The sequence below is a fragment of the Chelonia mydas genome, chromosome 13 (genome assembly GCF_015237465.2).
Source record: "Chelonia mydas isolate rCheMyd1 chromosome 13, rCheMyd1.pri.v2, whole genome shotgun sequence".
In the NCBI taxonomy this organism is placed as follows: Eukaryota; Metazoa; Chordata; order Testudines; family Cheloniidae; genus Chelonia; species Chelonia mydas.
Window position 1 is genome coordinate 35,998,518 of NC_051253.2, and position 71,447 is coordinate 36,069,964.

General features: G+C 48.3%; 2 protein-coding genes and 1 pseudogene across 2 annotated transcripts; 2 read left to right on the forward strand and 1 right to left on the reverse strand.

Moving 5' to 3' along the window:
* Window positions 1–15,076: 15,076 nt before the first annotated feature.
* Window positions 15,077–22,077, forward strand: LOC119567823 (granzyme H). The gene is made up of 5 exons (XM_037915249.2): window positions 15,077–15,509; window positions 19,283–19,430; window positions 20,291–20,426; window positions 21,008–21,280; window positions 21,596–22,077. Exons 1-5 carry the CDS (start codon window positions 15,443–15,445, stop codon window positions 21,806–21,808), a joined length of 837 nt encoding a protein of 278 aa, XP_037771177.1. The 5' UTR covers window positions 15,077–15,442; the 3' UTR covers window positions 21,809–22,077.
* An 11,702-nt stretch (window positions 22,078–33,779) lies between these two features.
* Window positions 33,780–34,664, forward strand: LOC119563638 (annotated as a pseudogene).
* Window positions 34,665–41,070: 6,406 nt separating this feature from the next.
* On the reverse strand, window positions 41,071–42,006 carry LOC119567820 (olfactory receptor 958-like). The gene has a single exon (XM_037915244.2). The coding sequence runs from the start codon at window positions 42,001–42,003 to the stop codon at window positions 41,071–41,073; it is 933 nt and encodes a 310-aa protein (XP_037771172.1). The 5' UTR covers window positions 42,004–42,006.
* Window positions 42,007–71,447: the final 29,441 nt, after the last annotated feature.

Here is a 71,447-nt window from a genome sequence, read left to right on the forward strand (position 1 = left end):
TCCCATCTGTCATCTGTCAGACATGTCAAGTCCATTAGCAGAATCCCAAGCAAAGTAGTGGAATTGCTGAGATGGGACTTCATCAGTAGAGATACTAAGGGAGAGCGATATAAATGATACCAATGAATATGATTCCATGGACAGCAGGCCTTGTTAAATGAAGATGATGTCGTTCTTGGACAACATTACAAGGCTGGTTGATAGAGGCGACCATGCTGAGGGAAGAGAGAGATTTGGTCTCCTGGAAGGCATTTGCCAAAGTGCCACACGAGTTTCTGACTGAGAAACTGTAACATCAATATGGCCCATGTGAAATGGGTTAAAAGCTGGCTTGCCAACTGAGCACAAAATGCAATCCTGAATGGGGAACCAAGGGGCTTTCTAGGATTGGTATCAGTGCTGGGGGTGGAGGGGAGGGGGTGTGAGACAACAGCCCTGATCCCCTGTGACAGTCTGTTCACCGCTTTACAGGACGGTGATACATTTTGTACAAATTAGGTCTTGTGAGGTCTTTCTTACCACAGGTTTCTGCAATCTTACTGGCTGAATTGCTGTCAAGGTTCCTTCCCCACTCTGAACTCTAGGGTACAGATGTGGGGAGCTGCATGAAAACCTCCTAAGCTTATTCTTACCAGCTTAGGTTAAAACTTCCCCAAGGTACAAACTATTTTACCTTTTGCCCTTGGACTTTTGCTGCCACCACCAAACTTCTAATCGGTATTATTATTAGGAAAGAGTCCATTTGGAAACGCTTCCCTCCCAAAAAAATCCTCCCAAATGTTACCCCCCGCTTTCTGGGGAAGGTTTGATAAAACTCCTCACCAATTTGCATAGGTGACCACAGACCCAAACCCTTGGATCTTAGAACAATGAAAAAAGCATTCAGTTTTCTTACAAGAAGACTTTTAATAGAAGAAAAAATAAAAGAATCACCTCTGTAAAATCAGGATGGTAGATACCTTACAGGGCAATTAGATTCAAAACATAGAGAATCCCTCTAGGCAAAACCTTAAGTTACAAAAAAGACACACAGACGGGAATAGTCATTCTATTCAGCACAGTTCCTTTCTCAGCCATTTAAAGAAATCAGAATCTAACACATACCTAGCTAGATTACTTACTAAAAGTTCTAAGACTCCATTCCTGTTCTGTCCCCGGCAAAAGCAGCATACAGACAGACACAGACCCTTTGTTTCTCTCCCTCCTCCCAGCTTTTGAAAGTATCTTGTCTCCTCATTGGTCATTTTGGTCAGGTGCCAGTGAGGTTACCTTTAGCTTCTTAACCCTTTACAGGGGAGAGGATTTTTCCTCTGGCCAGGAGGGATTTTAAAGGGGTTTACCCTTCCCTTTATATTTATGACAACCATGCAACTCCCGAGTGTTGCTAAACATTGTAGTGTTACCCACATGAGCTCTTACAAACTTCTATGTACCTTTTAACCCTTTGTGAATCAGCCTAGAGAGTTCAGAAGTTAGCCAGTGTGCCTTCTCTGGGTTACTAGAAAGCATCTCTTTGTAAATATGCAGCATTGTTAACCTTTCTTCTATTCTACGTGGTGTAAACTCAGTGCATATATTAATGTTTTCTAAAGTGCAGGTATCTTGGCATTTAGTCATCTATATCATGAGGTGACATGCCTCAGTTTCCCCTTCCACACAGCAGACCAGGTTTATTATGGTTTCTCTGCTGTGACAAGCTTCAAGCATGTTTACAGGTATTAGCTGAGAAGTAGCATTCCCAAAAGTCTTCTTAACACATGGTGTGTTCTTATTTACCACTCCTAGCATGCCCAAAAACTTATCCAAAAATCATGCATGTTACACTGTTTCATAGGATTTATCATCAGTACTAAATTCTCTGTCATAAGGTTTACCATTAGCATCAAACTTTTTATCATGAGATTTAATAGTAACACCCAACACTTCACCACACGTGGGCGTTTCAAAGTATTTTTATCATATCACTCCTACTGTTTACACAGTCTGGTTTGTTCAATCCCCACTGAACAAACCAGAATGTGTAAACAGTAGGAGTGGTATGATAAAAATCACTCAGAGGGAGGGATAGCTCAGTGGTTTGAGCATTGGCCTGCTAAACCCAGGGTTGTGAGTTGAATCCTCGAGGGGGCCGTTTGGGATCTGGGGCAAAAACTGGGGACTGGTCCTGCTTTGAGCAGGGGGTTGGACTAGATGACCTCCTGAGGTCCCTCCCAACCCTGATATTCTATGATTCATCCCACAAAAGCAATATGATAAGTCTCAGTCACCTGAGAGGTTTCTGCATTGAGAATTTGCATGGACTATTTGCTGCCTGCTTCCTCCCAGCACAGGGCATTTATCCCTCAGGTGATCGGTGGAATTACAGTGAAAGCACATTTTCGGCTCTCCTGTTTTCATGGGAGCTTTGGGATGGGGATCAGAGGAATGGTTTGGGGGAGGTGAGTGCCCAGCCACCCTCCTTTTTCCCAGGGATAAAAGGAGGACCCTGCTTTCCATGAGCTTTAAACCCCTTTTCTGTGGTTTATTCTCAATAGATGCCTGTGTCTGCTCAAAGACGTCAGCTAGAGACACAATCTCCTTTACATTTTTTCACATTTTAGTCCCATAGACACTGTTTCACATCATCTTTGCATACAGTTGGGAAATGTTCCTGAGCAACAAGGGTCAAAGATTTCTTTGAAGCTTGCAACCACCTTTCTCCTCACCCTTTTACCCATCATATCTTTCATCTTGTTTACATATTTCCCATTACCCATACCAGCGTGACACGTTCATCCCCTCTCCCCGGGTGAAACCTGGAACTGGGGTTCCACCGAGCCCTCTGACTCTCTAGCCTTGGCTTCCTCTCACACTGTGCTGCTGAGAGAAGCTGTAAACTGCTCCTGGTCCTACATTCCCACCAGCATTCACACAGGCAGGGACACACCCAGCTGCAGTTACATGCAGTCTCTGACCAGCCCCTGCATGAACCAACCTTAGAAAGATACCCCCAGCTCCCCAGCCTAGGACCCCAGAGCTGTATTGTCCTGCCCTGCTCACAAACTCGATCGTGGGTGGGTGTGGTGGAGGGGGAGACCCGGAAGAGGGCAAAGATTCTGCAAAGGGGAATCTACTTCTGGCTTTAAGGGTTCTTTATAAATCATTATTATTAATGAGGCTGTTGGTGTTCCAATTGGACATACAAGCAGCAATTGGGGATCAAGACCCACTGCACAAGGTGCTGCACAATTGAATGGGAAAATAACTGTTCTTCACCCAGGGGAAGGCAGAGACCTGCTCTGGGGTAGGCACTGGGGGGCTGAGAATATCTGGGCAATGGGGGACCAAGCAGATTTGGGTGGACATCGGGGGGCAACACTGAGACCAGCTGAACTGGAGGGTGTCACTGAGCTGTGCATGATCAGGAATGACTCACTGAGCTGTTTGCCATCTGTGGCTTGTATTATTTCACAGGGCAACTCTGGGGGCCCCCTAGTATGTTGAAAAACAGCCTCAAGTATCATCTCTTCGGGATTCCAGAAGGGGACCCCCCCCCCAGGGTGTACACAAGACTTTCCTCCTTCATGCCCTGGATACAGGCAACAATGAAGAAGCTGATTCCCTGAGCCAAGCCAGGAATTGCTGCACCGGCTGGAGCTGTGTCACTTCTGTCCTTTGGAGAGGCCCAGATGTAGGGCCTGCCTTGCAGAGGGGCTGAGCCCCCCGCCCCACCTCCCAAGACAGAGCCCCTGTCAAGCCATGGCTCCATTTATGCAGCACCCAACCCATGAGCCTCAGGGCAGGGAGCCTAGAGAAGTTAGGAGCCAGGTTCAAAGCCAGTTCCTATTGACTCCTTTGGAAATCCCAACCCTTAGACTGCCTCTTTGCGAAGGAAACAGCTTGCTTATTTCCCTTGGGATAACAGACATGAATGAAACCTTGAGGAAGACCCAGAAGTTTGTAGCTCTTCCCTCATCTCAGCCAGTTGAGTCATTACCTTGACCTGCTAAGTCATATTAAAACTGCAGGGATTTCAGAGAAGGGCTACACAGAACTGATCACAGATCAATCCCCCTCGCTGATCGCCTTCCTACCTCCCCTGCTACGCTTTGCTGCATGGCTGGGTGCATTTTGCTCACTGCTTTGTAGCCAGCAATGAATGAAAATGAAGTTACCAAAAAAGTGATTCTGGCACTGAGCAAGCAACACAGCCCACAAAATCCAGAGCAGCCACTAAACCTGCCAGAGCTCAGGAGGGAATTAACCCTACAGGGGAAGGCTGGCCTCATGGTTAATGCACTAGCCTGGGACCCAGGATAGGTCACATGTTTTTCCCCCTACACATTAGAGCCAGGTGCACAAGGAGCCAGGTATCCTCTTCCCAAGTGCGATGTGAGGGTCTATAGCAGACACCAACTCATGTCCCCTCTTGTGCTTTATCTGGTAGCACATTGCTCCACAAGCATCCACGGTTATTTTCCTCTGAGTTACCAGTGACTTGGAAGAAGCTGGTGGCATTTTTGACATTGAGTGGATGTCCCCGCCCCTTTTGTCCACATGACCCTTCCTGACTAGGTGGTAATCATGGATTCTAATCATCCACTCAGGGGAGTCATCCCGCCAGGATCCAGTCATACCAGTTAGAGCAAAGTGATGCTTCCAGAGGAGCAATTCCAGTTCCTCCTTTTGTTCCCCAGACTCCTAGCACTGATGCAGAGGCGAGTTAAGAATTTCTTGTCTTCATTTAATTGGGGTTCCTGGATTACTTTTGTTCTTGATTTTGTACTGACCATAGGCACTGACTAGAACTCACTGGCAGCCAACCCCTCCCCCCAGCACCTTCCACCCACCGGCGGCCCTCCCGATTAGTGCCTCCCCCTCCCTCCCAATGCCGACTGCACACCACAATCAGCTGTTTCACGGCATGCATGAGGGCCTGGGAGGGAGCGGGAGGAGCGGGGATGGGGAATGCACAGGGGAGCAGACAGAAAGAGGCAGAGCAGGAAGAGGTGGGATGGAGTGGGGGGTGGAGCACTTCCAGGGCCCGGAGGAAGCCAGCACCTATGGTGCTGAGAGCTCATTTCTTCCCCCTTTTTAACCTCCCCTTTGGCTATTAGTTTAGCCCCCTCTTGGCTCCTCTAGCCGGCCTGTTCCCATGGAGATTGGTCCCCCTTCTCCTGAGGAGGAGGCCATCCAAACTCTGCAGTCCCCTCTCCCCTTAGAAGATAGACTGATATTCCACAAACCCTCCACTCTCCACGCCACCAACATAGAGAATAATCAGACCCCATCTCAGCCTGCATTTCAGGCTAATCCAACCCAGCTCTTTCACTCTTCTCTCTTTGGACCAGCTCTTTGGTCCCCTGAGCACCCTCACAGCCCTTCTCTATTTCGGCTCCAGTCTTAGTTCCTCTGTCCTGCACACAGATTGACTCCAGATGGGAAGTCAGGGGGACAGCAGTGTGATTTTGCACTCCATATTCTTTATAGAAATATGCATATGAATATGAATATGACATAACTGGAATATGCTTTCAGCAATATACTTGATGTAAGGTATAATTGGAAAGGTTATGATTTGCTGAATAGAATGTATCATTTCTGTATCTGGAGTCAGGAATATTGACTATTAATTTATTATCAATGAGTTCATGTAGGAAAGAGCCAATTACCGGCCCATCAGGTACAACAATGAAGAAGCCAGACACAGAGCTAATGGCCCGTTAGCAAGAGAGACAGCGGATTATGCAAAAACTTGGTTTTCCTGTAAGCGTGAGGATTAGCCTGTCAGAAATGGCTACTGGCTCTGCAACAACCTGTGACCATGTCACCTGATGCTGGAATCCATCCTGAATTCTGTACTTTTCCACTAGAAGGGAGTTGGGAGACAAAGGAGTCTCACGTTATGCAAATCCTATTTAAGGGAGGGAAGTGAGATACTCTTGGTTGTCAGTTTTCCCCTCTACTCCACCCAAGATGACTGCTAGAAACGACTAAAGACTGAACTGGGGACAAGCACTTGGGCCCAGACTGGAAGGGCATGCAGCCTCTGCAAAGATTCTTAGAACAACTGTGAGGGTGACATATTACACGTAACAACAACAAGGAGTCTTATGGCACCTTAAAGACTAACAAATTTACAAGACTCCTCATTGTTTTTGCTGAAAGAGACTAACACATCTACCACTCTGAAACTCGTCTACATGGAACAAGTTTCCTTAGTGTATTATGTTTAGTTTGCGTGTTCTGTTTTATTTTGCTTACTAACCTACTTTGTTCTGTGTGCTGTCACTTATGACCACTTAAATCCTACCTTTTATACTTAATAAGATCACTTTTGTTTATTAATAAACCCAGTGTAAGTAATTGTTACCTGGGGTGGAGCAAGGAGTCTGTGCATATTCTCTTCCACACGGAGGGGAGAGGCAAATTTAATATAATTTTGGGCTTGAACTCCTAGGAGGGGTGGACATTTGGGTGCTGTGGGCAAGTCCCTTAAGCTGAGTCTTCTCAGAGTACATCTCTGTCTCTATGTGCAGCTGGGTGTGGCTCTGCCTGTGTGTGGTTCGCTGGAAAAAGCTGGAGGGAACCTAGCCCAGCAAGTCCAGGTGAAAAGGAGGCCCATGCTAGCAGGAGAGTCTGGCTCAGTGGGTGTCCCAGCACCCCAAGTGACACCCCAGTGGTCCAACTTGTCACAGGAAGCTCCCAGTGCACTCTGAAGAGTGATGGGAGGTGTTTGCTATGGTCACAGCACTGGCCAGTGCAGCAGGAATGAGGTATCCCATGCCACTAGGAAAGGTGTCTGGTGGTAGGCCTGACCCCGTGAGTCTGCCTTGGGAGCCCCACAGCTAGGACAGTGGCTCGGCTTGGCCCAGATACATCTGACGTGCAAGCATGTGAGGGTCGGACGTGGGTCTGCTTATGACGGAGTAGAGCCTGCATGGCAGGGCTGGGCCAGATGTAACTGGGACAATGCCTCCCACTCAAGAGTCCCAGCCAGGGGAAGAAGGAAATGGAGAGGTTCAGCCCCTCAGAAAACCCAGGTGACACATGCACAGTCCTCTCGGGGATGGATGTGGCTTCTGGATGAAACCCTCAGAAACCTCTGAGTCATCATGCAAGTGCTGTGGTTCCTTCTTTCTCACATTCAAGATGCAGGGGATGAGGCCACTTGGTAAGGAACAGCCCACAGCCTAGAGCGCTGCACAGCTGGGGCCATGCAAAGATGAAGCTATGGCATGCACAGCTGGATGTATGCAATGCTCAGCCGGAGGTGTACAACACACAGTAGGGGCCATGCACAGCTGGAGCTTTGGAATGCACAGCAGGGGCCTTGCACAGCTGGAGTCAGGCTACCTAGAGCTGAGCTCGGGCAGTTCTGCAGCCCATGGGAGGTCCTTCCACACACACGTACACCCCCACCCCCACTGGTCTGAGGATGAATGTAGCTAATGCTCTTTATTAACGTGAGACATCCGCCCGCTTACTCACATGAAGGGGACGGGATGCAGCTCCAACTGGAGATGCAGATGGGGATTTAGAAAGAGCAACTTAGTGCAGGCCTTGGCCTGTGGATTCCAGGCCTCAGCTGAGATTCTGTAGCATTCCCTGCTCCCCGCAAGCCAGTCAGTCCCCCAGACATGGGTCCTGATTAGAGCCAGTGCCACTCAGAGGGGAAAGACCCCATCTCGTATTCCCTATTACCTCTGACAGCACAGGTGGATGCATATCGAGTGTCTGGATCCTAGTGATTTGTTTTTCTTACAGCCCTGGTCTGACAGACAGCTCAGACTGCTGGGTTTAACCACTGAGAGGCTGAGGCTCCCCTTGCCCGGCTGACAGAGCTCCAGGAGAGAAGGAAACACTCACAGGGATGGGATTTCATAAAACTCTGTGTTGATTCCAGAGGACACAAACCAGGCTGTGAAATTAACAAGTAAAGAGGTCAGATGGTGGGGAGAAAAGGGGACTTTAACTACTCGGACATCTGCTAGAAAAGTAATGAAGGAAGACACATTTCCAATAAGTGCCTGGAATGGCTTGGGAACAACTTTTTATGTCAGAAGGTGGAGAAAGATGCTGGGAGGGAGAGGCATTTTAGACTTCATTCTGACCAACAAGGAGGAATTGGTTGTAAATCTGAAGGTGGAAGGCAATTTAGGTGGAAGTGATCCTGAAATATAGAATTCCTTATCTTAATGAAATGAAGGAGTCAGAGCAGCAGAATAAGGACAATGGGCTTTAAACAAGCAGACTAACCAGTTCAGAAAAGTATAGGTGAGCTCCCACATGAAGAAAATATAAGTTTTAAAGGAGTTCAGGAGAGCTGTCAGTTTCTGAAGAGGACAATATTAAAGGCCCACTGCAAACTATTCCTATGCAAAGGAAAGTTGCGAAGAACAGTAAAAAGAAAAGGAGGACTTGTGGCACCTTAGAGACTAACAAATGTATCTGAGCATAAGGTTTCGTGAGCTACAGCTCCCTTCATCAGATGCATTCAGTGGAAAATACAGTGGGGAGATTTATATCCATAGAGAACATGAAACAATGGGTGTTACCATACACTGTAACCAGAGTGATCACTTAAGGTGAGCTATTACCAGCAGGAGAGTGGGAGGGGGAGGGGGAATCTTTTGTAGTGATAATCAAATGGCTCCAACAGAAGCTCTTTAATGACCTGAAAACCAAAGAAGAATCCCACAAAAAGGGGAAACTTGGAAAAATTACTAAGGAGGAGTACAAAAGAATAGGACTGCCATGTACGAACAAAATCAGAAAGGCTAAGGTACAAAATGAGTTTCCCCTAGCAAGGGAAATAACAGACAATAAGAAGAGGTTCTTGAAATGCATTAGGAGCAAGAGAAAGATTCAGAGAAGTGTAGGCCTGCTACTTAGCCAGGAAGGAGAACTAGCAAACAAGAACATGAAAAATGTGTTTAATGTCAGTTTTGCTTCAGTCTTCTCTAAAAAGGTTAATGGTGAACAGATACTCTTAACAATTAATATTAGCAAGGGGAAAGGAACACAAGACAAAATGGAGAAAGAAGAATTTATAGAATATTTAGATAGGTTAGATGTATTCAAGTTAGCAGAGCCTGATGAAATTCATCCTTGGGTACTTACTGAATTGGTTGAAGCAATCTTGGAATCATTAGGAAGTATGTTCAAGAACCTCTATAGGTGATATAAGGTCCCAGAGGACTGGAGAAGGGCAAACATAGAACTTATATTTCAAAAGAGTAATAAAGAAAATGCAGAGAATTATAGACCAGTCAGCCTAACGATGATACCTGGAAAGGTACAGGAGCAAATTGTTAAACAATCAATTTGGAAGCCTCTAGAGGATAATAGGGCTATAAGAAATAGCCAGGATGGGTCTGTCAAGCAGAAATGATGCCAAAACAATCTAATTTCCTTCTTGCACAGGGTTACTGGCCTAGTGGATAGGGGAAAGCAGTAGACATGTCGATGTCTAGTTGGCAGCCGGTATCAAGCCGATTTCCCCAGGGGTTGGTCCCTGGGCTGCTTTTGTTCAACATCTTTATTAATGATCTGGATGATGGGATTAATTGCACCCTCAGCAAGTTTGCAGATGACACTAACTGGGGGAGAGATAGATATGCTGGAGGGTAGGGATAGGGTCCAGAGTGACCTAGACAAATTGGAGGATTGGGCCAAAAGAAATCTGATGTGGTTCAACAAGGACAAATGCGGAGTCCTGCACTTAGGAAGGAAGAATCCCATGCACCGCTACAGGCTGGGGACCGACTGGCTAAGCAGCAGTTCTGCAGAAAAGGACCTGGGGGTTACAGTGGACAAGAAACTGGATATGAGTCAACAGTGTGCCCTTGTTGCCAAGAAGGCCAACAGCTTTATTAGTAGGAGCACTGCCAGCAGATCAAGGGAAGTGATTATTCCTCTCTATTCGGCACTGGTGAGGCCACACCTGGAGTATTGCATCCAGTTTTGGTCCCCCCATGACAGAAGGGATGTGGACAAATCGGAGAGAGTCCAGCAGAGGGCAACAGAAATTATTCAGGGGCTGGGACACAGGACTTACAAGGAGAGGCTGAGGGCACTGGGCTTACTTAGTCTGCAGAAGAGAAAAGTGAGGGGGAATTTGATAGTCGCCTTCAACTACCTGAAAGGCGGTTCCAAAGAGGATGGAGCTCTGCTGTTCTCAGTGGAGGCAGATGACAGAACAAGGAGCAATGGTCTCAAGTTGCAGTGAGGGAGCTCGAGGTTGGATATTAGGAAACACTATTTCACTCGGAGGGTGGTGAAGCACTGAAATGGGTTCCCTAGGGAGGTGGTGGAATCTCCATCCTTAGAGGTTTTTAAGACCTGTCTTGGCAAAGCCCTGGCTGGGATGATTTAGTTGGGGTTTGTCGTGCTTTGAGCAGGGGATTGGACTAGAGGACCTCCTGAGGTCTCTTCCAACCCTAACGTTCTATGATTCAATGTTGCTATGACATAACAGATCTTGATTTTAGTAAGGCCTTTGATACAGTGCCACAAGAGATTCTCATAACTAAACTAGGGAAATTACCATAAGGTGATGGCAAAATGGGTTGAAAAAGCATACTGAAAAGCTATCAATGGTAGTGTGTCAAACTGGGAGAACAATTCTAGTGGGGTCCTGCAGTGGTCAGTCCTGGGTCTGCTACTGTGTAATTTTTTGATTAATGGCTTGGATGATGGAGTGGACAATGTACTTATCTGTAGATGACACCAAGCTGGGAGGGGCTGATAACACTTTGGAGGGCAGCATTAGATTTTGAAACAAATGTCACTGAGCTGTGCATGATCAGGAATGACTCACTGAGCTCTGTGCCATCTGTGGCTTGTTTTATTTCACAGGGCGACTCTGGGGGCCCCCTAGCGTGTGGAAAAACATCTTCGAGCATCATCTCTTCGGGATTCCAGAAGGGGACACCCCCTGGGGGATCCCAGAGAAATCTTGACAGACCGTGGAGCAAATTTCATGTCTGCAGTTTCTAAAAAGTTGTGGGAATTATAGTAAAACAAATAAAGGCTGCTCCCAATCATACAGAAATGGATGGGCTTGTGGAAAGATTTCATGGGACTTTAAAAGCTATGCTAAGAATATATATCTCCAGGCATGAGAATGACTGGGACGTGTGTCTCCCTTATCTTCTATAAGCTGTGAGACAGGAGGGCCAGGGAGCAGTGGTAGAGTGTTATTTTTTTTTTTTTAAGCAGAAAAGAATTTTATATGTGTAACACTTACAAAAAATCACCAGAAAGGATAAAGCAAAACTATGCAACAAAACAAAAGCAAACACAAGGTATAACACAGCAGCCTTCAGGAGGGAGAAGTGTTTAGGCTAGCCTGGGCCCAGAGCGGGGAGGCTTCCTCGACACTCGTGGTCTTCCACCCTCCTGAGTTACCTGGTGGCCTAGAGCGGGGGGGTTTCCTTGACACTCATGGTCTTCCACCCCCTCGAGTTACCTAGTGCCACGCCCAGTGTCACCGATTATTCCTCTCCTGAGAGTGCCCGACAAGATGGTCACGGCTGCGGGGTGGGCGGTTTGGGGTGGGGGGGACGTACACCCACGTGTGATAGGACCCCTCCTAGGTGACAGTAATGATGGTATCCACAGCGGCAACAGCAGGGGCTGGGGTCTCTTGCTCTTCCCCTCAATCAAAGGGTCAGACGGAGGGAACGGGACAGGGTCACCGAGCAGAGAACCTCAGACAGCGCCCACCGCTCCTCGAAGGCGTCAAGGGAGTCGGTGGACGCCGCCCGGAGGAACTCCGCCCGGATACGTGAAGGTACTGAGGATCGGAAAACGGCCCTACAATCGCAGGACGCTTCATTAGCCAACCTCCCCTCTCTGGTTTTATAAATGGCTGTTTTAGCTAGGGCTAGGAGGAGGTTAGTGGTAGAGTGTTAGAGGGGAAATATATAAGCCCTAGGCTAATTAAGGTGTGGTTTCCCCTGTAGACTAGGGAGGGTTGCTACAGGTTAATTGGAGCACCTGTTCTCAATTAAGGCCCTGTCAGGAACCTAATAAAACCCCCTGCTTCAGGCAGTCGGAGTGGGGGGGGACGGGAGGAGGGGCAAAAAAAGAGAGACTGGAGCCTGGAGGTGTGTTTTGGAAAACCAGAGAACTGAAGTAGGGGAGACCTTTCCCCAGCATCTAAGGACTGCAGGTACCCCAACCAAGGGGGAAGAGGGTAAGAGCCCGCCGGGGGTGAGAGGGGCTGGGGCTCAGAGTGAGGAGAAAACCCAGACCCCTCCCCTGCTTCCCTCCTCTACCAATTTTCCAGGCCACTAGGGGGACCCTCGGTGCCCCAAGAGCAGGGGCAAGGGGTGGCATCTTAGCCCCCCACCAAGGAAAGTGCAGGACCCACCATACTAACATTGGCCATCTTGTCACAATGCCTATAGAAGCGTTCCTCAGGAAACTATTGGCTTTGCCCTGCTTTGATCTCCTGTATGGGAGGCAAGTGAGGGGACCCACGATTTGATTCAAGGATCTAGGGAAGGCAGTGCTGAGGAGAGAAGACATCCAGTAGGGGAGTATGTCCTGTCTGAAGGAGAATTTACCGTGTATGATGGATGTAGTGCAACAGAACCTTCAAAGAAGTCAGGAAACCCAGAAGGGTTGGTGCTTACATAAGTGTCATATGTAAGACCGAGGAGGAAATTGTTCCATTCTCCTTGGCACTGGTGAGGTCTCAGTTGGAGTACTGTGTCCAGTTCTGGGCGCCACACATTAGGGGAGATGTAGAGAAATTGGAGAGAGTCCAGAGGAGAGCAACAAAAGATGATCAAAGGTTTAGAAAACCTGACCGAAGAGGAAAGGTGAAAAAAAATGGATATGTTTCTTCTAGAGAAGAGGAGGCTAAGAGGGGACCTGAGAACAATCTCTCAATATGGGGGGGGGGAGGCAGGGGTAGTTCAGTGGTTTGAGCGTTGGCCTGCTAAACTCAGGGTTGTGAGTTCAATCCTTGAGGGGGCCATTTAGGGATCTGGGGCAAATATTGGGGATTGGTCCTGCTTTGAGCAGGGGGTTGGCCTAGATGATCTCCTGAGGTCCCTTCCAACCCTGATATTCTATGATTCTATGTGAAGGGCTGTTATAAAGTGGACATGGGTCAGTGGTTCTCCATGTCTACTGAAGGCAGGACAAGAAGTGATGGGTTAAACTGCAGCAAGGGTGATTGAGGTTAGTTGTTAGGAAAAACTTTCTAACCCTAAATGGAGTTAATGTCTAGAATCAGATCACAAGAGAGGTTGTGCAATCCCCATCAAGGGAGGGTTTTAAGACCAGGTTGGACAAACACCTGTCAGGGATGGTCTAAGTTGATGTGGTCCTGCTTCACAACAGGGGGCTGAATCAGGTGACCTCTCGAGTTCCCTTCCACCCTGATATCTCTGTGGTTCTAGCCTGTGAAATGTCTTCTGAGGTTAAATCCTCTGAGCTTCCTTTTCCTCCATTGCCCGTTATCTGGAGACTGGCCAGATAGATATGAAACATCAAACCAAAAAAACAAAGTTGGTCTTGAAAAGTTCCTGAGAATCAGAAGTAAAAGGAAATGACTCAGCAAATGGGGAGTAAAGAAATGACAAATTTGCAGACAAAGATGTAGACTTCTAATAGGCTTGCCAGTATGGGCCAGAGGCTGGGGGAAGGGGAGGAATGCAGGGTCAGATTCCCCCCACCCCCAGATTTGCTGCATGGCTTGTACTGAGTGTGCTCGCATGGACTGAGGATGCTCAGTAACACCGCTGAAGCCGGCTGCCCTCACTCTGCCCCCTTTCCATGGGCATGGGTCATCTCTGCCGGTGACTCTCAATCCTGACCTGCAGCACCCCCGCCCCATCCCAGTCCTGGATTCTCACCCTCAGCCAGGTCTGCTTATGCTCCCTAATGTCTGACTCTGATAACTGTTTCTGTTCGTGACACAGCTGTGTGTGGAGACACACCTTTCACTGCCTGGGGGATGGGGAGAAGTCCCTGCTCAGACACTTGGCTTGACAGTCAGGCCTCAGGGCTGATAGTCTGCTACAGATGGGAGAGTTTTATCTTCCAGGCAATGGCCACTGCTGGTACATCACCATAGCAGCAAGGTTCAGAGACCGAGTCAATTGATCCCTGTGTGTGGACCAGACTGGATACAGCCCCAGCTGTGCAGGGCCCAATATGCCATGCATCCACAGATGTTGGGGGCCCGTCCTTTCTCCCTGCCATATGTCTGGGTGTACAGGCCCTGGGACAGCCTAGCACCCACCTGGAGATTGGGAACCTGACCCATACCCTCTCCCCACCCAGTTGGGGCTGCAAACCTCCTGGGTCCAGATAGAAGCACTTCCCCCGTCCTTAAACTGGCCATGAAGATGCCACTCGTGGGGGATTGGAGGAGGCCCCCTGGGAGAGAAAGGGAGGTTCCCACACTTTGTAGGTGCTGTTTATGGGGGTATAGGGGCACCATAAGGGAGTGGGACAGGTGAGGAGAAGGCCAGGGGGCTTTTTACATTTAGGGGTCTTGTCTTCAAGCTCTTCTCCACAGGTTCATAGACTTGAAACATCCAATTTGAACACACAAGAAGGTGAGATTTGCAGGTGTTCCTGTGACTCCTGATGCTGGAGCTTAACAAAAAAATACAGAGCCATTGCAGGGGGGCTCGGAGATTGATGGAGAAATGGGGCTGGGGTCTCAGGGTGATTTTTAAGATGTTTTCTGGGGCACAGACTTGTAGGCACGTGAGAGATTCAAACGTCTGGACAGCCAAGGTCACATTTCCTAGTGGTCAGCCTTGTTGTGTGGGGTGTTTGCTCTTTATTCAACCATGCCTGCCATGGGGCAGGCTCACAGGGACATGGCTCCTGTGCTGGCTGTTCAGGGCCTTCCCCATTGCCCATCCCCATGGTAGCTGTGCTGCCCCAGGTCCACCACCTTGCAGGACATGTGCTCCCCAGCCTCTGGGAGAATGTCGGCTGTGGGCTCTGTGGCTGGGCTCCAGAAACCCACAGCCGGGCCCTGTCTTCAGCTTGCTGCTCTGAAAGACACGCTGGGGAGGAAGCGGGGAGCTGAGTCAAGCCAGCGGGTGACTCAGCATCGGCTGCACTCCCCACCAGATGAGCTGTTGGAGGGAGGAGTTGGAGAGATCCAGATGAGCTTGGCGCCAGGTGTGCTGGGCTCCAGGCAGGCCCCAGGGGGTCCTGATCCCAGATGCTCTGGGAGAGGGGGCAGAGACGCCCTGACCCCGAGTGACTTTCCTCTGGGCTCCTTCCCCCAGAGGGAGGTTGTTTTCCAGCCACCAGCTCCCTCCCTCCTGTCCCCCACGTGTCAGCGGCGTGATGCTGAGGTTTCTGAGGGTGCCTGTGTGGTCCCAGCTCCCCGCGAGGGGGGTGCGTACGTGACCTGGGGTTTGCTGCTGGCTCTATAAATGCCCCAGGACTGAGGCTCGAGCACTGTCACTTTCCCAGGATGGTGACGATGCTGATCCTGATCCTGCTGCCGGCGGCCTTTCTCCTGCCCCCCGGGGCTGGGGCTGGTGAGTACGGGGAGATGAGGGATCATGGGGAGTGGAGCCGGCAGCTCTCTGGACTGTTTGCAAATCCTGGCTCCTCCCTAGAGTCAGATGCTTCTGCCAGGGCGACCGTTGGCTCCCAGGACCTGGCTAGGGAAGGGTTTGGAGGCGGGGGCGATGGAACCCGGGTGGCAGAGCTGGTACCGAGATAACCCCCCTGAGACACAGAGAGAGACTGAGAGCAGGAGAGAGACACGGGGGGGTCTTAAGTAGGGGCTGGGAGCCCAGACTCCTGGGTTCTATCCCTAGCTTGGGAGTGTGGTCCAGAGGTTAGAGCAGCGTGCGGGGTTGGGAGTCAGGACTCCTGGGTTCTAGCTCCTTTGTCTGTGTTGTCACATTGAATTGAAATTGTTTAGGGAAGGGGCTGTGCTGTATCTGGCACAATGGGGCCCTGATCTCGGCCAGACTCAGTGCAGCGCCTGGCACAACAGAGGCACTGATCTCGGTTGGGGTCTGTGCAGCGCCTGGCACAATGGGGCACTGATCTCGGTTGGGGTCTGTGCAGCGCCTGGCACAATGGGGCACTGATCTCGGTTGGGGTCTGTGCAGCGCCTGGCACAACAGAGACACTGATCTCGGTCGGGCTCTGTGCAGCGCCTGGCACGATAGAGACACTGATCTCGGTTGGGGTCTGTGCAGCGCCTGGCACAATGGGGCCCTGATTTCGGTTGGTTGCACCATATGCAAATAATAGCAACAGACTCTCAAACAGCCTGGTTGATATGGATGCCAAATTAACGTTCCTAAGTCATCTCTGAAAGCGGTCAGGTGTGAGCTACACACAGACTTGCATTGGTTTAACTAAACTGATTTTAAACCACATCTGTAGTTCAACTGGTTCAGCTTTCCCTGTGATTTAAACTTGGCTGATAGCATTGGAAGTTTCCCAGGGGCCAGCTAGCCCCACAGAACCAACGGTGGGTCAACCCATACGAGTGCCTGCATATGGGGGGTTGCCCGGGGTTAAAGCAAACGGTGCAGTCTCACAGTTCCTAAATCCTGCATCCCTCTGATGGTCAGAGACTTTCTCATTTCCACCTCAGTCTATTCCTGCCCAGTTTATCCCATTTGTCCTTGTTACAACATTGTCTTTCAGCTTCACTAGCTCTTCCCTTGCCCTTCTGGCCCCTCCACCCTGATGTCTTTACATCGATTGTCTAGATTTTATTTCATGCCCAGAGACCCATGTGTGTTGAGACTTGTTCTGAACTGGTCCAAAGAGGCTTTTATTTTTCCATGGGAAATTTTGACTTTTCTTTGAAACCTCCCAAAGTTAGGTCTCTTTCTATTAACTTTTTATTAATTTTTTTAAAAGACAGAGAGAGAAAGTGCGAAAACAAACAGCAAAACATACATAAACTCCTCATAAACCAAAAACCTCTCATAAGATATTAAATATTTGCTACTCACCTTAGCTAGGCTTGAGATGTTATCTGTAATATGAATGGTTAGAATATTAATCCCTCACTGTACTCCACAATTTACAAACACAATTTGCTTATAAAAATCCCACTAAAGGAAAATTATTAAAGGAAGAAAATGACTAGAAGCAAAAGTCAGAGGAGGGGGATAGAGATGGGTAGGGGAAGGAAGTGGGTAGAGAAGAGGAGGAGGTGGGGGGGGGCATGCATTTGATCGGATCATTCGGATACTTCCAGGAAAGCATCTCATATCTCTAACAGCTTTTCTTGGTATCTCTGTAACAGTGTAGAGGGTTAGCGATTATCCCTCCCCTTCCGGCTCACTATATCACTGGGGCATCGCCCAGTATTGGGGAGTTAGCGAATCAAATGTACGGACCCGAAGACCCTTTAGTGGGGTAGGGCTGAGTTGCCACGTAAGCTAGGTGGCACTGAACCTCAGGCATGGCATAGCAACAAACAGGCCATTCCTCCTAAGGTGGGGAGGTTGCCACTGCAGGCAACAGGAGTAGAAAGGACCCGGGCCCACCCTACTCCACTGGGTCACAGCCCAGGGCTCTAGCAAGGGCAGATGAGTCAGCGGGGATCCTACCACAACATGGTGACTCGGGTTCTGACAGACAAACTGGACCAGCATCTGTTTTCCCTCAGCTACTTCTTACCACAGTCTGAGCAAGGGGTTCCGTAGTCCACGGGTCCTCTGTCTCATCGAGGTACTAACTTGCCAGCAATCCTGCTCAGTCCCCTCCACTCTCAGCTTCCTCTGGAGTCAGGGTGATCCTTGACTCGGCAGCAGGCCCTGGACGTCTGTCTCCTTCCCTGGCTCAGGTTCAAAGGGCTAGAGGCCCCTCTTATACTTCCTGTCACACCCCTCAGCCACTCCACCACACTACACACAGTCTGCCACTCTTTACATGGTGGCCAAGCTTAGGATGTCTATGGTCCAATCTTTGATTGTTGGTCCCTTTTTGGATTTCTGTTTTTGTGGAACTAGTCTTTCCACCACTGTTAGTGCTCTGCTTAGCCAGAGTCTTTCAGTTCCGCTTCCAGTTAACACCCATTAGGTTGAAAAATACATGCTTAATTTTATTTGAATGAAAAAAAAACCCCTCTCCAATTCAGTTCCACCCAAAGCATCTAGGTGCCTTCCCAGAGCACATGGGTTAAGTCAGCACCTGCCGAATTACAGCATCAATATTTGTCTGACTTATCGGCATCTGTTTTGAATGATTGAAGAGAGGCACAATACATCCTCCATATTCCCGTGGACTTAATTTTAAATGTCGGTCCAAGGAGCAGTTCAGAGCACGGGCTAAAATTTGTTTCCATTTGCTTAGCAGAAAATAATTGGCCTTCTTCCTCCTCCCAATGCTTTAGGGGATCAGTGTTTAGTTCAAATTTGCTGGCCAGCTGTGCATATAATGTTGCCTCAGATCTTGGATCTGACAAAACATTTGGAGAAACGACAGCAGTAATGGGTCGGGGTCAGGAAGGAAGTGGAATAAACAGATGGGAGACAGCATGTTACTGTTGCAAACCTTGCCACTCCTCCTTACTCTCTCACATAGTTATTCAATAGGCGGACCATGGACCAAATCTGGTCCAGACACTTTTGAATGGACCCCAAAATCTTTTTATTTACTTATTATTATTACCATTATTGTTGACTTTTTATTATTATGTTCTGTGGCGTCCATCCTTGATTATACCTTGACCAAGATATGTGGACCTTGACAAAAAATAATTAACTATCCCTGCTCTGGCAAAATAGTTACAAATATTCAGCTGAAAAGTGCCCAAAACTGGGGGAAAGAATCAGATTTCGAAGAAAAATGCCAAAATGTTGAGGAGAGGAGTTGTGGTCTAAGAAACTTTTCACAATCTAGAAAACCCAGTTTTCTGTTGAAAAAGAATTTGGAGGGCCAGCTTGGGAGCAGCCCTGGCTTGTCACTGTGGCTTGATGGAGAAGGTGAAACATCAGCAGGGGACATGTCAGTGGGTTTCTGGTTGACTTTGCCTCCCAAATCCGTTAACTCAAGGCAGAGCAATTACTGCCCCACTCCCGATGTGTTTGACACTGATTCGCCACCCAGAGAGGTCAAAGCTGTAGATTTACCCCCAGCACTATGGGGTGTCCACTCTGGGGCAGAGTGGAGCAGGGGGCAGGGTTCCAGGCACAGGGATCCCCCCCCCAGAAAAGCATCACAGGGGGTGGGTTGAGGCTGTGGGGACTCCCCTTCAGGATGGGGAGTTCGGTCCCAGCCAGGCCCTGGGAGAAAATGGGGCTCTTTGTACGAACCTGGTCTCCCCTCACAGGTGAGATCATCGGGGGCTGGGAAGCCAAGCCCCACTCCAGACCCTACATGGCCTATCTGTCAATACGACACGGAGACGAGACTTTTCTCTGTGGAGGGTTCCTGGTGTCAAAGAACTTCGTGCTGACGGCCGCTCACTGCAAGGGAGAGTAAGCGCCTCTGTGCTGGGGATGTCGGGGCAGGTCGGGGTTAGCAGGTGATGGGGGAGCCGGGAGCTCTGGCACCATCATAGTTGCAGGGAAGGAGCAGTTAGTGCGACAGGCTGGGAAAGCAAAGCCCAAGGGTCCGATCTGCTCAGGGGGCGTCGGCCTGTCTCTGGGGGCCTCTGCAAACCATGGTCCAGAACCAACGCTGGGTAATTCAATGGAGCTACAGCCAGTGTGAGCAGCTGGGGTCTGGCCCATTGCCCAGATCAGGGCAGGGAGGTTCTCACAGCCCCAGGAAAGCTCTGCAGGTCTCTGGGCTGGGGGGGCTGGGCATGGACCCCTGTCTGGATCTAGCTGGGAGGGGTCACAGGGGTAAGGGAAGCTGAGACCCAGGGGCCGGGAGGACAATGGGAGTGAAGCCGCTTGTGGGACAGCACAAGGGATAGTGAAGACACGTGCTGGGACCCCGACACCTCTGGGCAGATGCTTTGTGCTGGAGCCAGTGCCTGAAATAGGGGAAAGGCCCTTCTGCCATGCCCCACCCCACCTGAACAAGCCAGTCTCTCTCCCAAGATGGATCGGAGCGAGCTCTGCTAGAGGGAAAAGGCCTTGTCTCCCATTCCCCAGACCCCCAAAAGAGTAAGTCTCCAGTCCTGGGTCTGGATCAGAGAAGCAATGTGTCAATGGGAATTTTACATTTTTACTGGCTGGGAACTGAGTCTGAAATCACTTCTTTAGACCCCAGGCTGCCCTGTCCCCACAAGTAGCCATATTCCTGTGTCAGACCAACATATGCCCATCCCATCCCATCCCATCCCATGTTCTAGCCCCTACAACCCACATGTTGCTCTTGGCTTTTGCAGCAAGATCACTGTCATCCTGGGAGCCCATGACATTACCAAACGGGAAGGGAGCCAACAAGTGATCCCTGTGAGACGCCAGTACCCCCACCAGGATTATAACAAGAAGTCCCTTAACAATGACATCATGCTGCTGCAGGTACAGCCCCATCCCATCCCACCTCCACAAGAGATCTCACAGTGCTGCAGGCACCACCCCCATCCCAGCACCTTGCCCCCAATGATCTCACATTGCTTCAGGAACTGCCCCCATCCCATCACCCCACCTCCAGTGACACCACAGGGCTGCAGGCATCACTCCCATCCCATCCCTGTTCCCCCAGTGACCTCAAACTCCTACAGGTACTGCCCAAACCCCATCACCCCACCCCCAGTGACCTCACAATGCTGCAGGTACCACCCCCATCCCATCACACCCCCCACAGTGACCTCACACATCTACAGGTACCTCCCCATCCCATCACCCTGCCCCCAGTGACCTCACACAGCTGCAGGTACCGCCCCCATCCCATCCCCCTGCCCCCAATGACCTCACAATCCTGCAGGTACCTCCCCATCCCATCACCCTGCCCCCAGTGACCTCACACAGCTGCAGGTACCACCCCCATCCCATCGCCAGTGACCTCGCAGTCATGGGTTTGCCTGTTTCTGGGGGTGGGGTGTGTCTCTGTGTCCCTGAGTGTGACCCTCACATTGATCTTCATCGGTCTTGTGTCTCAGCTGGCAAAGAGAGCGAAGCTGAACAGATCGGTGTATACCATCTCCTTGCCCCGCGCCAGCGAGAGAGTTGAGGCCGGGGCCACCTGCAGCGTCGCCGGCTGGGGCGGCATTCACACAGATTGTACCTCGACCCCGGCCAGGCTCCAGGAGGTGGACGTCTTGGTGATGCAGGATGCTGCATGTCCTAGGAATACTTACGGGCCATACCGTTACTATAATGCTTCCACCATGATGTGTGTGGGGGATCCAAAGATGGGCAAAGACTCTTGGAAGGTGAATGTCCTCCTGGCTTCAAGCATCCTTGATAAATCATTATTAATGAGGCTGCTGGTGTTGCAGTCAGGCCTACGAGCAGCGGTCAGCGATCAGGCCCCACTGCGCTGTATAAATGAAGGGGAAAATATCGGGTCTTCTCCCAGGGGGAGGCAGAGAACAGCTCTAGGGGTGGGGGCAGGGGGGCTCAGACCAGCTGGATTCTGGGGGAGCCAATGAGGGAATGGGTGGACATAGGGGGATGTCACTGAGCTGTGCGTCAGCGGGAATGACTCACTGAGCTGTTCTCCACCTGTGACTTGTTCTATTTCACAGGGCGATTCTGGAGGCCCCCTGGTGTGCAGGAATACAGCCCAGGGCATCGTCTCTTGGGGGCCTCCCACCCCTCCCGGGGTGTACACGAAAGTCTCCACCTTCATCCCCTGGATACGGGCAACGATGAAAAGGCTGCAGCCCAGAGCCAAGCCGGGAATAGCAGCGGCGGCTGGAGCTGCATCGCTTCTGTCCTTTGGTGATGCCCAGATGTAGGTCCTGCTTTGCAGATTGGCTGAGCTCCCCTCTCCCCAGGATAGCCCCCTTCAGCCATCGCTCCACTCAGGCAGTGCCCAACCCATAAGCATCAAGGCAGTGAGCCTAGGGGAAATAAGGAGCCAGGTTCAAGGCCACATCCCTTTGGCTCCCTTGGCAATCCAAACCCCGACCCTTAGGCTAGGGAAACAGCTGGTTTATTTCCTCTAGGGTAACAGACATAAACCAAATCCTGGGTCAGACCTGGCGGTTTGTAGCTCTCCCCCATGTCAGCTGGTTGAGTGATCATTTACTGGGGGATTTTCATTGTTACCTGACGTGCTAACTCCTGTGAAAACTGCAGCCTGCCCTGGCCTCACTGGACCTGTCCCATGGGTTAGTTCATCGGGCTGGCCACCGCCCGTTCCAAACACTCCTGTTCCCAGTGCCGGGAAGGCCAGTGGGAAGGGAACGCAGAGAAGGCTGCACTGAACGGATTGCAGATCCGTCCCCAGCGCTGATCGCCTCCTCCCCACCTTCCCTGCCCCGCCCTGCCGCGTTTCGCTCCCTGCTACATTGCCAGCAATGAATAAAAATGAAGTTACCAAAAAAAAAAAAAAGTGTTTCGGGTACTGAGCCATCAATCCAAGCTGTGAAATCCAGAGCAGCTGGTGCATCGGCCAGGGCCAGGCGGGAATTCACCCCTACAGGGGAAGGCTGGGCTCGTGGTTAATGCGTTAAGCTGGGACTTAGGACACATTGTATGGGGAGATTTTGGCAAACCAGTAAAGTGCCTGAAACCACTACTGCTTATTGCTAAAAGCAGCCAAGTCAGCAAGCCTTAAAGTGGCCATGCAGCAGCCTCAGCTTGACCAAGGCAGGAGGGGAGGGGGTTTGGGTGACACAGAAGGGGCAGCTTGACCCCGCGTCCTTCCTGATAAGAATTGTGTTGAAGCTGCTGATACATGCATTTTAGAAGAGCCCCAGGAATGTCTTCTGGGGCCTCAAGGCTGCAAACTCTGGAAAAACCCACACCTGGTTAATCAATAATCAGAAGGGATCTCTTGCTTGACCATTGACACTGCTTGTTTAACAAGTTTTCTTTAAGGGACATGTCATTGTATTACTAATCTATAAATAAGGGGGAAAAGTTTGAGGTAGTTGGACTGGACTCTCCCTCTGGATGAATCTTGTGTTCCCCACCGGCGCTGTGCCACTCGAGAGCCACACTCAGCTTCGGTAATTATCGAGGGTTGGGGGTGTTTTACTAACCTGTTTAGCTTTAAGTGAAAGCACACTTGTGTGGTCCTGTTTGTGCCAGCCATCTATCGGCCGTGTCTCCCCTGATTTATTTCCTGACACCGCCTCGCACAGAGTAAAAGTTACCAAGAGCTTTGGGTTGAAAGAACCCTGGGTAACAACATCACATGGATTTTTTTCCCTACACATTATAGAAAGGTGCTCAAGGGGCCACACATCCTCTTCCCAAGTGTGATGTGGTGGTCTATAGCTGACACCAACTAACCTCTCGTGTTTTATCTGGTAGGACATTGATCCATAAGTATCCAGGATCGTTTTCTTCCCAGTTATCAGTGACTTGGAAACAGGTGGTGCCATTTTTGACATTGAGTGCACGCCCCCTCCCCTTTTGTCCACTTGATCCTTCCTGACTAGCTGGTAATCATGGATTTTAACCGTCCAGTCACGGGAATCATCCCACCAGGTTCCAGTCACACCTGCTACACCAAACTGCTGCTCCTAGAGAAGAATTCCAGTACCTTGTGTTTGTTCCCCAGACTCCTCGCACTGGTGCAGACGCAAGCCACGAATTTCTTCTCTTCATTTAATTGGGGTTCCTGGATTAATTTTGTTCTTGATTTTTGCTGACAGCTCATTTCTTCCCCCTTTTTACCCTCTCCTTTTCCTATTAGTTTAGCCCCACCCCCACCCCCTTGACTCCTCTAACCAACCTGTCTCCATGGAGATTGGTCCCCCTTCTCCTGAGGCAGAGGCCATCCAAACTCTACAGCCCCCTCTCCCCATAGAAGATAGACTGATGTTCCACAAACCCTCCACCCCCATACCACCAACATAGAGAGTAATCAGACTCCATCTCAGCCCGCGTTTTAGGCTAATCCAGCCCAGCTCTTTCACTCTCCTCTTGTCAGACCTTCTCTCTGGTCCCCTGAGTGCCCTCACAGCCCTTCTCTGCGTCTGCTCTGGTCTGAATTCCTCTGTCCTGCACACGGGTGACCCAAATTGGTTCCAGATGGGAAGCCGGGTTGACGGCAGCTCCTGGCACACCCTGAAGAGTGATGGGAGGTGTTTGTTGAGGTTGCAGCACTGGTCCAGGACAGCTGGAGTGCGGCATCACACGCACCCAGGAAAGATGCCCAGTGGCAGGCCTGGCTCCAGGAGCCTGCCTTGGGAGCTCCAGAGCTAGTGGCAGTGGCTTGGCTTGGCCCAGATGTGTCTCGCTCAGAATCACATGAGGCCTGGCATTTGGGTCTGCTTGTCACAGATTAGCTCCTGCACGGTGGGGCTGAATCAGGTGAAACTGGGGTGATGCCCCCCCTTCTATAGGCAGAGGCAGGGGGAGCCAGAAATGGAGAGGTTGCACCCCTTAGAAAGCCCACATGACACACGCACAGGCCTGTGGGGGATTGATGTGGCTTCTTACTGAGACCCTCAGAAAGTTCAGGGTCATCATGCACATTGTAAGGAGTGATCACTTTAGATAAGCTATTACCAACGGGAGAGTGGGGTGTGGTTGGGGGGGAGTGTGAAACATGCACACACTGTGGTTCCTGTGCCATGGAAGCACTTGGTGCAGCCAAGGAAGTGGAAGAAGAGCTGGGCCACGCAGCCCTAGCAGGAGATGGCCCCACCACCTGGCAGAAAGCCGGCCACGACCTTGGGCACCACCACCGAGGAGGCCATCATGTCCAGGAAGGACAAGTGGCAGAGAAACTACTACCTGGGCTTGTGCAGCCGGGGCTCCCGGGCCACTGCCAACAAGATGACAGGTTTCAGAGTAACAGCCGTGTTAGTTTGTATTCGCAAAAAGAAAAGGAGTACTTGTGGCACCTTAGAGACTAACCAATTTATTTGAGCATAAGCTTTCGTGAGCTACAGCTCACTTCATCACTTCAACAAGATGAGCAGGTTCCCACACAGCAGCAACAGGTAGATGAGGAGGAAAAAGAGGAACAAGGGAACCCGCAGCTCTGGGGGGTATGGGAGCCCCACCAGGATGAAATGGGTTCAGCTGGGATCAGTTCCCACACTCCATTCGCTCGGTCTGTGTCTCTGAAGGTGAACCCGGGGTGTTAATAGTTAATGAGCAGAGAAGCAATGGATTATCTTTGCAGCAGCATTTGGGACAAGATTCACTCCTGTGCCAGGGGAAGAATCGAGCCCAGAAACCCTGACTCCCAGCCTCTTCCCCTCTGCTCTAAGCCACTTGACACTGCTCAACTCCAAGAGCTGGGACCTGAACTTACGAGTCCTGGCAAATAACCTCCCTTGCTGTAACCCTCTGGACTCCACTTACCTCCCAGAGCTGGAAATATAAGTCAGGAGACCTGACTCACATCCCCTCCCCACCCCTTACATCTCACTCACCACCCAGAGCTGTGAAAATAATCCAGAAGCCCCACCCCATCCCCAATCTTACCCACTGGACCCCATTCCCTTCCCGGGGCTGGGGTTACAATCCTACAACCCAGGAGACCTGCTCCCAGTGTCCCCTCCACATCTTCTAACCCCCTGCAGCCCACTCTTGACAACAGGAAGTCCTTCTAGAGCCCCCATCTGAGGAATTCGGTGTCTAGTCCTCATGCTAGTCCCACTGCCCAGGTGTGGATTTCAACCGGGGTGCACCACAGATCAGAAGGGGATAAAACTTCTCACTTTGGGGTCAAATTCAAACTCTAAGTGAACTGGGATAGGAAAAAAAAACACTCTGGAAAGTCAATACTGGAGCTGCCCCCTGAAGAGGTTTTTGCCCTTCCCCTGATGTTGCCAGTTCAGGCCACCATCAAGGAGCAAGTGGCTGTTCTGTGGCATGAAGGACTCACTTGCCATGGGAAATGGGAATGCAACCCTAAGCAGGGTTGTCAGGGTGGTTAAGCACTGGAATAATTTGCCTAAGGAGGTTGTGGAATCTCCATCATTGGAGATTTTTAAGAGCAAGTTAGACAGACATCTGTCAGGGATGGTTTAGATCAGAGGTGGGCAAACTTTTTGGCCTGAGGGCCACATCTGGGTATGGAAATTGTATGGCAGGCCATGAATGCTCACAAAATTAGTGGTTGGGGTGCAGGTGGGTGTGAGGGCTCCGGCTGGAGGTGCAGGCTCTGGGGTGGGGCTGGGGATGAGGAGTTGGGGGTGCAGGAGGGTGCTCCGGGCTGGGACTGAGGGGTTTGAAGGGAGGGAGGGGGATCAGGGCTGGGGCGGGGGGGGGGGGGGGTTGGGAACGGGAGGGGGTCGGGAGGACAGGCTCCCAGCGGCGCTTACCTCAAACAGCTCCCAGAAACAGTGGCATGACCCTCCTCCGGCTCCTATGCAGAGGTGCTGCCAGGCGGCTCTCCGCCATGCCCTGTGTGCAGGCACTGCCCCTGCAGCTCCCATTGGCTGCAGTTCCCAGCCAATGGGAGCTGCAGAGGTGGCGCTTGGGGTGGGGCAGCGTGCAGAGCCCCCTGAGTGCCCCTATGTGTAGGAGCCAGAGTGGAGTTGTGATGCTGCTTCTGGGAGCCGTGCGGAGTGGGGCAAGACCCCGAACCTGCTTCCCAACTGGAGCACCGGAACGGGACAAGCCCCAGACCCCGCTTCCCGGTGGGAGCTCGAGGGCCGGATTAAAATGTCTGGAGGGCCAGATGTGGCCCCTGGGCTGTAGTCTGCCCACCTCTGGTTTAGATGGTACTTGGTCCTGCCATTAGTGCAGTAGACTGGACTTGATGACCTCTCAAGGTTCCTTCCAGTCCTACATGACTATTAGTCTATGATTCAGTCATAGTGAGAACAATGGGAGATACATGGCCATCAAACTGGGCGCGTTATTTCCTGAGTCTCATTAAGAACAGCAGGAGATGGCAGCCTTGTGGGAAAAGGGCAGATCTACATGTACCTCTTGTAGGAGCATGTTGTTCATCAGACCCTTCTGAGGAGAAATTTTCATGTATGAAAAAAAATTGGGGGGATGGACCATGGACCCTAATTAAAGTCTCCAACTGTAGCCAACGCACAAGATTTCAGTGAATTTTAACTATCTGGGAAGTTCGACACCTCGGAGCTATTTTGTTGTTAAGATCCTTCACCTCAAAGAAATGATCTGACACCAGGCGTTAATATTAAAAGGACCCATTTTAACCCATCAACAAATTAACTGATTTATTTGTAAATCATGAGAAAGGTCATCCTGTGCCCAGAGAGTAAGAGCTGTAATATTTTACTATGCTGTGATTTTTTTCATGGATTCCTGGATTTTAAGGCCAAGATTAGATCTTCTAGTAACAGAGGCCAGAGAATTTCATAAGGTTTCTCCTGTAGTGAGTCCAATAACTTGTCTTTCACTAAAGCGTATCTTCCAGAAAGGCATCCCACCTTCATCTGAAGACTTAAAGAGATGGAGAATCCACCATTTCCCTTGGTTGCTTGTGTTAATAACTGATCACCTTTCCTGTAAAAAAAACGCATGGCTTGTTTCTAATTTGAGCTCGTCCAATATCAGTGTCCAATCGTTAGTTCTTGTTGTGCCTTTCTCTGCTAGATGAAAGAGGTGATTAGTACCTGGTCTTTTCTCCCCACGAAGGTTCTTATACACTGTCATCAAGTCACCTCTCGATCTTCTTTCTGATAAGCTACATAGATTGACCCCCTTAAACCTCTGTGGAGCAAATTTTTCCAGCCCTCAAGTCATTTTTATGGCTCTTCTCTGAACCTTCTCCAATTCCTTTGTATGTAACAAAGGTATTGAACCCTTACTTTAAGTCCAAGCCTCAGCTCCACCTTAACAATGGAACTGTGGTCAACCACCTCCATACTGGTACAGCTACGTAGGTCAAAAGAAACTGTTCAGACACTAAAGTATTTAAGAAGCAGCCCATCCTTGCCAGCTGTCATTTCACTGAAATGATGTAAAATCCAATGATTGCTCAGTAGGCTGATGCCTCTGCTTCCACTTTCTCTGGGAAGCTTTTCTCAGGGGTGAAAGAAGAAAGATCAAAAACACTTCCTCCTTTAAAGGTTTACTCTTCACTTCAACTGTTTCACCTGGAATATGAGCACAGCAGGATACTTGAAATCTCCAGCTCTGGGAAACAAACCCAACCACTCCACAATGTGGGTTAAGTAAATACTTCACCTGTACATGGGCAATACCATAACTAACCACTGCAGAGTGTCTTACATGATCCCCCGAAGCACAGAATCATAGCATCACAGAAAAGTAGGGCTAGAAGAGATCTCGATAGGTCATCTAGTCCAACCTGCCCACTCTGAGACAGGACAAAATATGCCTAGACCATCCCTGACAGGTGTTTGTCTAACCTTTTCTTAAAAGCCTCCAGTGATGGGGATTCCACAATCTCCCTTGGAAGCCTGTTCAAGACATTAACTATCCTCAGAGTCTGAAAGATTTTCCTAATATCTAACCTAAATCTCCTTTACTCCAGATTAAACCCATTATATCTTCTCCTACCTTCAGCTGGCATGGGGAGCAATTTGTTACCATCCCCTTTATAACAGCCATTAACGTATTTGAAGACTGTGTACTTGGCGTGGTTCACCCCTATCCCAGACACCTGCCCCTTTTACAGTGTGAAGGGAACCCTGGCGTACATATACCTGGAGTGCGCCAGGCTGCAGCCTCTAGTCCGGTTCCTCACGAACCTTTTGTTAAGATTTTGGTTGCACTTTTCTCCTCACCTCCTTATCTGTGCACTCCCTATCTGTGGCGCCACAAAGTCACGGGATCTCCTGGTCAGCCTCCTCCTGACCCTAGCTAAAATGGCCATCTATAAAACCAGAGTGAGGAGGTTGGCTGATGGAGTCTCCTGTGACTTGGGGCCTATTTCCAATCCTCTGTCCCTTCACGCCTCCGGGCAGAGTTCCTCTGAGCGGCGTCCACTGACTCCCTTGACGCCTTTGAGGAGCAGTGGGCGCTGTCCGGGGTTCTCTGCTCGGTGTCCCCGTCCAGTGCCCTTTGTTTGACCCTTTGACCACACTCCTGTCCCTGTTATTTCATTAGTTGTTCCCCGTGTTTATTTGGTGTCCAGGTCCTGTGGATCCCCCTCTTGGGGTGGGGGGATCCTTTAATAGTGGCTTCACCCGCCCACTTCCTGGATCCCAATAGGGCTACTCTGCTGTACCCAACTGGCCTGGGTCTATCACAATATGTAAATGCTACACCCACACTTTGAGTACTGCATGCAGTTCTAGTCACCCCATCTCTAAAAAGATATATTAAAATAGGAAAAGGTACAGAGAAGGGCAACAAAAATTATTAAGGGTATGGAACAGATTCCATAGGACAAAAGATTGAAGACTGGGACTGTTCAGCTTAGAAAAGAAATGGGATATGATGAGGTCTATAAAATCATGACTGGTGTGGAGAAAGTAAATAATGAAATGTTATTTACTCCTTCACATAATACAAGAACTATGGGGCACCAAATGAAATTAATAGGCAGCAGGTATAAAACCAAACTACGGAAGTACTTCTTCACACAACGCTCAGTCAACCTGTGGAACTCATTGCTAGGGGATGCTGTGAAGGCAAAAAGATGTTGTGAAGGCAAAAAAGAACTAGATAAGTTCCTGGAGGATAAGTCCATCAATGGCTATTAGCCAAGATTGCCTGGCATGCAACGCTAAGCCTCTGACTTCCAGATACTAGGACTGGATGACAGCAGATGGAGCACTCGATAAATTGCCCTTTTCTTTTCATTCCCTTGGTAGCACTTGGCACTTGCCACTGTCAGAAGACAGGACACTGGGCTAGATGGACCATTGATCTGATCCAGCATGTCCATTCTTATGTCGATTACATTGTTGGCTCATATTAAGTTTGTCATCCATCTAGTACTGGCTGTCATTGGAGGCAGAATGCTGTACTAAATTGAACTCTGGCCAGCAATATCTATGAATCCACAGTGCTCTTCTTTCTAAGAGTGAGGAATATGTTTCTCTCTCTCTCTCTCTCTCTCTCTTTCTGTCTCTCTATCTGTCTGTCTGTCTATCTCCCCATCTGTCACTCAACCAAGATTTACTTGTAAATTGTCAGACAATTCACCATGTGCTTCTTCCTCACTAAATTATATCATTTTCTTTTCTGCCTTCAGACAAAAGTCCATAGCAATAGGAACCACGTTAGGGACAAGTGCAAAGGCAGAATGTCACCCATGTGCTGAAATTCACCTTCCTGGGATTTTCTGAGGCACAGGAATGGAAGATTGACTTTTTCCTGCTCTTTCTAGCCATCTACCTGTTGACTCTGCTGGGGAATCTTGTCAGCCTGTTGACCATCAGTCTCAGCCCTCAGCTACTCTCCCCTGTGGACTAGTTCCTCAGAGAGCTGTGCCTCCTGGACATATGTCATTCCAGTGTCACGCTCCCCAGGATGCTGGCTGAGTTCCTGGCGGGCTCCCACTCCATCTCCTTTGGCTTTGCATGGCACAGCTGTATTATTTCCACTTCTTTGGAGGTGCTGAGTGCTTCCTGCTGATGGTCATGGCCTACGACCAATACATGGCTACATGTGACCTTCTTCAGTATGCCAGCACCATGAACCAGAGGGGATTTGTCCATCTGGGAGAAGCAACAGCAGCTAATTAAAGGGAGCAGGATATGGCAGCTGGGATCAGGGTCCCTGGGCTGGAACGCAGAGTGGTGGGTTCCTCCACCGGCCACTGACAAAGTCTCCTTTAGAAGTCTGAACCAAGGGTGGCATTTAAAAGGCCCAGTGACCGGGTTGAAGTCCCAGGTGAAGGCACACAGTTTGATGGACTCTTTGCTACTCTGGAGCAGGTCCGTTTTTATACTGTGTGACTTGGCCAGAGGGCTGAGCCACTGAAGACCTGGAAGGGGGTTGGCAACCTAGGAGGGTGGGGGTGTGAGGCGGTCATGAGCGGAAAAAGATTGCAGTACCACAGCTAGCTTCTAGGAGGCACTCAGGAGGTGGGTAGCCTCGATCCCAGGAGCCCAGGTCAAACTTAATGTCTCTGGTGCTCACCCTGTGAAATGGGGACAATAACCCTTCCCTACCTCACAGCCATGAGGATAGATTCACTGGTGTAAGTGAATTCAGGGGGTGTGGGGGGGTCATAGAGGAACCAGCGAGAGGCATGCCCTCAAAGTCTCCAGACTCCAGCCCTAGGTGGCCTTAGCTCAGCCAGATGCCAGGAAGAAGGACCTTTGAAATAGGAGATCTGGATGGAAATTTTCTGGGGAAATGTTCCTGACTTTTTTGTGGGAAAATGCCAATACAGCAAAATGAAAACTGCTCGCAAAGCAATTTTGCATTCAGTGGAACACCCAACTCAAAACATTTTTGGCTAGAAAAGTTTCAACGATAGTTTGAGGGGTTTTAACTTCGTTTTGAAATGTAGTAAATATACACTAAAACGTTTAAAAGGGAAAAAAGTTATCGTAGAAGGTTAACATAGAAATAACATAGAAATAAAACATTGTTAAATTATCTAAAAACAACGTTTTTTTATTTTATTTTTTTTTATTTCAGAAATTTTGTGTTTTTTTTTATTTTTTGATTCACCCAAATTAATTTTTTTCAGATTTTTAACTCACAAACATTTTGACTTTTCATCCTGATTTATAACAGGAACAATTTCAAAATGCCAAAAACTTCCATGGAATGGGAAAACCATCTGCTGCCAAGGCCTGCTTTGAAAGCAGACCTGCTCTTGTATAGTCCGAGAGCCATGCACCGAGGGGACTACACGTTACAACCAAGAGTCAAAGTGAATTTTCTCAGTGTAAGAAGACAGAGGGGCAATAACTCCCATGGTGCCTTGGCAAGTTACTCCAGCTGGGGGTATGACCTGCTCTACATTAGAGCTGCCTCTGTAACTGGAATAGAATTAACAAAGTTAGAATTTAGCCAGAAAGTGAAGGGTAGAATATCTGCTTTGACCAAAAAGTGCCATGAGGTTTCCAAACACTCCCTGCTGAGCCCCACAAGACCACTCTCTGCAGCAGAGCGCCCCTTGCTGCCATGCTGGGACATGGGGGTCAGCAATGACTCAGAGAGGACAGGGCCATCTACTGAGCCCCCCACTGTCCTTCCAGCAATACAATGCCCCGCTAGGAGCTTGCTGGGACACTGGCCTCGGCACTGACTCCAAGCAGAGCGCACATCCTAATGAGTAACCCACTCCACTCTCTGCAAGACAGCACCGTCTCACAGAGCCCTGGGCTCAGGACTGGCTCAGAGCGGGAGGCCAGGCCTGGAATATCAGGGAGAGCAGTTTTCTGAGAGAATTGCTGCGTTACATTAAAGAAACACAGGACCTTCGGTGTAATGCCCATAGTGATCACCAGATGCAACCTGCACGAGCCACCCGTTCTAGCATGGCCACAGACTTTCCTCTCTGATGAAATACATGAGCGCTCTTTCACTTTGCCCCAAACAACAATTCTAATAAGGCCCATTGGAGTTTGCCAATGGGAGGGCATCATTATGTGCTTTAAAACACAGCCATTGTCAACAGTTTAACACTGACCTAGCTCTGTGTGACCGGGGGGGGGGGGGAGGGGGGAAATGGAGAGAGAACAGAGAGGGTGCAAGGTTATAAGAAGCTGCAGAGAGAAAGGACATGTCCAAGCTGAAGAAGAAACTAAACAGAGCAGAGAAAGTAATAGAAATAGAGCAACTACCTGTTAGGATTGGCATTCCACAGTGCCTCATGCCAACCAGGTGTCCCACAGTGCCTGGTACCAGCTGTGTCAGAGGCAGGGGCAAGGACCCTGGAGTGGGCAACTCTGGGCTAATCTCCACAAGCAAGTTTCCCCTTAAGCCCTTCCAGTCTGAGGTTGGCTTCACGTAGGGGACAAGGCTACATTCTGTGTGAAGGGTTGGGTGTGGGAGATGTAGAGGGGTGAAGGCCAAGGGAGATCTCAGGGCACGGCATGGAGCAGGTGAGAATGGCTTAGCATGCTAGCCATAGCAGCCCAGCTTGGATGCATAGCCAGGCGCTGCTGCCGGATGTGCGGATTCATAGACTGATAGATTAATGCCAGAGGAGACCAGCAGCAGCATCTAATCTGACCTCCTGGATACCACAGAATGTCAAGCCCAGTAATTCAGGCCTCACTAACGCCTATTTCAACAAAGGCCATCTTGACTCGAAGATCGCAAAAGTCAGAGCGTGCCTTACTTCACTTCAGAGTCCATTCCCACGGCTAATCACCCTCACACGTATCAATATGAACTTTGTTTCTAATTTGAATGTGTCTCTGTTTAACTCTGGGGTTCTGTTCCTGGATGTGGGAGAAGAGCAGGGTCTAGTGGGCTGAAGCATTGGAGCTGGGAGCCAGGACTCCTGGGTTTAGGCTGACCGGATAGCAAGTGTGAAAAATGGAGACGAAGGTGAGGGGTAATAGGAGCCTATATAAGAAAAAGCCTCAAATATCAGGACTGTCCCTATAAAATTGGGACATCTGGTTATTTTACCTGGGTTCAAAGCTGGCTCGGGGAGGCAAATGGGGTTCAGTGGGGGCTGAGATTCGGCCGGTGTAGGGATGGGGTGTGCGATCTACTGGATTAGAGCAGGGCAGGCTAGATGTCAGAACACCTGGATTGTATCTCCAGAGATGGGAAGGGATTGGGGTCCCCTAGATTGGTGTACAGGGGTTCAGATCTGGCTTCTGCATAGCAGTGAGTTTTAGCTCTAACACCCTGCAAAGATCACCCATTGCTCCTCCTTGGTTAACCATTAACATCCCGCGTACACTGGCAGGGACACAGTCCGAGTGAATGGAGTGTGGGAACAGATCCCAGCCGACACCTTTCATCCTGGTGGGGGGTCACGTACCCCCCAGAGCTGCGAGTTCTCTTGTTCCCCTTTTTCCTCTTCCTCTACCTGTTGACGCTGTGTGGGAACCTGCTCGTCCTGCTGGCAGTGGCCCGGGAGCCCTGGCTGTACAAGCCCATGTACTGGTTCCTGTGCCACTTGTCCTTCCTGGACATGACGGTCTCCTCAGTGGTGGTGCCCAAGGTGTTGGCCGGCTTCCTGCCAGGCAGCAGGACCATATCCTTCCAGGACTGCGTGGCCCGTTCTTCCACTTCCTTGGCTGCACCAAGTGCTTCCTCTATACGGTCATGGCCTACGACCACTTCCTGGCCATCTGCAAGCCACTGCACTACAGCGTCATTGTGAACCTCAGAGGCTGCCTGTGCCTGGCAGCGGGGTCCTGGCTAGGGGGTTCCCTGCACTCGCTGATAGATACCGCACTGACCTTCCAGCTGCCCTATGGCCAGGGGAACCGAGTGGGATACATCTTCTGTCATATCCTGGCTATGCTGAAACTGGCCTGCGGGGACATGGTGCTCAACCAGCTGATGACATTTTTGGATATTGGCTTCCTGACCTTCACCTGCTTCCTGCTGATCCTGACATCCTATGTCTACATTATCTCGGCCATCCTGAGTATCCACTCTGCCGAGGGCAGGCGCTGGGCCTTCTCCACCTGCGAGGCTCACGTCACCATAATGGTGACCTACTATGTGCCTGTGGTCTTCATCTACCTGAGGCCAGGTTCCCAGCACAGTGTGGACAGGGTGGTGGCTGTATTCTACACCACGGTGACCCCGCTCCTGAACCCCTTCATCGACATGCTGAGGAACAAGGAGATGAAGGATCATAGAATCATAGAATATCAGGGTTGGAAGGGACCTCAGGAGATCATCTAGTCCAACCCCCTGCTCAAAGCAGGACCGATCCCCGACTAAATCATCCCAGCCAGGGCTTTGTCAAGCCTGACCTTAAAAACCTCAAAGGAGGGAGATTCCACCACCTCCCGAGGTAACGCATTCCAGAGTTTCACCGCCCTCGTAGTGAAAAAGTTTTTCCTAATATCCAACCTAAATCTCCCCCACTGCAACTTCAGACCATTATTCCTTGTTCTGTCATCTGCTACCACTGAGAACAGTCTAGAGCCATCCTCTTTGGAACCCCCTTTCAGGTAGTTGAAAGCAGCTATCAAATCCCCCCTCATTCTTCTCTTCCGCAGACTAAACATCCCCAGTTCCCTCAGCCTCTCCTCATAAGTCATGTGTTCCAGTCCCCTCATCATTTTTGTTGCCCTCTGCTGGACTCTTTCCAATTTTTCCACATCCCTCTTGTAGTGTGGGGCCCAAAACTGGACACAGTACTCCAGATGAGGCCTCACCAATGTCGAATAGAGGGGAACGATCACGTCCCTTGATCTGCTGGCAATCCCCCTACTTATACATCCCAAAATGCCATTGGCCTTCTTGGCAACAAGGGCACACTGTGGACTCATATCCAACTTCTCGTCCACTGGAACCCCTAGGTCCTTTTCTGCAGAACTGCTGCCAAGCCATTCGGTCCCTAGTCTGTAGTGGTGCCTTGGATTCTTCCGTCCTAAGTGCAGGACTCTGCACTTGTCCTTGTTGAACCTCATCAGATTTCTTTTGGCCCAATCCTCCAATTTGTCTAGGTCCCTCTGTATCCTATGATGAGGATCCTGTATCCTAGGATGCCCTGATGAGACTGAGGGACAGCAAACTGCTGGGGCCTGAGCCATGATTGTCCTGTGTCCAGCAGGAGCTGTCTGGGAATTGGACAGGGAGAGAGGGATCTGGAGATTAGCATCAGGACTCCTGGGTTCTCTCGCTGGCTCTGGGAGGGGAGTGGGTTCTACCGATTGAACTCCTGGTTCCTCGGAGCTATTGGAGTTTGTTCCAATTCTCTGGTGGGTAGAGACACTCAGACTGGCACTCCTGGATTGTATTTCTGCTTCTTGGAGAGGAGTGGTGTCTGGTGGTAAAAGCAGGGAGGGCTGGGAGTCAGGACTCCTGGGTTTTTTGTTTACAGCTATGCTGCAGGCTCCTGCATGACCTTGGGCAAATCACTTGGCATCAGTTTCCTCATGCGGGTCATTTTCTTACTGCCTAATGTTAGGGGGCTTATTCCTTCACCCATTTACTTCCCTGGTCCTTCTCGCATGAACAGAGAGCAACAATACCCGAAGTCCAAAGGTGCAAACAATTCGATGTTTATTGGGGTGAACTTCCAGCAAGCATGATTCCAGTTTCCTTCCTCAGTATCCTCCTTCCCAGCTCTGACACCACAGAGCCTTACACCTTTGTCCCTGTTCCCATTCCTGCCCTTAGCCAAACATGATTCCAACTTCCTTACTCCCATTCCCTGTTCCCATCTCCCCCTTTAGCAAAACATGATTCCAATTTCCTTACCCAAATTCCCTGTTCCCATTTCCCCCACCCACATCCACCCCCTCCCACCCACACCCACTCACTTCCTCATTGACTAAAGATTATATAGTAAAACTTGAGTTCTGCTTAGCTATACCTTAACCAATCATTTTCCTGAAATTTAACTAACCAATCCTAACATATTGTAACATGATTATGTAACCAATTATATCCCACCACCTTAATTAGTTTACACCCAGCAAAATTAATTATACAGCAGACAGAAACAATCACAGAACCAGACAGAGATTATACAGACAAACAACAGCAAAGTGGGAACTATAATGACAAAACAATACAGAAGTGAAGATTTCACATCCCAGTATTGATAAGTGAGTTCTTGCCAGACAGGATGCTATCAAACTAAGTTTTCTTTTACATTTTCTAGGCACTTCCCTTTCTCTGGAGGTGATAGGCACTATCGGGACAGGATTGTATTCCTAACAGCCGAATAGCACCTTCTTTCAGTGTGACTAGTTTGGAATGTGAGGATGTGACCGTTCGCTTCCCAGCTTATGGCTGCCTCTGCTGCTTAGCCAAAGGCCTTAGCCTAAGCACAGGGCCTCAGACTGTCACAGTAAGAGAAGGCCCTTACACTGGCAGACAGTGATTTTGATTCTTTCTTTTGTACCTCTATAGCTAGCCAAGTGATAAGAATACACCTAAATTCTTAGAGTATAGGCCTTTACAGACAGGCCTGAATATCTATATCCTAACACCTAACACCGAGGGTTGTGAGGAGCCAGAGAAAACCCATTCTGGCCACGTTTCAAGCTCATCTAAGAAGAGATGAATCCAAGATGTTGACTTGCTTTAGGAACACAGCAAAGGCCAAACAACATCAGACCATTGGGCCATCCATCCCATTAGTCCAGCCCTTGGAACTGTCCAAGCTCTTCCGCTCATAAAAATAACATGACGGCATATGTCACCACATGATCTTATCTTTGTAAAACTCACCCCTACCCCACCCCTGGTATACCACATGCACTTGATTTGTCTTGTCTCCGATTAGAACGTCCTCTCTTCAGGGCCTCTATCTCTGTGCAGCACACATGGAATCCTTGCCGGGGGCCTGTAGGCACATCAGTGTTATGAAAAATAACCTGCAATGATTCCCAGCGAAGGAAGGGTCTGTGATGAAGGCACTGGAGTGGGACTCCACATAGGCACGGACTCCATGGGTGCTCTGGGCTGAAGCACCTACAGGGAAAAATTGGTGGGTAATGAGCATCCATCGGCAGCCCCTATATTAGTTGCCCCCACCCGCTGCTGGGCCCCGCTGATCAGCGCCTCTCCCTCCCTCCCTGTGCCTCCTGGCCGCTGCAATCAGCTGTTTTTCAGCATTTGTGAGGCGCTGAGGGGGAGAGGGGAGGAGCAAGGACGTGGAATGTTCGGGGGTCGGGGTGAAATAGGGCAGGAAGAGGTGGGGTGAGGGTGGAGCAGGGAAGAAGAGGCAGGGAGGAGTAGGGTTTAGGGGGAAGGGGTGGAGTGAGGTGTGGCCTAGGGCAGAGCCAGGGGTTGAGCACCCCCCTACACTTTTGAAAGTGGGTGCCAGTGGGACTCCAGACAGCCTGTGTCACTTTCACTGTGCATGCCATGGTTTCCCATCTGTAAAACGGGACTAGTGCCACTCCCTTTAGGCTGGTTAGGACATAAGCCCTTTAGGACAAGGACTGCACAGTGCCTTAGCTCAGTTGGAGTCAATGGTTCAGATCTCCAACTCGTGTGAATTGAAGTCAGTGGGGACATGCCAGTTTATACCAGTAAGGGGCTGGTCATATGGCCATATCTATATGTAGTGAGATTTCTATAACTTTCTGGCCCAGTAGAATTACTTTCCTTGGTGCTCAGTTCACTGTGTGTCGACGTAATCAATTTCTCAGTCGTAGAGTTTCACGTTCCCATCTAGTGGGTGATGTTTTCCCCTGTGCAGGTCTGTTGAAAACCCAATTTTCCACCAAAGAAAAGCTTAAAAGGATCATTTATGACTAGTCCTTAATAAAGATGACAGTGACTGACTTTTATATAACTCAAGATGTTCTCATCATCTGTACACCTGTCTGACCCTTTTTTGAAATCTAAAAAGCTCTTGGCCTCAATATCTTGTGGCCATGAGTTTGTCAGGCTAAGCGTGTAAGTATAAAAAACGGTTTAGGGCTTAAGTGGTAGGTAACCAGTGAGCAGACCATCTGCGCACTCTGGTGAACTTCCTATCACACTTTTACTTTAGGTTGGGAATTTCAAAGGCACCTCCCAGGATCTAAGTGTCTAACTGCCATAGACTTTTGTCTTCCTTTGGAAATTCCAGCCTTAAAATCCAACTATTTTTCATTTCATATTTTTACTGTTCTCTTAAATTTCACTTGTTCTCTGCCAGTCTTATAAATGGGCCCAGTCATAGAATCATAGACTCATAGAATATCAGGAGGTATCTAGTACAACCCCCTGCTCAAAGCAGGACCAAACCCCAACTAAATCATCCCAGCCAAGGCTTTGTCAAACCTGACCTTAAAAACCTCTAAGGAAGGAGATTCCACCACTTTAACCTATTCCTGTGCTTCGCCACCTTCCTAGTGAAAAAGCCTTTCCTAATGTCCAACCTAAACCTCTCCAGACACTGGTTTCCAGATTTATTTTTCATTGGAACACCTAGAAAAACACTGAAAACTTAGAGACAAGTTCCAATCAAACAACAGCTGAGGGCAGGGGGAAAAAAGTTTTATTCCCGGGTTAGGTTTATTCCCACTGCATATTACTCAAACTTCAAGCACAACCGCATGCAGAAGACACAATACATAAGCAGCACAAACCCAAAACACATTGTGTGTGATGAGTGTAGAGTCCTCACATTAGTTAAATCTTCTATTAGCATTTTTATTCCTTTTTTTTACTTATTTATCTTTCTAGCTCTATCTAAGTAGGGATGAATGTTTAAAAAAAAACCACCTAATTGACTTAGGAAAGTAGGTCCCATTTTCAAAAGCCATTCAGGTGCCCAGTTCTCACTGAAATTCCATGGGGACATTGGCCAGATTTTCATAGGTATATCGCCACCTACAGGTGCAGAAAGGCACAGAGTGGGATTTTCCAATGAGCCTTGGTGTTTAGGCCCAGATTATTGTCACAATTTAAAAGCAACTGCACTGGTATTTCTCCATAGTGGTCCAGCAGAGGCATCTCTCTCAGGCTTCCAGCTCCCTACCTGTAGGCTTCCTTGGGTGGAGACCCATGTCTCTCTCCCTCCTGACTGGGGCTTTTCCAGGATAAAGAGTTCCCTTCACTGCATTATTCCGTCAAAGCCAGCCTGCATAAGCAGCCCTGCTTTGCTTCTTTCCTTTGGGTGGTGCACAGCGTAATGGTCTCAATTATAAATTACCACACAGTGCTTCCTAAGCAAGCGTATTTTATTATTAAGGTAAAAACCATACAGAGAAAACACTAAAACACATAAAAGAACCTGCATGAATAGTAATAAGCTTAGCAGAGATCACCTCAACTCCAACATGGGCTCTGTCAGGGGATTAGTCCTTCAAACCGCACAACCGGGCCTCTTTTGTGGTTACCAGCTCATAACAGCCTCAGCTCAGAACTAGCTCCAGCATGACAAGTTTAGTCCATTCTTTATGCAGGATGGGGGTCTTTGATCTGGAGTTTCCAGGGGCAGGTAATCCATAGAGAATGGGTTTTTTTCTCCACGTGGCATAGCTTTGAAAGACCTCCAAAGTACCCCGTGGCCCCCTTTACATGTACTGTCCCAAACAGTTCTTTGAAGTTCCTCACATTTCCCCAAGATTCCTTTCATCAGTCTCCTAGAAAAGTTACATTCAGTCCACAATAACATGTGCACAATTGTATTTGTAATACAACAGACCCCCAAAGGGATTAAATTTAATTCAATAAGGTTTATTCAGGAAATTCCCGTATCTGTCACACTTTTAAAAATCTGGCACTGGACATCTAACTCTCATTGATTTCTATGAGAAAATCTTTTGAAAATCCCACTAGGTGCCTAATTATTTTTAAAAATCTGCCATAAGGTCTAGCTTTACGAAGGGGTTAAATAAATTCCACTAGGCACAAAGAGCTTCTAAATAGGCTAAGTGTTTAACTCCTATGGAAAATAACTGGGAGTCTGGTGCCAGACTCACTCAAGGTGCTCTTAGAAACCTTATTCGGTGTCTAAAAAATGCTTTTGAAAATCTGGTCCTCAGACATGTACTTCCCACAGCCTTTCAGGGAGAATAAGACTCCTAAATGCCTCCATCAATTTGGAAAGTGGGAGTTAGGTTCCTAAATCACTTAGGTGGTTTTTGCAAATTGTACCACAAATACGTTGATCTTTAGGGCATGGTGAAAAATCCAGTGGTTCTCCCAGGAATTTTAGGCCGCTACCTAGGGCAGGTGCTTGGTGAGCTGTGGTTCATGCCAGAAGATGAAGGGATTTTTTTTCCCTTCCCCTTTGGTTTGCAGAAGATGCTGCACTTGCTTCTGCAGATCTGTGTAATAAAGATGAGATTTTCAGAGTCTTCTACAAAATTTGGCACTCCAATTACTTTTAATTTTGATGCAGACTGAGTATGATGGTCCCTTAGGCAGCTTTGAAAATGTCAGCCTTGCAGTATGTTAAACGAGAGGAAGGGATTTTCAGGAGCGTTTCTGCGATTTGTAGAACTCCAGATAGATAGAAGGGGCTGTGTGGGATGGGGAGACACACCGAGGCTCACAGAAGCCACAACGCAAGCATGCAGATGTATTTGTAGATGTAGTTCCATGGAGACTCACGTGCAATTCCTGCAGCTGCTGCACATCAACGTTCAGGCATTAGACCCCCTCTCAGTTTTTTCAGAGCCGCTTTCACCTCTTTGTTCCTCAGAGTGTAGATGGCTGGGTTCAGCATGGGCGTGACCACGTTGTCGAAGATCTGCACAGCAGTCATCAGCACTTTGCTCTGCTGGGGCTGAGTGTAGATCAGGGCACAGGGACTAAAGAACAGCGTCACCACTACCAGATGCGAGGCACAAGTGGAGGCCGCTTTGCGCCACCCTTCGGCCGAGTTCATATTCAAGACGGAGTAGATGATCCTGATGTAGGATGCGAGGATGAGGACGAAGCAAGTCATGGGCACCAGACCAATGTTTGTCAAGGTCACGGTCTCGATGATGTACGTGTCTGCACAGGCCAGCTTGACCACCGGGAAGATGTCACAGAAGAAATAGTCCACCACATTGGACCCACAGTAGGGCAGCGTGAACGTCAGGCTGGTAAGGATGGTGGCGTGGAAGGAGCTAGTGATCCAGGTGCCGGCGGCCAGGAGGGCGCACACCCTCCGGTTCATGATGAGCAGGTACCGCAGCGGGTGGCAGATGGCCACATACCTGTCATAGGCCATGACAGTGTAGAGCAGGCACTCGGTGCTGCCCAGGAAGTGCCCAAAGAAGACCTGGGACATGCACCCGCCCAGCGAGATGACTCTGCTCTGACCCCAGAGGATGGTCAGATATTTAGGGATGCTGTTGGAAGAGATTCCAATGTCTAGCAAGGAGAGATTGCAGAGGAAGAAATACATGGGGGTGTGCAAGCGGGGGTCAGCGAGGATGGCTGAGAAGATGGTCAGGTTGCCCAGTAGAGTGCAGAGGTAGAAGGCTAAGAATGTGATGAAGAGGATGGTCTGGAGGCCATCGGCATTGGGGATCCCTAAGAGGATGAAATGAGTCACCACAGTGTGGTTGACCAGCCCCATGTGAGATTTATTCCTGGGTAGGGGAGAGAAATAATGCCAGTGAGTTACTGAAACAAAAAGACCTATCGTCCTATAGCTGCAATGGTCACCCTTCCTTCCACTGCCCCCGTTACTCACTGTCATTCGGAGTGGTGTATATTTCTGTCACTGGGTTGCCAGTTGGGATCACGTCCTCACTGGGCTGGCGCTGATCACAGAGAGAGAAAATATCTGCCTTGAAGATCTTACTGTCCAGAGAAGAACAGACAAGGGGGACGTCTATTCTATTCTATTCTATTCTATTCTATTCTATTCTATCCTATTCTATGTTCTTCTTCTCTTCTCTCCTTACCTACTCCAATTTCTTCAGTTCTGTTCTATCTAGGCCCTTACCCCCCATTCTCACCACAGTACCTCAGAGCCTTCCATTTGTGGCTCACATTTCTCACTAGTGGTTTGTTCTCTCTCTCTCTCTTTCTCTCTCACCCTCTCTGCAGAGGAATGGCCGTGTGTGCAGTGCAGCGCTGTGTTTTGGTCGGGTTTTGTTGTTATAAATGCATGAGCTGCGATGGGTTTGTGTTAAGAAAGAGGGGGCGGATGGAACATACAAACCAATGAATGTGGTGATGAATGACCTCAGCTTTGTTCGTGCTGTGAGTTGTTTGGGGGTATTTATGGGGGTTAGAGAGAGAAGGAAAAGGAAAGAAGGAGAAGGGGAAGAGCCACAGCCAGAGGTGGTGGAACTGGGGGCTTGACATAGTTTCCATCATATCCAGGGTTCACAGTTTGGTTGAATGGCACTCAGCATCCTCACTCCCCATTGTTCCAGGGCCCCTAGACACAGCTTGTCATCACTCTGCTGTGAACAGCAGGCTGGACTCTGTGGATGTGACAGGGGGCTTTTTAAGGTGAGATTTGAAGGACAATGGCGAAGTGCCTGTTTGCATTTTGCCAGGGAGTTTCCCAGGCAGGAGAGGCACAGGAAGTGGAGATACTGGTGGGTTCAGGTTCTGACAGATGGAGAGAGGAAGATAAACGATACAGAGACAGGCAGGCAGGTACTGCACAGGGAAGGATGGATGGGTGACTGGATCAACTTCTCTCTAAAGAAAATATTTGTCTGACACCTTTCTCGGCGCAAGGCAGAGACTGACAGGTTCAGAGACAGACACAAACCGAGGGACAAAGAGAGAAGAACTTTACCAAAGCAGGAGCCTTACATTGGCTGCATTGGGAGAGGCCGCTCCAGCTGACGGGAATTCTCCCTTTCTGTCCCCAGGCCGTGAATCTTGTCTAGCACCATCCAGCTTTCTCATCCCAAACGGCCCATCGCCCAGGAGAGCTGCACATCCTGGGTGCTTGGTATCCAAACGGGAGACCTAATCTGCAGCATATCAGCCCACGCTGTTGCAGACCCCACTGCTTTCTCACAGCTTCCAGCCTCCTTACGGCTCTCCCTGGTCTTTAAATCTCCTTCAGGCCCTTCAGGACCAGGGCCCTCAATTCCCAAGAGGCTCCTGGTCTGAGATCTTGGAAGAGTCTCCAATGAATGGAGATTTGGCATCGTTTCAGCTAATGCTCATGGAGCTCTGGGACCAGGCCCTCAGGCAGCATCAGTCAGTGTAGCGCCATGGAACTGAATCGGCCAGATCCCCACCTCCACCAGGGTCCGGATTCAAGTCTTGCTCCCCCTGACCTGACTCCTGAGCAATTCCACTGGATTCCCTGGGGTCTTTCCCCTAGCACCTAGCCAGGCACCTGGTGTAAATCAGGAGTTACACCACTGGAATCAAGGGAGCTGTGTAGATTTCTACCAGCTGAGAATCTGGCCCAGCCATTGAAGGGGGGATGGGACATTCATGCTCGTCTAGGCTCTCTGGCTCTGTGACACAAGCCAGGGAATTCCTCCCCCTCCCCGCCCCGTGGCGTGAAATAGGAGTAAACTGGGCCAGAGGTTCAGCTGGAGGGCTCTGTATCCAGCACAGCTTTCTCCTGGGTTTGTATGTCCTGTTCCCCTGCCCTCATCTCTGTGTCTCTGTATGCACAGGGATGTATTCATGCAGTGGTGTGGTTATGTGTGAGGGTGAAATTCACCCCTGTGCAGATGGAGGACAGCCTGCGCACGACTTCACATTGCTTTTTACAAGATACTAGAGACTCCAAGAAGAGCATTGAGTCGTTTTGGGCAGTACAGTAGTTCCCAGCAACTCCAGCTAGATCCTGGCACTGTTGTTCTGGATGCCGCTCAGACACAGGCACAGACAGATCCTGCCTGTCAGAGCTCACTAGCTAACTAAACCAAACACAGTGAGAGTTATCAGCCACATGTTACAAGGGGAAACTGAGGCACAGTGAATTTCAGGGTGGGATTTTCAAAGGAGCCAGGCTCCCACAACTCATTCTAGTTCACTGGGCATTGGACACCCAATTCCTACTGGCTGCTGAAACTCTCAGTCAGATTGAATTCTCCAAGGTGGCAAAGGGAGGTTGTGGAAGAGCCGGGAATCTGGTCCAGATTTCCTGGGTTCCAGCCCGAGCACTGGCCGTAACACCCTTCTCCTTCCATTGGGATGAACCTCACTCTGCATCTCTTTAAGCTTCAGGCCTGTTCTCTTACCCTCCTCTTTGTGCAAGCAGGGTTCAGGAATCGGGGCCTTTAGAGTATTGGGGCTGATTTAACTGAACCAAAGCTGCTTCTTTACTAGCCAAGAAAGTGGAATAATAGACCCACGCCTCGTCTCGGACCCCTACTGTGCATCTGCGCTAAGGGGTCAGGAGTGGTTAGCTAAATAGGTGTGAAGTACTTTAATGTGGACATATCCACAGACCCCTGCTCAGAGAGGGATGTGAGAGAGACAGGGCTAGATTAGGGGGGTTTCCAGCAATGATCTCATCCATCCATTTGCTGGTGTCCTAGCACCGCAGTTATAATAAGGTCCTTTGTGATTCCTCTAATCTCTCTCATTTCCCGCTCTTCCTCTGGGGGGCACTGTACTTGGAGCCAGAACGCATGTGCAGAAGCAGACATGATAATTAATCTCTGTAGAGGTGTTACCCCAGCCCAGGCATAACATCCCATGAGGTGCAATGGCCACTGAGATTAATTAAAATGTTGATATTTCTAACGAGCGCCCAGGCTGAGCCTTCTCACTGCTCTGGAGACCAGGCTCAGACGTTACTCTTGGCTTGCATGAGCTGAGTTCAGTGTGTCGTTGCCACAACCACCAGAGCGGGAACTGCCTTTGGGTATTTTAGTTTGTATTATCACTATTTTTATCATCGGTATAATGGTAGGACCTACAGTCTGGAACTGAGATGTAGGCCGCTTCTTGCCATACCCCGCAGAGACACAGAGTAAGAGACAGCCCCCGTCTGAATGTGATAGACATTTAATAGCTGAGAGTGACAAAGGATTTAACTAGCCATGTATAAGAGATGGGGAAACTGAGGCACAAAGCGATTTAGTGAGTTACTGAAGGGCAAACAGGGACACTTCTACAGAGACTGTACTGGAACCCAGATCTCCTGTGTCCCAGGCCTTTGTCTTACCCACAAGATAATGCTTTGCAAATAATTCCCACGGGCTCTTTAAATGTAGGTGTGTTGAGTTAGGGTGACCGGATGTCCTGCTTTTATAGGGATAGTCACAATATATGGAGCTTTTTCTTATACAGGCACCTATTACTCCATGCAGTGAGATGTCTGGCTGCATGTGTGTGTTCCCTATGTGTGCCACCCCAGCCCCATGTAGACACCTGGCACAGCAGATCTCGAGCGAACCACCCAATGTCCACAAGATCTGTTAAGGGACGAGGGCACTCAGCCAGGTTTATTTTCGACGAAGCACGGTACCAGTATCCCGCAGACCCTATCAGACCCCTAATACATGTATGCCCGTAACAATGTACCAACTCAGTGAATGGTGGGACTTTCCGTTCCTCCCTAAGGACTGACAAAGACACTCCCTCTGAGATACATCTTTATACCCAGAAACAAACAAATTCCATACTGCCCTTATGACATAGTTAGTTACTGCCCCCGCCTCCTTGATTTGGCTAGTTATCACCCTCACCTGGTATATGTTGGTACGATCAAAACATCTCTGTTATGTACTGTCATCCAGACCCTATCTTTTTAGAGGGGTCAGTGTGTTCCTGTTATCCGCGGGGAATGCTTTTGTACCATCCTTGATATCGAGATGCTCTGGCACCACATGATATCAGGATGGGTTTGCGTGAGTGCTCTGTGCCTAGCACTTCTTAGGAACCTGTATTACTGCGATATCAGCCCTGTTCTTGCCTGATTCGATGAGCCGGTCCTGCCTCTTCCTCACAGCTAGTCTGTACTTTATATCAATACTACTTTAGCCCAGGCCTCAGACCGGGCCTCTGATACAACGGCGTATGCCTCAGGCTCTCTTCCTACTTCACAACCCACCCCCTGAACTGATTTTTCACCTTGCTGTCTGATCACCCTGGTTGAGTTGATACAGTTCTCAGTTACAAAATACTGTAGCCATCTGCTCGCCCTGCTTCTCCCTCTACGGCCACCCAGGGCCCATGGCTTGGAGGTAAAGAGAGCTTTCCCACTGTCCATCAGAAGCTACTGCAGTTTTTGAAATCAATGGGCACAATTTCTGCACTGAACTTCCATTCCAGGTTTTCATTTCTCAGGCAGCATAGTCTGGATTTGTGGCTCTGTGGAAATTGGTTCCCTGGAGAAAGACAAAGAAACAACAGAGAAAATTCAGGACAAACCCCCACAGTGCAATGGGGGCGCTGCAGCGCAGGGGGTAGTGCAGGAAACTCAGTAGGGGGCGCTCTTCGCTTCGAGTCAGGGCTGTTTCTGGGGCCGTGGTGTTGGGCTCGCATGTGCTGCTCTAAAGGGAGAAGGGCCAGGGGCCAGGCTCACAGCATCTCCCCCAGGTTCCTTTCACTTCTTTTGTTGTATTATTTCTTCATTTCAAGGGACAAGGTTAAAACCCATATCCTATGTGTCAGGGATAATTCTGAACAATGCACTATTGTTTCTGTTGTGCGGAAACCGAGCTGCAATAGGGGCTGCACCCACACATGGCCAGAGACAGCCCCTGCCCCAAAGAACTTACAAGAGAAATGGATGGGAGAAAGGAATAATTTTTACCACAGTAAAAACAACAAGGAATCCTTAAAGACCAACAAATTTATTTGGACATTTATTTGGACATATTCGTGAGCTATAATCCACTTCCTCAGATGCATCGAGTGGAAATTACAGTAGGCAGGTATAAGAACATAACAATGGCCCTTCTGGGTCAGACCAAGGGTCCATCTAGCCCAGTATCCTGTCTTCCGATAGTGGCCAGTGCCAGGTGCCCCAGAGGGAATGAAAAGAACAGGTAATCATCAAGTGATCCATCCCTTATCGCCCATTCCCAGCTTCTGGCAAACAGAGGCTAGGGACACCATCCCTGCCCATCCTGGCTAATAGCTATTGATGGACCTATCCTCCATGAATGCATCTAGTTCTTTTTTAACCTTTTTATGGTCTTGGCCTTCACAACATCCTGTGGCAAGGAGTTCCACAGGTTGACTGTGCGTTGTGTGAAGATATACTTCCTTTTATTGGTTTTAAACCTGCTGCCTATTAATTCCATTTGGTGACCTCCTAGTTCTTTTGTTATGAGAAGTAGTAAACAACAGTTCCTTATCTACTTTCTCTACACCAGTCATGATTTTAAAGACCTCAATCATATCTCCCCTTAGCTGTCTCTTTTCCAAGATGAAAAGTCCCAGTTTTATTAATCTCTCCTCATACAGAAGCCCTTCCATACCCCTAATAATTTTTCTTGCTCTTTTCTGAACCTTTTCCAATTCCAATATATCCTTTTTGAGATGAGGCGACCACATCTGCACACAGGATTCAAGATGTGGGCGTCCCATGGATTTATAGAGAGGCAACATGATATTTTCTGTCCTATTATCTATCCCTTTCTTAGTTATTCCCAGCATTCTGTTCACTTTTTTGACTGCCACTGCACACTGAGTTGATGTTTTCAGAGAACTATAAACATACTAACACATGAAAAGATGGGAGTTACCTTTCCTTCCTGATTGAATTGGCCTCCTAGTACTGGTCCTCCACTTGGTAAGGTGACTCCCATCTTTTCATGTGTTAGTATATTTATACCTGCCTACTGTAATCTCCACTCCATGCATCTGACAAAGTGAGTTGTAGCCCAAATAAATGTGTTAGCCTTTAAGGTGCCACAGGATTCCTCGTTGTTTTTTGCTGATACAGACTAACACGGCTACCCCTCTGAAACTTTTTACCACAGTGTTTCAGGTGAGGAACTGAACCCCAAGGAGATGACGTCATTCACCTAACTTTCTGCCTGGCCCTCATAAACCCTGGCATGAATGTATTTACTTCCTGCCTCACCCCAGACTTGGGTAACTTTATTGATTGCACGCATCACCTGAACCCTAGTGTCACTTAACTGCCCTGCCTCAATCTGAGCAGAATTCCTTTGACCTTTTCCCGAATGCTAACCCTAGGATAACACCGGTGCCCTCCTCCCTCGCCCTGGGAAAACTCCACTGACATCCATCCAAAGTGTTTTACCCTGTTATGTTATTATATAAAACAGGAGATAAATATAACGATGTTGAATATATCGTGTGTGTTTGTGCTATTTCTTGGGAGTCTCCAACTATCTGGCATGTAAGTGGAGGTTTCCCTGTGCTTAGAATTTTTCTCCCAAGCTGCCCTGATGATCCTGCCAGGAAGGAGCGAGGGGGTGGAGGCACTGCCAATAAATTCATATGGGAAGAAAATAAAGAATTTACATCCTGCTGAGTGGGAGGCAGGATCCAGAAGAACCCAGGCCTGTGCATCAAAACCCAGAAGGGAATTGGTGCTAAAGGAGGTTACCGGGTGGATAGGGGGTCCTCCATATAATAGTTCAAAGCTCATTTTAAATAATTTTTGCTTAGCTGCGTTTCATCATATGATACTTTGATGCTAATTTTGGCTGAAAACCTTGCTCATGTAAAGGATCAAGTACTTCTTGAAGGGTTTCTTCAGGTATGTTGGCAACAAGAAGAAAGCCAAGGAAAGTGTGGGCCCCTTACTGAATGAGGGAGGCAACCTAGTGACAGAGGATGTGGAAAAAGCTAATGTACTCAATGCTTTTTTTGCCTCTGTTTTCACTAACAAGGTCAGCTCCCAGACTGCTGCGCTGGGCATCACAAAATGGGGAAGAGATGGCCAGCCCTCTGTAGAGATAGAGGTGGTTAGGGACTATTTAGAAAAGCTGGACGTGCACAAGTCCATGGGGCCGGACGAATTGCATCCGAGAGTGCTGAAGGAATTGGCGGCTGTGATTGCAGAGCCCTTGGCCATTATCTTTGAAAACTCGTGGCGAACGGGGGAAGTCCCGGATGACTGGAAAAAGGCTAATGTAGTGCCCATCTTTAAAAAAGGGAAGAAGGAGGATCCTGGGAACTACAGGCCAGTCAGCCTCACCTCAGTCCCTGGAAAAATCATGGAGCAGGTCCTCAAAGAATCAATCCTGAAGCACTTAGAGGAGAGGAAAGTGATCAGGAACAGTCAGCATGGATTCACCAAGGGAAGGTCATGCCTGACTAATCTAATCGCCTTTTATGATGAGATTACTGGTTCTGTGGATGAAGGGAAAGCAGTGGATGTATTGTTTCTTGACTTTAGCAAAGCTTTTGACACGGTCTCCCACAGCATTCTTGTCAGCAAGTTAAGGAAGTATGGGCTGGATGAATGCACTATAAGGTGGGTAGAAAGCTGGCTAGATTGTCGGGCTCAACGGGTAGTGATCAATGGCTCCATGTCTAGTTGGCAGCCGGTGTCAAGTGGAGTGCCCCAGGGGTCGGTCCTGGGGCCGGTTTTGTTCAATATCTTCATAAATGATCTGGAGGATGGTGTGGATTGCACTCTCAGCAAATTTGCGGATGATACTAAACTGGGAGGAGTGGTAGATACGCTGGAGGGGAGGGATAGGATACAGAAGGACCTAGACAAATTGGAGGATTGGGCCAAAAGAAATCTGATGAGGTTCAATAAGGATAAGTGCAGGGTCCTGCACTTAGGACGGAAGAACCCAATGCACCGCTACAGACTAGGGACCGAATGGCTAGGCAGCAGTTCTGCGGAAAAGGACCTAGGGGTGACAGTGGACGAGAAGATGGATATGAGTCAGCAGTGTGCCCTTGTTGCCAAGAAGGCCAATGGCATTTTGGGATGTATAAGTAGGGGCATAGCGAGCAGATCGAGGGACGTGATCGTTCCCCTCTATTCGACACTGGTGAGGCCTCATCTGGAGTACTGTGTCCAGTTTTGGGCCCCACACTACAAGAAGGATGTGGATAAATTGGAAAGAGTCCAGCGAAGGGCAACAAAAATGATTAGGGGTCTAGAGCACATGACTTATGAGGAGAGGCTGAGGGAGCTGGGATTGTTTAGTCTGCAGAAGAGAAGAATGAGGGGGGATTTGATAGCTGCTTTCAACTACCTGAAAGGGGGTTCCAAAGAGGATGGCTCTAGACTGTTCTCAATGGTAGCAGATGACAGAACGAGGAGTAATGGTCTCAAGTTGCAATGGGGGAGGTTTAGATTGGATATTAGGAAAAACTTTTTCACTAAGAGGGTGGTGAAACACTGGAATGCGTTACCTAGGGAGGTGGTAGAATCTCCTTCCTTAGAGGTTTTTAAGGTCAGGCTTGACAAAGCCCTGGCTGGGATGATTTAACTGGGACTTGGTCCTGCTTTGAGCAGGGGGTTGGACTAGATGACCTTCTGGGGTCCCTTCCAACCCTGATATTCTATGATTCTATGATTCTATGATTCTTCTGCTGCTAGCTTCTGTTGAAATATTTGGTCATGTTCCCACAGCGTCTCTCTGTCAGCTGCTTTCAGAACAACCCACCAGTCCCAGACATTGCTGATCCCGGGATGATTCCACCACTTGCCTTCAGGGTCACTGCTGCCCCACCTTGGCAGGCTCGTGCATTTCAAAAGTTTCCATTTTTTGGCCCTAGCATCTTTCAATGGTTTGTAAACATTGTAAATAGACAGCAAACTGGTGAAATTTAACACTTGGCCTATTAATAAACTAAATATTTAAAAAATAGTTTCAATAAATGTAACCATCAGATATTTGTTGGATTTGTTCTTTAATCTAGGGCATTTCAATCTTTGATACAATTGCTTAGTTTCAATACAATTATTCTTTTTCCATTTACAAATCACTACCGTCTGGGTTTTTGTTTCCTAATAACGTTTACTTGACATCACCACCAAACAGAACTTTTGGATGAGAGTGTTAGTGGTGAAGCTCCATGTCTTATATTCACTGATCTGTCTTGGTGCTGGGTTGATTTTTACTTCTGAAGCAGGCAGCCACCTGAGAAGTAAACACAAGCTTTTGTGGCTTCTTGTTGGAACCTGTATGTGTTTTTAATTAAACAGCCTGTCTTATTGACAGTTGTTTTGTCCATTTGCGATAAACTCTACATATTTCATGGGAATGTGTCTTCTTTCCATACCCATGTGTCTTCTTTCCTTACCCTTTATGTGCCATAAAATCATATTAGCCATATTCATTTTCACACAAAGTGTAACTGTTTGTTTTGAGCTGACAGTATTTTCTTGTACCCCTATCAAAGTGATTTTCTGCTCACAAAGAGCCACCTGAAGACTTCACGTTCTTAACATTTCTATTTTTATGCCCCCCACTTTGAGGTTACTTCTTACTCATTGAAAGGTCTTCACTGAAAGATTGCAAAAAAGAATGATGTCTCATGATATGAGATCTGCTTTATTTACTTTAATATAGAAGATGAACAAAGGTGGTTGCAACTGTGGCGACTTCCGCCCCCCCATCTCTATTTGACACACATTGTAAAATAATTGCAAACATTTTAGCGACATGACTGAACACCATCATCCCATCAGTTGTACACACAGATTAGGTTGGTTTCATTAACGGAAAATTGGCTGCTGATAATATTAGAAAAGTTTCAGAGTAGCAGCCGTGTTAGTCTGTATTCGCAAAAAGAAAAGGAGGACTTGTGGCACCTTAGAGACTAACCAATTTATTTGAGCATAAGCTTTCGTGAGCTACAGCTCACAGCTACAGTACTCCTTTTCTTTTTGCGAATATTAGAAAAATCGCTCATTTGATCCAGCAATCCTGAGATGTCAGATGTGCCCTCCATCGCTTTATCTCTCGATGCAGAGAAAGCATTTGACAGGGTTTTACAAATTTTCTTGTTGGCCCATACCATAGGGAATTCTTGTGTCCATTCATTATCTGGTAACACCACACGTGATATCGCTTTGCAAGCTCCTTTGCTTAATCCTCCTGAAATCACCTGCTCGCTCACAATCTCTGTCTCCCTCTTCCACAGCCAACCTCCTACCGGATCAATTGCCCATTTCTCCTGCTGTACCACATCTGCACCTGAGATAGGATTTTCAGTCATGCTATCACAGACCACGGTATCTGTCCAAAACTTACGGTGTCCTATCACCCACGACAAACTCTTTAATAAAATCCCTTTAACTCCTTCACCCTTAGATCCAAATAAAGGAAGAGTCTGTCCTTTCTGTACGTCCTCCAGCACCGACTTAATCAAAGTTGCCTCTGCCCCTGTATCAATTAATGCCAGCAGCCATTGTATGTTTCCTCCTGCCCCCACCTGCCCCACCTCCACGTAGTGTCTACCAGTTATGTGGGGCTGCAATTTAGACACTAACATCCAATCTTGGGGGCAGGGGTTGCTAAGGATGGGGCACCCCTACTGAGATGTGGGGCTACCCTGATGAGAAGCTGCCACGTCCATCTGAGCCAGCTCCTGAGACAACACGCCATAAGGGCCCACACCTGTTTCCACAATCTCAACAGCCTTAGTCCTAGGTTGTGTCACAGGCAAGGACTTACTCCCTGCCAAATCACTCACAGCATTCAATAAAACCTCTAAAGGTTGTTCTTCCAAGTGAGCCATATCCACTCCCTTCTCCTGGAGTAAAACCCATATGTATGCTCACACTGATCCTCCTCTGGACCCTCCATGTCCTCTGTTGGGTCTCGTCCACTGTAACCCCTAGGTCCTTTTCTGCAGAACTGCTGCCGAGCCATTCGGTTCCTGGTCTGTAGCGGTGCATTGGATTCTTCCGTCCTAAGTGCAGGACTCTGCACTTGTCCTTGTTGAACCTCATCAGATTTCTTTTGGCCCAATCCTCTAATTTGGCTAGGGCCCTCTGTATCCTATCCCTACCCTCCAGCGTATCTACCTCTCCTCCCAGTTTAGTGTCATCTGCAAACTTGCTGAGGGTGCAATCCACGCCATCCTCCACATCATTTATGAAGATATTGAACAAAACCGGCCCCAGGACCGACCCTTGGGGCACTCCACTTGATACTGGCTGCCGGCTAGACATGGAGCCATTGATCACTACCCGTTGAGCCCGACAATCTAGCCAACTTTCTATCCACCTTATAGTCCATTCATCCAGCCCATACTTCTTTAACTTGCTGGCAAGAATACTGTGGGAGACCTTGTCAAAAGCTTTGCTAAAGTCAAGGAACAACATGTTCACCGCTTTCCCCTCATCCACAGAGCCAGTTATCTCGTCATAGAAGGCAATTAGATTAGTCAGGCATGACTTGCCCTTGGTGAATCCATGCTGACTGTTCCTGATCACTTTCCTCTCCTCTAAATGCTTCAGAATTGATTCCTTGAGGACCTGCTCCATGATTTTTCCAGGTACTGAGGTGAGGCTGATTGGCCTGTAGTTCCCAGGATCCTCCTTCTTCCCTTTTTTAAAGATGGGCACTACATTCGCCTTTTCCCAGTTGTCCGGGACTTCCGCGATCACCATGAGTTTTCAAAGATAATGGCCAATGGCTCTGTAATCACAGCCGCCAATTCCTTTAGGACTCTCGGATGCAACTCGTCCGGCCCCATGGACTTGTGCACGTCCAGCTTTTCTAAATAGTCCCTAACCACCTCTTTCTCCACAGAGGGCTGGCCATCTACTCCCCATGCTGTGATGCCCAGCGCAGCAGTCTGGGAGCTGACCTTGTTCGTGAAGACAGAGGCAAAAAAAGCATTGAGTACATTAGCTTTTTCCACATCCTCTGTCACTAGGTTGCCTCCCTCATTCAGTAAGGGGCCCACACTTTCCTTGGCTTTCTTCTTGTTGCCAACATACCTGAAGAAACCCTTCTTGTTACTCTTGACATCTCTTGCTAGCTGCAGCTCCAGGTGCGATTTGGCCCTCCTCATTTCATTCCTACATGCCCGAGCAATATTTTTATACTCTTCCCTGGTCATATGTCCAACCTTCCACTTCTTGTAAGCTTCTTTTTTATGTTTAAGATCCGCTAGGATTTCACTGTTAAGCCAAGCTGGTCGCCTGCCATATTTACTATTCTTTCGACACATCGGGATGGTTTGTCCCTGTAACCTCAACAGGGATTCCTTGAAATATAGCCAGCTCTCCTGGACTCCTTTCCCCTTCATGTTAGTCCCCCAGGGGATCCTACCCATCCGTTCCCTGAGGGAGTCGAAGTCTGCTTTCCTGAAGTCCAGGGTCCATATCCTGCTTCTTACCTTTCTTCCCTGTGTCAGGATCCTGAACTCAACCGACTCATGGTCACTGCCTCCCAGATTCCCATCCACTTTTGCTTCCCCCACTAATTCTTCCCGGTTTGTGAGCAGCAGGTCAAGAAAAGCTCCCCCCTAGTTGGCTCCTCTAGCTCTTGCACCAGGAAATTGTCCCTTACATTTTCCAAAAACTTCCTGGATTGTCTATGCACCGCTGTATTGCTCTCCCAGCAGATGTCAGGAAAATTAAAGTCACCCATGAGAACCAGGGCGTGCGATCTAGTAGCTTCTGTGAGTTGCTGGAAGAAAGCCTCATCCACCTCATCCCCCTGGTCCGGTTGTCTATAGCAGACTCCCACCACGACATCACCCTTGTTGCTCACATTTCTAAACTTAATCCATAGACACTCAGGTTTTTCTGCAGTTTCGTACCGGAGCTCTGAGCAGTCATACTGCTCCCTTACATACAGTGCTGCTCCCCCACCTTTTCTGCCCTGCCTGTCCTTCCTGAACAGTTTATAACCATCCATGACAGTACTCCAGTCATGTGAGTTATCCCACCAAGTCTCTGTTATTCCAATCATGTCATAATTCCTTGACATCACCAGGACCTCCAGTTCTCCCTGCTTGTTTCCAAGGCTTTGTGCATTTGTATACAAGCACTTGAGAGAACCTGCTGATCGCCCCTCCTTCTCAGTATGAGGCAGGAGCCCGCCCCTCACAGACGTTCCTGCCTGTGCTTCCTCCCGGTATCCCGCTTTCCCACTTACCTCAGGGCTTTGGTCTCCTTCCCCCGGTGAACCTAGTTTAAAGCCCTCCTCACTAGGTTAGCCAGTCTGCTCTCAAAGATGCTCTTCCCTCTCTCCGTAAGGTGGAGCCCGTCTCTGCCCAGCACTTCTCCTTCATGGAACACCATCCCATGGTCAAAGAATCCAAAGCCTTCTCTCCGACACCACCTGCGTAGCCATTCGTTGACTTCCACGATTCGACGGTCCCTACCCTGGCCTTTTCCTTCCATGGGGAGGATGGACGAGAACACCACTTGCGCCTCAAACTCCTTTATCCTTCTTCCCAGAGCCACGTAGTCCGCAGTGATCCGCTCAAGGTCATTCTTGGCAGTATCATTGGTGCCCACGTGGAGAAGCAGGAAGGGGTAGCGATCTGAGGGCTTGATGAGTCTCGGCAGTCTCTCAGTCACATCGCGAATCTTAGCCCCTGGCAAGCAGCAGACTTCTCGGTTTTCCCGGTCAGGGCGGCAGATAGATGACTCAGTCCCCCGGAGGAGAGAGTCCCCGACCACCACCACCCGCCTCCTTCTCTTGGGAGTGGTGGTCGTGGAACCCCCAACCTCAGGACAGTGCATCTCATGCCTTCCAGCCAGGGGAGTCTCCTTCTGCTCCCTTCCCTCAGACGTATCATCTGGTCCACTCTCCGCAATGGTACCTGTGGAGAGAACATGAAAGCGGTTAGTTACCTGTGTCCGCGTTGCTGGAACCCGGACATTCCCCCCTAGTTGAGCTCTGCCCCTAGTAAGAGCTCTGCCCCTAGTTGGTTCCTCCAGCACTTGCACCGGAAATTGTCCCCTACACTTTCCAAAAACTTCCTGGATTGTCTGTGCACTGCTGTATTGCTCTCCCAGAAGATATCAGGGTGATTGAAGTCTCCCATGAGAACCAGGGCCTGCAATCTAGTAACTTCTGTGAGTTCCCGGAAGAAAGCCTCGTCCACCTCATCCCCCTGGTCTTTGGTCTATAGCAGACTCCCACCACGACATCACCCTTGTTGCTCACACTTCTAAACTTAATCCAGAGACACTCAGGTTTTTCTGCAGTTTCATACTTGAGCTCTGACCAGTCATACTGCTCTCTTACATACAGTGCAACTCCCCCACCTTTTCTGCCCTGCCTGTCCTTCCTGAACAGTTTATATCCATCCGTGACAGTACTTCAGTCATGTGAGTTATCCCACCAAGTGGTGGTGGAATGCCAAAGTCCATACAATTCTCCCATCTGACCTGTGTGAAAACTGGACGGAAGGTGGCGTCTCACGATTGATTATAGAAAAGTCAATGTGGCTACAGTCCTGATGGCACCAATAGTAGCTAATCTCCCAGCTGGACTAGCTGGCATATCTGCAGCCACTAAATGGTTCTCTGTGTTGGATATTGATAACTGTTACTTTGCTATTCCGTTAACCCCTGAGAGTCAGTCTCGGTTTGGTTTTACATTCCAGAACATTCAGCTCACATTTCAACGTGTCCTAGGGTGACCAGATGTCCCGATTGTACAGGGACAGTCCTGATATTCAAGGGTTTTTCTTATATCGGCGCCTATTACCCCCTCGCCCTGTCCCGATTTTTCACATATGCTATCTGGTCACCCTAAGGCTACCACGATGCTCTGGCTACAGCACACGTACACGTGACAAGGATGTGAGACCAACTCCCTGATTTGGATAAGCCGGGGGTTACTTCTTATGTGGTTTCCCAGGAGGACTGTAAACATCAAACTAAGCTGGTTTGGGGAATAATGGAGAAAGCAGATTTTAAATGATCATGGGGCAAGTCACAGCTGGTACAGCAAGAAGTTGACTATTTAGGCACTGTTTTGGGACAGGAGGGTTGTACTACCAGGAAACAAAGAGTGGAAATTTTAAGCACCCTCCCTAAGCCACTGGATGTGCATTCAGTTCGGGTATTGTTAGGAGCTATGGGATTTGTCCAGGATTTTATCCCAAATTTTGTTGAAATTTGCAGACCCCTGCGGTCCCTAATAAAGAAAAAACGACAATGGGACTGGGGCCCAGAACACGATGAAGTATTCAAAAAGTTAAAGGAAGCAGTTATGACTGCACCAGCATTAGCATATCCAGATTCAACTAAATCTTTTTACTTAACGGTATCACACAGCTTGGGAGCGCTGGGTGCAGGACTATTGCAGGAAACGTGGAAAGTAACACTCTGTTGCTTACGGAAGCTGCAAATTAACAGCCCATGAGTCCAGATTTTCTCCATGTGAACTACAATGCTTGGCTATTATACGGGCTTTACAGAAATCGGAATACATGACAGGACAAGTTCCTGTTATTGTAATCACAGCTCATATTCCTGTGAAGCTGAGCCTGCAAAGAAAGAGTTCTGATATAGAGTAAGTGATCATCCTTCGGCTAAGTGGGCCCTAGTTCGACAGAACCGCAGGCTTGTGGTGAATAAAGTAAAGGAACCCCCACTACTTCCATCTGCTCTAATAATAGAAGGGCAACACCATGAATGTCCCATACCCGTACAGACACAGCACAAGTGGCCTGTGCAGGAAACCGGGGATTTACTACAGGCACTATTGGATCACGAGGGGGCATGGTTAGTACAAGGAGGGTGAACTTGTTTGTGGAGCAGCAGCTGTTTGTTTGTTTCCAGAACAGGAACGAGTGATCCCATGTAAAAGGGTGTCAGCCCAAAGATGCAAAGTGGCAGCAGTCAAGCTGGCATTTGAAGCAACCACCCCGCCCCCGGCCCCCGGACTATGACATGGCCATATGTTCTGAGTTTAATGGACGGAGCAAGGAGTGAAGATATGGGCACCCATGTGGGAACAACAAGAAGGCAAAGAAGTTGCATACTGGGATTACTGGAAAACCATTATTGATATTGTCCAGAGAAGGACTGGCTCTCCAGGAATCAAGCATGCCAAGGCTCATGCTAGACAATGCTTTAGAAGGATACGATACTGCTAAAGTGGATAAGAAGGCCAAAGAAGCAGCAGCTGCATCACCTTCTGTCCACAGTAACGTCAAAGTGGTAACTCAAACTCAGAAGGAAAAAGAAGTAAACCCAGAAAAACTGGAAACAAACACTGATACCACTGATCAAAACCTTCTGGAGCAACACAAAGCATTCACACAGTATGAAGAACAGGAATGGAAACTAGTGGGACAAAGGATAACAGGAGTAGAAGGAAAATGGGAAATAAGAAAAGAACAGGATGTTGTTAGAGGGCTTATCTCACCACTCTCCCACTTCCTTGGTCCTTCTCGCGTGATCAGAGAGCAGCAATACCCAAAGTCTGGAGGTGCCAACAATTCAATGTTTATTGGGGTTAACTTTCACAAAGCAATCATAGAATATCAAGGTTGGAAGGGACCTCAGGAGATCATCTAGTCCAACCCCTTGCTCAAAGCAGGACCAATCCTGCCAATTTTTGCCCTAGATCCCTAAATGGCCCCCTCGAGGACTGAACTCACAACCCTGGGTTTAGCAGGCCAATGCTCAAACCACTGAGCTATCCCTCCCCCTATGAGTTTAGTTTCCTTCCTCTGTGTCTCCTGTCACCGCAGAGCGATTACCCCATGTTCCATTCCCAGCTCTGACACCACAGAGCATTTACCCTGTGTCCTCGTTCCTAGCTCTGACACCCCACATTGTTTACTCCATGTCCCCTTCCCAGCTCTGTCACCACAGAGCGTTTACCCCATGTTCCATTCCCAGCTCTGACACCCCACAGCGTTTACTCCATGCCCCCCTTCCCCTCTCTGACACCACAGAGCATTTACCCCCTGTCCCCCTTCCCAGTTCTGACACCACAGAGCGTTTACCCCATGTCCCTGTCATAAATATAAAGGGAAGGGTAACAACCTTTATATATGCAGTAACATCAAATCCCTCCTGGCCAGAGGTACAGAATCACTTACCTGTAAGGGGTTAATCATTTCCATTAACCTAGTTGGCATCTGACCAGAAGGACCAATGGGGAAAGAACATACTTTCAAATCTGGGGAGGAGGAGGGGGTTGAGGTTTTGTGTGTGCTCTCTGTGTCTCGAGACAGAGAGAGAGACCAAGCAAGTAATCCAGCTTCTACTGAAATGGTACATCTAAAATTACAGAAATTGTAAATAATAGCAAGGAAACGCATTAGATTATCTTTTGTTTTAGCTTGTGAATTTTCCCTATCCTAAGAGGGAGGTTTATTCCTGTTTTTTGTAACTTTGAAGTTTTGCCTAGAGAGGAATCCTCTTTTTTTAAAATCGTATTACCCTGTAGAATTACCTTCCATCCTGATTTTACAGAAGTGCTTCATTTACTTTTTTCTTTATAATAAAGTTCTGCTTATAAGAACCTGATTGGTTTTTAGTGTCCTAAAAACCTAAGGGTCTGGTCTGTGCTCACCTGGTTTACCTATTTGGTTGGTATATTATTCTCAAGCCTCCACAGGAAAGGGGGTGAAGCAGCGTGGGGGGATATTTTGGGGAAACAGCAACTCCAAATGGTCCTTTTCCTGAATCTTTGTCTAACTCACCTAGTGGTGGCAGCAGTACCCATCCAAGGACAAGGAAGGATTTGTGCCTGGGGGAAGTTTTTAACCTAAGCTGGTAGAACTAAGCTTAGGCGGTCTTTCATGCGGGTCCCCACATCTGTACCCCAAAGTTCAGAGTGGGGAGGGAATCCTGACAGTCCCTCTTCCCAGCTCTGACACCGCAGAGCGCTGCCTGTGTCCCTGTTCCCATTCCCCCCCTTAGCAAAACATGATTCCAATCCCCTCCCCTTTACTTCCTGATTGACCTCAGTCTATATAGTAAAACTTGAGTTCTGCTTAGCTGTACCTTAACCCTTGAGATACAAACACCTAGCCAATATTCATAACTTCAGATACAATGATAGTACATGGATTTAAACAGGATAATCATACTTAACAGACTATATCTTTTCCATTGATACCTTACAAGGCATACTTTGTACAACATTTATTGCAATTTTGTAACAGTGGTGACTATATTAGTGTAGCCAGTTAGCTTCCTTTTTATACAGCATCAAATCAATAACCATATTTAATACCAGGCATTCAAGTTCACTCACTTTAGTATTTAGACGTCTAGCATTTGCATACAACCTCTTTCCAAATTTCTCAATATTTAATTGTCTGAGTGCTCTGTGCCCAGCCTCTCTCCGGTCTCTGGTGACAATTGGAAGGGCCTGGGGCTCCTGGGACTTTAATGTTGCTTTAACGGGGCTAAAGGGGCATTAACATTGCTGCCCCTTTTGCCCCGCAGTGAAGTGCTGCCATGACAGTGTTGCTGGACCCTACTGGCAGGGCTGCCAACAGAGGGGAGCAAAGGAGGGTGCGACATTAAAGAGCTGCCACGGCAGTGCTGGAATATCAGCTGTGTATGGGCCGGTAGCAGCGGCTGGTTCTTCCTGGCATGCCATACAGGCCTGCACCGACACACTTTCACCTCTGCTGAAGACAAGCCAGTTTCCCCCCATTCTGTATTTGTGCCTTTGGTTTTTCTTCCCCAGATGAAGCACCTTACATTTGTCTTTGTTGAATTTCATTTTGTTGTCTGTAGCCCAGTTCTCCAATGTAACAAGATCCCTCTGAATTTTAGCGCTGTCCTCTAAAATGCTGGCAACCCCACCCCGCTTTTGTGTGACCTGCAAATTTGATCAGCATGCGATCTATCCTCACATATTGGTCCTTTCTTAATCACCAGTATGTAGGGACAGATAGCATACTGATCAAATGTTAAGCAACATCTAACACAGAACAGATCTCTGAGGAACCTCTCTTGAGACCTCCCTCCAATCCAGCATCATTCCCTTAATAGTTACTCTTAGTTTGTGGTTGTATAACCAATTATTGTTAGGATATAGATATTCAGGCCTTTCTCTAAAGGGCTATACGCTAAGAATGTAGGTGTATTCTTATCACTTAGCTAGTTATAGAGGTACAAAACAAGAACCAAAATCACAGTGTGCCTGTTTATAGGCCATCTCTCGCTATGATAGTGGAAGGCCTTGTTCTTAAGCTAAGGCCTTTGACTAAGCAGAGCAGCAGCCATTAGCTGAGAAGCAGAAAGTCACATCCTCACGTTCTATCTAAATTACATTAAATTAGTGTAACATCAGGCTGTTAAGAAGGGGACCCTGCCCACAGAAACGGTACCCTATTCCTCGGGAGGCACTGGTGGAGGTGGGGGCAACGATTGGGGAATTGGAACAGAGGGGACTGATTAGAGCGGTTGCATCCCCTTGTAATGCTGCTGTGTGGCCCATGAGAAAGCCAAATGGTACCTAGTGCCTCACTGTGGATTACAGGGCACTAAACACTCTGGCCAATTTACCAGCCTCAGTGGTGGCAGTGTACCCTGAAATGCTTGCTCGGATTGGACCCCAATTCCGAATTTTCACTGTTTTGGACATAGTGAATGGGTTTTGGTCTCTGCCACTAGCTACCTCGTGTCAGTATAAAACTGCATTCACATGGGAGGGCAGACAATTCTGCTGGATACTCCAGGGATATCGGGACTCCCCTGCAATTTTCCTCAGATACATGAGAGAAGCTCTGGAGGGGGTGGATTCAGCAAGGTGAACACAATATGTAGATGACCTGTTGACCTGATGACCTGTTGCTAATGTCAGAGGAGGAAGACAGGGAACTAACCGAGGAGGTTCTGCAATCTTTGGCAAGAGCAGGGCTAAAGGTCAATGGGAAAGGAAAAAGGCTCAAATAGGACAGACAAGAGTGACCTATCTAGGGGTGGAGGTGTCCCAGATGGGAAGGGAAATCGATAAGGGACGGATGCATTTGATCCAGTCCCTGACAATCCCTTTTACGGATGTTAAAAGTTTGCAAAGTGTTCTGGATCTCACTGGATTTTGCAGGGATTTTGTGGCGAACTATACAGAAATAGCCCGGCCTCTATTCCACCTAACCCGTGTCTCAACTTGGAAGTGGTCGGAAGAGTGTCCTGAGGCAGTGAGGGTACTAAAGGAAAACCTGGCCAGTGCTCCAGTGCTGGCCTCCCCAGATGGGGAGAAACCCTTTTATCTGTACCCTTTGGTATCCGACACCACCATTGGGCGTGCGTTAACACGGGAGTATGGGGCAAAGGACCGAACCGACTTTTGAGTGCTGTGGAACTGAAGTAGGGATGGTGTGAAAAGGTCTTGTGCACCTACTGCTGGGCAGGGAAATTCAAGTGCCTCCCGGGAATGCAGAAAGTCGAAGTCAGATCTCCTCATGACCCCTGCGGCTGTTATACATGCACACTGTCTTACAGGGACCAGTGAGTGGGCAGCGTATTGCCCAATGGTTGCTGGCTCTACAGGCAGAAAACATTACAGCAGAAGTGTGAAAGGAACCCGTAGTCTGGGTAGCTGGATTACATCTGGCTGGCACCCCACACTAATGTGAAACCAGCCCAGGTAAAACCCAACATCAGGTGTTTCAGGCTGCTAACCCTAATCAGGTAAAGGAGGGGACACTGGTGTGGTTTTTGGATGGAAGTTGTAGGTATCAAGGGGGATGGAAAACTGCAGGCTTATCTATTGTGGGAATCCGAGGCAATGAGACAGTCAGCACCACTGGTTTCTCACTAGAAGCAAGGTCACCTCAGGAGGCAGAACTGGGAGCCTTGCTAACAGCTTTAAGTGAAGTGGATCCCAAATTGGAGCCAGAAAGTTGGGTGGTGGGTTTGGATTTTGTATTTCGTGGGGTCACTGTCACTGTCTCTCTCCGGGGCCAGCTTGCCCTCCCAAATAAGGCTCGGAAGGCTGCAGCGTAATGCAGCACCCGTGTCTTTTACTCCCTTTAGGATTTCCCCACCACAAGTGTCCAGCTATATACAGACTTTACCTGCTCTTTCTCCTTTTACAGGTAGAGTCAGTCCTCAGCTAGGAGACTTCCAGCTCCCTCCCTGACTGACTTCTCCCTGGCTGCCCCAGCACCCCTTCTGTCTCCTTCCCAGACTTTATAGCCCTTGGCTCATCAGGCCGGCAGGTGTTGCCAATCCTCAGGCCGGCATAAGGCATTTTCCTCAGCCCCAATCTGTTCCTCTTTATTGGAGCTGAGGGGGAAGGGGATAATTAGGGTCTCTTGCACCAGCACCCTGCCACATATCTTCCCCCTTAAGCCGGTGCCAGGCCTGATCTTGCTTGGCCCCGCCTTCCTCGGCCTGGGGGGTGACTCTGGGGAAGCCCTTCCTGCCCACCTGGGGGGTTCCTGGGACCACTTTTGTGGGGTTCTGGCATCCTCCACCCACAAAAGGTGCACTTGGTAGGAGACGGGCCGCCCCACAAATCCACAGCATTCCAGAGGCAATTGCCCCAGTCACAACCTTGGACAGGTTGCTCCAGCCATTCCCCTTCCTTCCCTGGCAGGGGAACCAGACTGGGGAAAACTGCACCCTGGTGCCCAGTGCCTCAAGTTCTGGGCCTCGAGCTATCGGGGTTTGGGCCTCCCACTCCAGGATTCCTACCCTCGGGACTTCCTTCAGCCTCTCTTCCTTTCTCTCTGGAGTTCCCTCCTCTCGGTGGTCCAGCTGGTGTTAATGGTCCAGATCCCAGCTGGGATGTGAATGGGCCAGCCCCCAGCTGGGGTGCGAATGGGCAGTAGCTCTATTGGTGTCAATGGACCAGCCCTCAGCTGCTTTTATTGGCCTTAGCTCCACTGGGGTGAGTGAAGACAAGTTGTTGTTGCCTTCAGGGCTTTACTCCTGGTGTCACTGAAAAGTTTTTCCCTTGAAAGAAACAGAGAAGTCCCCTGACGTGTCCTAGTCCAACCCCACGTGCACATGATCGTCTCAAACTGCCTTGGTCCTTCTGCCAACTGCTCCCCTCTTTCCCCATCCCCTTTGTCCCCATTGTGACAGGTTGGGTCACAGAGACCCCCTTGGGATTGCTACCTGATGTGCTGGGGCTACCTCTGAGTCTGTTTTCCCTGACAGCTTGGGACTTCATTACCCTGCCTTGTTGAGCCAGACACGCTAGCCTGCTACAAACACAGCCCCAGGTCTGAACCACTTCCCACAAAAGCTGCAGGCTTAACTGAAAACAGCGTAAGAAGTGCTTCTGTCCCAACACCCAGATACCCAGTTCCCAATCCATTTTACTCTGTGTAAAGCTTATACAGGGTAAACTCATAAATTGTTCACCCTCTATAACACTGATAGAGAGATATGCAAAGCTGTTTGCTCCCCCAGCTATTAATTACATACTCTGGGTCAATTAATAAGCAAAAAGTGATTTTATTCAAAATGATTTAAGTGTTTCCAAGTAATAACAGACAGAACAAAGTGAATTACCAAGCAAAATAAAAGAAAAACACACAAGTCTAAGCCTAATACAGTAGGAAACTAAATGCAGGTAAATCTCACTCTCAGGGATGTTCCAATAAGATTCTTTGACAGACTAGACTCTTTCCTAGTCTGGATCCAGCAATCACTTTCACACCCCCGTAGTTACTGTCCTTTGTTCCAGTTTCTTTTAGGCATCTCATTGGGGTGGAGAGGCTCTCTTCTGAGACAGCTGAAGAGGGTTTTTTTGGGCCTGTCATGGTTCCTTCCCCACTCTGAACTCTAGGGTACAGATGTGGGGACCTGCATGAAAACCTCCTAAGCTTACTTTTACCAGCTTAGGTTAAAACTTCCCCAAGGTACACATTATTTTACCCTTTGCCTTGGATTTCCACTGCCACCACCAAACTTTATCTGGGTTCCTGAAAAAATGGAGTTTGGACACGTCTTCCCCCCAAAATCCTCCCAATGCTTGCACCCCACTTCCTGGGGAAGGTTTCGTAAAAATCCTCACCAATTTGCATAGGTGACCATCGACCCAAACCCTTGGATCTTAGAACAATGAAAAAAGCATTCAGTTTTCTTACAAGAAGACTTTGAATAGAAGTAAAGGAATCACCTCTGTAAAATCAGGATGGTGAATACCTTACAGGGTAATTAGATTCAAAACATAGAGAATCCCTCTAGGCAAAACCTTAAGTTACAAAAAAGACACACAGACAGGAATATTCATTCTATTCAGCACAGCTATTTTCTCAGCTATATAAAGAAATCATAATCTAACACATACCTAGCTAGAAGAAAAGGAGTACTTGTGGCACCTTAGAGACTAACCAATTTATTGGAGCATAAGCTTTTGTGAGCTACAGCTCACTTCATCGGATGCATACAATGAATGTACGCATCCGATGAAATGAGCTGTAGCTCACGAAAGCTTATGCTCAAATAAATTGGTTCGTCTCTAATGTGCCACAAGTACTCCTTTTCTTTTTGCGAATACAGACTAACACGGCTGTTACTCTGATACCTAGCTAGATTACTTACTAAGTTCTAAGACTCCATTTCTGTTCTGTCCCCAGCAAAAGCATCACACAGACAGACACAGACCCTTTGTTTTTCTCCCTCCTCCCAGCTTTTGAAAGTATCCTGTCTCCTCATTGGTCATTTTGGTCAGGTGCCAGCGAGGTTATCTTTAGCTTCTTAACCCTTTACAGGTGAGAGGATTTTTCCTCTGGCCAGGAGGGATTTTAAAGGGGTTTACCCTTCCCTTTATATTTGTGACAGGGCCTTTTATAGTCTCTCTCTTGTGCAACATCACAGCCACAAGATGGAGTCTGTCGCCACCTGGGCAAGTCACATGTCTATGAATGATTCAGCTTTTTGCAGGCCGACGCCATTGTTTACATGTTAATTTGAACATTCCCAGGAAAGCTCAGATGTGGATTGGCATCTCCCAGAGTCCATTGTTAGTTAAGTACTCCCAGTTACTTGAATAGACCCTTCACACTATGTTGACCAAATCTGTCTTATGTGCTTCCAACAGCAAACACTTTAAATACAAGCATAGAGCCAATGCCCATAACTTCAGATATAAAAATGACACATGCCAACAAATAGGATGAATATAATCAGTAGGTCATAACCTTTGCAAAGATATTACATGGCATATCTAGCTTAAAACATATTCCAGTTATGTCATTTTTACACTCATAAACATATTTCTATAAAGAATTATGGGGTGCAACGTCACACCCACCCCAGGGCTCCAGTCCAGTCCCTGGGTTACTGGTACCTCAGAAAGATTCCCTGCGCACAGACATCTTCCGCAATGACAGTGGAGACTGCATCATCTGCTCTGACCTGGGCTGCTACCTTCAGACAGAGCTCCTTGAAAATGGGCACAACATCAATATCCAGAGATTGCACCCCTTGTGCCAGGGAAGGGACCACTACCTGGGCTGTGTGGGGGACCTCAATATCTACATAATCAAGGGCAGCTCCTGCTAGGTGGTGAAGGACTTGAGAACGGATGAGGGAGCCACGACTGATGAGCTGCATCCCAACTGCTGTGGTGGGGACCGCTGTGGGAGGATTTTGTGATGGATTTTTCATCATTTTCCAAAACCAGGGTGAAATCCGCTGGGTGAGTGATTCGAGAACAGATGATGGTGAAAAAACATTGTCCTACACCCTGAATGCAGGAAGGGCCTTTACTATTTCAGGATTAGTAAACTCCTAACTCTGATCAAGGTGGACGAGAAGTGGGGGGCTCAGTTCTACTTGTACAATCAGATGAACTCCGCTAGCCTCAACTTCTTCCCTGGGGATTTGATCCTCACCAAGGGCATCGCCTGTGGGGGATGGGAGTGCATCAAGACGCTGCACAACGACTCCGACTCCCCCATCACCTGGTCCAACAAGGTCACCCGCAAGGTTGGCTATGCCAAGCAGCGGATGTCCAGCATTGAGCACAGCTGGAGCATCTCCACTGAGATGTCCCTCTAGGCCGGGGACCTCACCAAGCTTTTCACCCAGCTCCAGTTCTCCCTCAAACCTGAGTATGGTGGGAAAGCCATCCACATGGAGCAGGAGAACTGGACTGAAGCTCGAGAAGAAGAGGAGTCAATTCAGGTGTCCCTGAAGAGCAAGCAGAACCTCTACATCTGACAGTACTGCCTCGGCGTAGGCAACAAGCCCATCTTGTTCTGCAGGGACGTCCAGTTCACCAAAAAAACCCAACATCCCTGTCTCTGGTCTCCTGAGCATCTGCGATGATGGAGGATGCCAGCACCACAATGATATTCTGGATGTGTGCATGTGAGCTTCTTTGCCCTAGTATTTCCTGTTCAGATTTTTTCCTGAGCTGCCCAAAGTTTCTCCCACCTCATCCCAGCTGGTTCTCCTCCTAGTTTTTCTCCTGTTCCTAGCTTTATCCAAATCTCATTTGCAACAAAGATGGTTTAATTAAACACCTTTCCCTTCCTATTATTATTATTAGAACTGGTCAGAAAATGGTGTTTGATTTTCCTTTGAAAAATTTAGACTTTCTATTGAAAAACTAAAAAAAAAAAAGACTAAAAATGGCCAAATCCCCAGAAAATATGGCAAAAAGGTGCTGAAATCTGAAAAAGATGTGAAAAAAATTATTGGCAAAATGGTGACAAAACAAACAAAAATATACTTACTGAAAACTGAAAAATGTTTATTGGTAGCCAAGCATTTTCAGCTTTTCTGACCCAAAAAATAGCACAGCGTTTGAGGGAAGCTGACGCTTGTTATGAATATTTTCCTTTTGCAAAACAATCCAATTTTCCCTCAAAACCAATATCTCAACCAGTTTTAATGATGAGGACACACAGCCTGTCCAAACTTCTCCCCACTCCACTTCTGCTTTTTCCATTCTCCTTCCTCCACCTCCTTCACAGCCTTTCCCAAACCTCCTTCCAAATCTCGTCTATAATGTCAGTGATTGAATGGCACGTTCTCTCTCCAATTGTTACTGTTAGTCACAGCCTAGAGTTTGCTTTGGGCTCCTTCAGAGTCAAGAGTTCAGTAGAAATCAGAGGAATCCCTGAAGTATTGTAAGTGAGAATTGCGGTCAATATCATGGATTTGCCAAGATGCCAGAATATCTTTGAAAGGTGAAATTTAGCAAACTGAATTTTCCATCCAAGTCTGAATGAAATTTATTTAGGATTACCCTGTATTGTTGAGTCCTGGGAGTGTTAGCTTTCTCACTTTAATGCTAAACTCTTCTCAGGTGTACTGTCACCCTGGACAGTACTTCTACAGTCAAGAAGGTATATAATCATCAGCTTTCCAGATAAAAGCTTAGGTACACCAAATGTCCTAGGGATGTACCAAACTCAAAATACACACGTAGTCTGGCACTCAGTGGTCATAAATAGACCAGTGTTAGGGCTCAGCACTTATGCCACAGACCAAACAAGCAGTCAGATTTCTTATTACATTTATTTATAGTCATCAGTTCTTCCATATCCTGGATATATTCGCCACCCCTCAGGTAATTCTCTACTGCACTTTGTCTGTAGGCATTCTAGTAATGTGGTCCTTACTTTTTCTAGTGTTTGGTTTAAACGGGACTAGTTTAACTAACAAAAGCAATTGCTTAAAGTTCTTGTAGGAGGTTCTCTTAGGCCATTGACTTGGATGGACGAAGCAGTAACATGCAGATGGCATTGCTTGGTTAAAATCCAAGATGTGGTTCCTTGGGGGTCATGCTAGAAAGTGCAGATGCAGCAGGGGATCTTTCAGACACTGCAACTAAAGAAACACCAAGAGGTGCAATCTCTGACAGGAAGTTTCACCGCTTCTTCTCAGCCTGGTAAGCCTGAGACAGGAGCAAGCGGGACACGTGGATTGTCCATGTGGTGTCTGGTAGAACTTGTTGGTTCTCTAGCTTCACTGGTGGGTTCAGCAAAACTCTGAAGTTCAGCATGTTGACACTGTTTTGGGGTTTGTTGGAGGATGGAAATCCTCTTATTTTCTATTGGACACTTGCCAATAGCTGCTTCCATCACTATCCAGTAGATGGCGCTGATGCATCAACATTCTCTGTCATTCTTTGCTTACCTGAGGCTCTTTTTGGGTTAGTCATTCCAAAGGTACTTCTGAATTAACCCGGTTTATGAATTACGTCCCCCTTCCCTTTCTAAACAATTTCTTTTAATGTTTCAAGTCACACACATGCTCGATGCCTCTGTCTTTCAATATTTGTTTTCCTTCTTGGGCCAGACAATTCCTGTCATTTCCCAGGGGCAACAATCAGTTTGAAAGAAAACAAACACAATCTTGTATCATTCTTTTAAACCTAGTGGACAGGGAGCCAGCTTTTTAAATGTATTTAGGTGGCTGAAGCTGCACAATGGTGCCTACTGGGGTTTTTTTATGAAATCAAGAGCTTCTTGGATTGAATCTTGTGTTGGCCTTCTGGAAATCAATAGGATCAAATCAGTTCCTTCAAATCCATGCTTACAGCTGCCCAGAGTCTTCCTCCCAGCCTGCTCACCCAGCTCATCTACTTCCTATTCCCCAGCTTGTCTCCAAATCTTGTTACCAAAGCTAATGATTTCATTACATCTCCCTGTCTTCTCTCATTGTAACCCACAGACTGAATTCTGATTTGGAATAATTTTGGGGTCAAATCTCTGCCAAAATGCAAAGTATTTGACAACCCTGAATAAAGAATTTATTTTTCAGCATTCACCAAGTTGTTTGTGTTGAATTTCCTTGGTTTTCTCCTTGGTTTGGGTCTATCCTGTACAAACAGATTCTCAGCATCCTACCGCTGCCATCCTCTGTTCAATGGAGCCCCACAGAAATGCCAGTCTTTGGGCACCAAAAGGAACAGTGTACCCCACTTTACCAGTTTTACCTTAGCCCCCTACCCCTGTTTTATGCACACCATTTGAGTTCATTTATACAGCAGAAGGAAATCTGTTACAGAAAGACACAAGTAAAAAGCAGCACGAGAAATGGGGACAAATGGATACATATAAAACAAACAGCAAAATGTGCTTTCTAGAGACTAAATTTAATTCACAAGTTCTCCTGGCTAGAGAAGGATATCTCAGCCAACATCATGTCCAGTGTTTTCAATCAAACCTGCCTGAGATCCCTTCTCATGATGCAACCTCACAGTCTGTTTACTTCCCAGGTGAAGGATGCCAGGGTGTCTCTTTGTTCCCCATAAATATACCAAAGAGACCTTTGATCTTCATCCCACGGTATCCCCACCACCGCTGTCGACCTCTTCTCTTCGTTTCCTTCTCAAGTGTTCACCAGCTCTTCATTAGCAAAATCAACAATTCCAGGAGACCATTGTAATCATCTCATCTTGACCTTGTGTATAAACCCAGGTCAGAGAACATCCCCGAAATAACTCCTAGAGCAGATCTTTTTTAAAAAATATCCAATGCTGATTTTTGAAATTATCAGTGATGGAGAATCCACCCCAACTCTTTGTAAATTATTCCATTAGTTAATTACTTTCAACTGCTAAACATTTACACCTTATTTTCAGTCTCTGGTAACTTCCAAAAGATTGGAAGGTCCTCAGTCCATTGGTGGGAACGCTCCTTTTAGTTTAAGTCCATAGTCCAGAAAGCAGAGCAGGAAAGAGGCAAAATGGAGATGCTTCCAGGATCTTATATACCTTCTCCCATGTGGAGGGGAACGCTCTCATTCTTCGTTTGCAGAAATTTACAGACCTTATTGGAATATCTGAGTGGTGGGTGGGTGCAAGCCTGCCAACTTGTAAAGGCCCCTCCCTCAGCCTTGAGGGAGGGACCACTGGACCCAGGAACCAACTGAAGTTGTGGGACAACTAGTGAATAACAGGGTCAGTAGTTGCAAAAAGAAAAGGAGGACTTGTGGCACCTTAGAGACTAACCAATTAATTTGAGCATAAGCTTTCGTGAGCTACAGCTCGCTTCATCGGATGCAGTGAGCTGTAGCTCATGAAAGCTTATGCTCAAATAAATTGGTTAGTCTCTAAGGTGCCACAAGTCTTCCTTTTCTTTTTGCGAATACTGACTAACACGGCTGCTACTCTGAAAAGGGTTACTAGTGAAGCTCACAGGTTCAGAACTAGGGATCCAGAGAGTGACACTGAGCAGAGAACCCCGGACAGCTCCCACTGCTCCTCACAGCATCTAGGGAGCCAGTGGACGCTACCCAGAGGAACTCTGCCCGGATGCATGAGACCAGGGAGGAGTGGAAAACAGGCCCCACAGTCGAAGAGCACTGCCTCGTCC

Excerpts from the sequence above, each read along its gene's own strand:
- LOC119567823 (XM_037915249.2), top strand. The coding sequence starts at position 15,443 with ATGGTGACGATGCTGATCCTGATCCTGCTGCCGGCGGCCTTTCTCCTG. Across the intron at positions 19,431-20,290 it reads GCCGCTCACTGCAAGGGAGA|CAAGATCACTGTCATCCTGG; the intron begins GTAAGCGCCTCT and ends TGGCTTTTGCAG. Across the intron at positions 20,427-21,007 it reads ATGACATCATGCTGCTGCAG|CTGGCAAAGAGAGCGAAGCT; the intron begins GTACAGCCCCAT and ends CTTGTGTCTCAG.
- LOC119567820 (XM_037915244.2), bottom strand. The coding sequence starts at position 42,003 with ATGGGGCTGGTCAACCACACTGTGGTGACTCATTTCATCCTCTTAGGG.